This window comes from Aotus nancymaae, unplaced genomic scaffold, assembly GCF_030222135.1.
Source record: "Aotus nancymaae isolate 86718 unplaced genomic scaffold, 86718_ANA_hifiasm-v0.15.2.pri h1tg000003l, whole genome shotgun sequence".
NCBI classification, from domain to species: domain Eukaryota; kingdom Metazoa; phylum Chordata; class Mammalia; order Primates; family Aotidae; genus Aotus; species Aotus nancymaae.
Window position 1 is genome coordinate 46659522 of NW_026988414.1, and position 72089 is coordinate 46731610.

Genomic DNA, 72089 nt, shown 5'->3' on the forward strand with positions numbered 1-72089 from the left:
TCTCCAGATTTTTTAATGACCATTCCAGCTTGCGTGAGATGGTATCTCAGTGTGGTTTTGATTTGCATTTCTCTAATGACCAGTGATGATGAGTATTTAAACTTTTTAATAGTACCTTTTATAATTTCCAGTTTCCTGCTGACATTTTTAATATCAGCTATTATTTCTATAAGAATATTAAGTATACCTATTTCACTATCTGTAATAGCAATTCCACTATTTGTAATATCTGTTGTCTGCTTCTATGGTATGTTGTTTGTGTTGGTTCCCAATTACATTGTTTTATTTCTTTATAGCCTTGGCTATATTTGAGAGGGTAGGACAATGTGTTTGCAATAAAAATATAAGGAATTTGAGGGCTAGGGTGATGTTATCTTCCCTCATATAGATGCATATCAAATTCATTTTATTCCACATACATCTGGGAGCACTGGCAATCTGGAATCATTACATTTCAAGGCTTGAGATTATTCTAGGCCATCCAAATCATTCAAAGACCAGTTAAGTTCATGTGAATATTGATTAACTTTCAATTCACATTAACTTCTTTAGCCTTTCAAGTTCCCAATATTAAGTTGGAGCTATTTAACTTGGATCCTCATTGTTTGCAAGCTCTAGATGCTTTCCACAGCAAGGCTTCTAGAGACTTGCTAAGTCTTTAAGCCACTTTTTCTGGATCGGAAAACCTTGCTTTGTAAATAATAGTTTTTGCCTGCTTGCCTATCTGATTTTTTATCTCATAGACAGTGGCACAATATTTACACGTGTTCCTAGTATCTTAATCAGTTGAGGCTGCTTTGACAAAATACCATAGACTGACAGGCTTAAGCCACCTTATTTTCCACAGTTCTGGAGGCTAGCAAGTCTAAAATTAAAGTGCAGACAGATATGGTGTCTAGGGAGGGCCCTGATTCTGGCTTGCAGACAACTGCCTTCTTATTGCATCCTCATATATTTGGAAATGATGGGGAGAGAGACAGCAGGCTCTCTTGTATCTTCACATAAGGGCACTAATCCTGTCATGAAGGCTCCAACCTCATAACCTCATCTTAATCTAATACCTCCCGAAATCTCCACCTCCAGATACCATCCCATGGGGGCTAGGGATTCAACATAAACATTTTGGGGAGGCACAATTCAGTTCATAGCACCCAGTAACTATTTTATGCTTCTAGGGAGATGTGTTTATATTTTGTGTAACTAACCCGGTGTCTATGCATCATGGGGTATGAAGGTTAGTCAAAATAATTGTTTATTTTTTCTATGAAATGAAGCCTCCCTCATTCTTCTTATGTTTTTTGAGTGTAAATATTTGTTATATCTTACTTATATTTCTCTCAAGATGCCTATAAGAATATATTTTATTATATTAATTTATTCAAAACTGCATTTGACCATAATTAGCATATTGTAATTTATTGTGATGGCATTTTCTGGAGGAATGCATATACATTTCTTCCTTTCAGGAATAGGTTTTTACTCATGAATCCCTTTTCACTCAAAACATCATGAGTTTTTAATGTCATTAATATTATCTTATAATCTGCATTAGAATAACTATATAATAACTATATGTCATTCTATGAATGCACCATTAATTAACCCCAGCTGTTGTTCATTTAGACATTTAGAGACTTTTAATGACTATTCCTTTCATTGTGTATGTGTGTTATTTCTGTTTAAAAGGGGCGTTTGCTTCTGAATTTCATTGGGAACTAAACTGAATAGTATATTACTACTAGGCTCCCAGTTTTATAATTGACTCATATATTACAATTTCAAATTTCAAGAAACAATAGGAATTAGGTTTTGGTTGTCTAAGCATAATAAAAGAAGATGCACCACAAACTCCTCACACTCTTACTAACTTACATTTCTTTGCATTTATTTTGCATATGTTTTTAAATAGAAAAGAAAATGAGTTTCTTTCTTCTTCTTGTCAAATGAATTTATTACACAGTATCTTCAAAATAAAATAGTTTTGATCAGCTACATAATATGTCCACTATGATCATTTTCAAACAACAAAGCATTTTGTTCAGCTCAGCAAATATGACTACAAGAAATGTGCGGCTTTATGGAATAAGCTTATTTAAAGTTCCTTTGACTATAAAAAGATATCCTGATCACCACCACCACCATGTTTCAAATCAATAAGTCCTGAGATGCAAATAGAAGAGTTATTAAAAATTAATCTCTACATTAAAATGCCTGTGTGACTAATAGTAAAAAAATATATGGTGTCATAAATCTCTGTACTGGCACTAAACCCCTATCCTCGTAAAAACATTTGATTTGCATGCACTGGTTATGCATTGGAATTTATGAACAACAAATAGCAACATGGCAGGAAAAATTATTATGCTATGAAAGAATGGAGAAAGCAGAAGGAATTTAAATAGCAGAATTGGCTCAAGGTGGAGATGGACTTAAAGCAGACCTTTAACTCTCACAGTCTTGTTATTTTTCTTGGGTGGTACACTGAAAAGATTATATAGATGTTAAATAATTTCAGCAATATAAGCATCTAATAGAAAGACATTATCATGTACTTATTTTTCAATTTCAGTGTATTTACAGAGGATGTTAGAGAAAATAATATGGTTAATTTAGGACCAAATGATGGAAATTATTACAAAAAAATGAATAAATATGGGTGAGGGGTTGAATGCCATTGTTTTCACACATAAACCTTGTAGATATAATTTACTGTAAATTTATTAAAGTCCTTAACACCTTCTTTGTGTGTGTAACTGTTTAAGGGCGAAGAGAGTGGAATGATTAAGTAGAGGAAACTTGATTTGGATTTATATTAGAATATTTCTAAATTATTCAGTAAATCAGTCAGGATATTATTATGTTCACTGCAAGTGACTAAAATCTGATTCGCATTGGTAGAAATTGAGTGTATTTGGTATATAACCAAGACACCTATGGATGGATCCAATTTATGATAGGCTTATCCAGGATTTCATGTATCTCTTAGTTCTACCATTGCAGTTTGCCTTTCATGCATGGTGTCTCCCAACAATTCCTGGAGTATCTCCCAACAATCACATGGGAAAGGTTCTTAATCCTTTACGGATTCTGAATGTACATAATTGATGTGTGTCTCCTGGACCTAATCATAGAAGAAAATCTATGATCTATGTTTGGAATTAGTCAGATCTGAATCCCATGTCCACTCTCCAATTCAGGGATCATACCAACTCTTCAGAAATGCAGAAGTGAGAAAGGAGAAAGATGATCTCTCTCTCACACACACACACACACACACACACACACACACAGAGAGAGAGAGAGAGAGAGAAAGGGAGAGAGAGAAATAATGAGAATGGTAATTATGTATTATATGTAGTAAAAATGAAGTCCATTGCATCCACTCTGAAGATTGCTCAACATTTTCACACACCTTGAAAAATATGCAAACACCTTTAAAAGTCCCGCATCTAGGCCAGGCGCAGTGGTTCACGCCTATAATCCCAGCACTTTGGGAGGCCGAGGAGGGTGGATCACGAGGTCAAGAGATCGAGACCATCCTGGTCAACATGGTGAAACCCCGTCTGTACTAAAAAATATATAAATTAGCTGGGCATGGTGGTGCACGCCTGTAGTCCCAGCTACTCGGGAGGCTGAGGCAGGATAATTGCTTGAACCCAGGAGGCGGAGGTTGCGGTGAGCCGAGATCGCGCCATTGCACTCCAGCCTGGGTAACGAGAGCGAAACTCCGTCTCAGAAAAAAAAAAAAAAAAAAGTCCTGCATCTATATGAGAATACTCTTTGCAGTGGAAAATAGTCATCATTTTTCTGGACAAAGAAAAATTCCAGATATCAATTTGTTACTGGATCCAGTCCTAAACCTTGGGTCTTTATGAAATCTGTATTCCTCCTCAAGGAGTTGGATACAGTATCTCATTATCTAAGTAAAACAATTCATCATTTCCACTACACCTAGTATATATTGGCAGAAAAAAAAGTGAAACAAATGCTGAGCAATTAAAAAAATCAAACACTAATAATAGCAACCACCCTGGGATGTGGCAAAATATTTTATTTCTTTCCAATCTAAATGTGTACCTAATAAGGAGAAGTATGCATGCTTCTTGTTGTCTGTCTGTCTATCTATCTATCTATCTATCTATCTATCTATCTATCTATCTATCTATCTATCTAATCTTTCCCCTTGTTAATGCAGACATAAAATAGTAGGTTTAGTTTCAATTTTTCTACTTCCTTTGCTCAAAATAATATGTAGTTTCATAGAACCTACAGTCAGAGTCAGGAACAGAACTTTAAAACTGGTCAGATAAAAACTTGAATTAAAGTTCTCAGTTTAATTTATGAACTAAAAAGTATGTGCCTTACTACATTTATATAATCTGAAAAAGTTATATATCACTTAGTGAGTAGCATCACACTACTTCTCTGCTGAAAATGTGTGCCTGAAGTATCTTCCTTCAGATATTTGCACAAGTACCCCTCTTGTTTTTCAGATCTTTGTTCAGGTGACACCTGCTCAGTAAAACATTCCTTGAAAATTATATCTCATTTCTAGAAATTTTTTTTCTCCTCTTTAATTTTCTCCATCATTCTTATCACCGTGAAGATACTATACGTTTCCTTACTTATTTGAGTCTTTTTGCTTCCATTACACTGAAGCTTCTCCAGGGCACACATTTTTGTCTATTTTGAATATTGCTGTATCTACAGTGTCTAGAACAGTCCTTGACAGAGTATTGATACTCAATAAATATATATTTTTAAAATTTATATTATTGTTTTATTGAAAGACTTGGAATTATGTAAGAATCCCTACATACATTCTCATAAAACAGCAGATTACTCAACTTTCGTAACACATAATTTTAATATTTTTATAATGAGAATCATAGTTACTTTGCTAAATTTGTATAACTTAATGAGATATATTTAAAGCTTATTTGATAAAGGATATGACAATATTAAAAGTATTAGTACATTTTTAAATATTAATAATTATAAACATTTTATTAATATAAAATTAATAAATATTAGTTTACTTTATTCCTTTTTCCTGTTCTACCTCTACTAAAAATAATTTGTATTGATCACTTAGTATATGACTGTTTTAGTTTGCTGGCACTATTGTAGACTAGTACCACAAACTGGGTGGCTTCAAATGACAAATATTTATTTATTCAAAGTTCTGGATATTAGAAATCTTAAACCAAGATGTCATTAGTGTTAATTCCTTCTAGATTCAACTGTTCTGTACCTCTCTTCTAACTTTTGGGGGTTACCAGCAATCTTGGCTTTCCTTGGCTTATAGCTGCACCCACATAATCTCTAACTTTATTGTCACATGGCATCTTTCCTGTGTCTCTGTGTCTGAATCTTTCTCTGCTTTTTTTTTGTTAAAGATAGCAGTCATTGGATACAGTGCTCATTTTAATTCAGTATAACTTAACCTTAAATGAATTATACCTACAGAGACCTATTTCCAAATAAGGTCACATTTACAAGTGCTGAGGGACAGAACTTGCATATACCTTTCTGAGAGACACAATTCAACATAATCCACTGTCTTTCCCTGCGTATCTCTATCTCTTTATTGGTGAACCAATAAGGTCACCCTCTATTATCCCTTTGAGAATGACTGTCCATTCTCAAGAATGGTGAAAACAGGAAGTTAAAAAAGTAGGTAAGATATAAATTTCTATCTGATACCATCAATCACACTTTATATTCAAAGGAGCTTTTAAAATTTTTGCCTGCCTTTGATAATTTTTGTGATGTCAATATGATACACAAATAAATTAAACATTTCCTTGTAAATTTAAATGTATATATCACCCAAATAAAATATAGATAAATATTCAGCTTTGCAAGTGTTGAAAGAAATACAAATAAAAATCATCTTAGCATAACTTCTTTTTCCACCAAGAAAATGACCAAAGACCAAAAAGAAGAGACAGAATCTGCCAAGTTATATAATCTTTCTCTCTTATACATTAGGGTTAATGTAGAACAAATGTTTTGGAAAGCATTTTGACAATACACATTGGGAGTTTTAAAATTGGAATCTATACTAGCAATATGACCCAAAATTTACAAAAAGGAATAAGATATTACAGTTTGATTACAGTATCAAAAATCCAGAAGCAACTTAAATATTAAGACACAAGAGACTAGTATAAATTAGGTTAGGAGTTTATGGTATGCTTTTATGCGGGCAGAAATTTTATTTGTGGATGTTTTATTTCAAAACAGAAATAACTTTATAATTCCTGAATTTAAATATATCTTCATATAAAAATTACATACACAGTAATTCTGTCTAATATTGAAATATAAAAGTACTCATAACCCCCTATTCAGAAGTATTCACAGTTAATACAGGAGATACCTGAGATGTTTAATGACAACAGTGGCCCTTGTTTTGGTATACAGGTGGATCACTTTGGTCTAAAACCACATCTAAAGAGGAGACACCAACTGAATCAGCATTTAAGTATTTTCTTCTAAACTTCTAGGAGTATTGTTTTTTAAAACTGACCTGTGTTTTAGCTTCATAGCTATTTCATTTAGAAATCAGATGAGGTATTCTGCAACTCTGTCAACCTGAGCAAGGCCATCAAGACAGGTTTTATTTTGTTTATATGTTTGCTTACTTTGTTTCGATGATAAATGTTACATGAGCTCATATAAAAACATTTGGAAAGTATGTAAATTTCTAAACAAGCAGAGAATATTTTGATCCTCATAATTAATAGATAAGCAACGTGATAATTTTGCATCTCTGTTTCATTGTTTGTGCTTATATTTCTTATATTACCAGGTTTACCTTTTCTAGACTATTAGCATCTTATTCTTTCTACTTAATATCATGAACTTGGAATTTTTCTGAATTTACAAACATTGTGCCATATCATCATCTAAGATATCCAGAGATTAAAATTTTAAATTCCAAAAAGCTAGAAAAAGTGTGGTCATATACATTTGGACATGCACGTTTCATAAATATGCTTAATTGGATAAAACTAATACATATGCTAAATAGTTAAATAGAGCAAATATATTATGATTTTTTTCTCTATGATATTTATTATTAGAGAATAATTTTTAAGAACACTAAATATTCATAAATGAACAGTGCTTGATTAACTGTGACAGTTTACATATAATAAAATAAAAAATGTTATAGATAATTTTATATTGGCAATGACAATCCTCATTATATACATTGTTGCCTGAAAAAATCTGGTTGAAAAAACAGCAGATACAGTTTTTTCTTACTTTAACATATACGTTTAAAGTGTATATGTACTCTTCTTCAATCACTATTTTTTTCCAATTTTAAGTGATTATGACCTCGTTATGCTTGGCTTCACAGTTCTGATCTTTTCTCCACTTCTGGATTTTGCCAAATTTCCCTCATTGGTATTGTCCTCTTCGCTTCCTCCAGCTCTCCCTGTTCTGAATGATACTGCTAACTACATTTGCATTAACCCACATTCACACTTATGAGCCCCGCCAGGCCATTAGCTTACCTGTGTGGCATTTCTTCTGGGGTTGCTTCAACCTATGTAGAAAGTTAGTTCGAGAATTAAATTACTTACAACAGATTTTATTTAAAAGATTGGATCCATATTAGTTATCATGACCAATAGTAACTTTGTAACATAGTTATTCAGAGTATACTTCAATTAAGAAAAATATTGCAGCAATCATCGACAATTCTACATGAATGCCCAAACAAGCTAAATGTTCCAATTCAATCATTTGTGACATTTACGCTGCATTTTACAAACTTTCTTTCTGTAATTAGAAAGTTACTGGTCTGAGACAGCTGATGAAATTCACTACCTACAAGGACATTTTATTTTAAGAATGCTTATAATTTTACCTTTAATCATGAGGCCGAACAGTTTAGTGAACATCTTTTGATAACTTTATATGAATTTAATTTGTTTATTTAACAATCAAACTTTTCAGAGTACAAAAAAAACCAAAAGCATCATTCCTGCAATCTCTGTGTTTTCCTTCCATGACTGTCAACACAGTCCATAGTTTTTCTAATGTTTTGTTATCAAGGACCACTCTCATTCTTTAAGTTTTTAAAAGGCAACTCCATCTTCTATCAAAGCTTCAGTCTCTTATTCAGTTTAAAGATTCTCCTCATTCAGAGACTGCCACAGATTGTAGAATAGAATGGGTGTTGGATGTGTCACTGTCTTTTTTCCCCACTATTTAATCATAATGATAATAGTGAGTAGTTAAAAATGTTTGCCTTTCTTGTGTTTTTTAACTTGGTTCAAGCCTCCTTCCCTATTCAGCATTTGGCCTGTTTTTGCTTGTGATTTGAGAGGAGTGCTTACTTGAGAAGGGTGAGAGGTAGGAGCAGAAAATACTTTACTTCATTGCGATAGTCATAATCTGGCATTGGCATACTTTAGGTGTGAATGAAGCTTAAGTTTTTCTCACTTTCTCTCTTCTAATATTGTTTTATGATTTTTCTGGTGGAGAAATAATACATCTATGCATCAACCATCAATACTTATTAAAACTGCTAAATGATAGTTAATGGAGAATTTATCATGACAACATCCAAACCACTGATCCAACCTAACAAAACCAAAATCAGTAAAAACAAAAGCATTTTGTTCCTTTTAGTATGCTAGAATAGAAAGTACACAGTATCATCTATGCAGTAGCCTGCATAGATGATATCTGATATAAAAAATATCAGGTATATTTTTTATATCTGATATAAAAAATATCTGACTTAAGTTTAGTTTGGCTCTTGATTAATTTATTTTTTTAAACAGTAGAATATAACTGAGATTTACTATTTTGGCACACATTCTCATTCATTATTTTATTCTGAAAATTAGTATATCCTTTTACACTAAATCTTTTCTTAAAATATACATTATGATTCAATGTGTCATATGTTTAGCCCAGGAACCTGCATTTTAAGAAATTTAAAAGGATTTCTGATGCATTTGCATAATAGACCTGATTTTGGGAAATGTAGCCTTAAGCATTCTCTGTTAAATTAACTGTATTTGGCTAAATTACTTTGCAGTTTATTACATTTTTTGCTTCTTGAATTTTGTCCACCTTGTTTTAATACTCAGCTCAGCATGTTCTCATCTTTCTGTTACCCAAATACCAGAACACCTAATGCATATTTCAGCTGAGATTTCTCTGTGGCCATTTACAGTTAGACCATCAGCAATCTGCTCAATAATATATGCTTTTTAATACATAGTGTAATATTATTCTGTCCCAAAAGTCAAGTCAAACTATAGATTCAGGTAGTATTTGATGTTCTATATTTTGGATTTCATCCAAAATGACTGTTCTTTATGTTTCACTTTTAAAGGATATTTGCATTTCACATTATTGGTCTCCTGATGCATGAGTATGCAGTTGTCCAAGGTTGGTATTTTTTAAAGGGTTCAGGATCTATAGAGAAATAGTTTACTCATCCCATTAGCAACACTGATCACATGAAACTGTATATAACTGCTGTTCTTGTAGTTTTAAAATGCTTGCTTTCCTTGTGTTTTTTTTGTTTGCAGTTGACAATTGATCCTTAACCACTAGATTAATCAAAATAGTGTAACAACCAATGATAATCTTAAATGCTTCACTGATTATATTCTAAAATTCTTTTAAGCGTTTTTCAATTTAATATTTGAAGCTTAGTGAATAAAACAGATACAAATACATTTAGAAGACTTCATTTAAAGAATATATATTGGTCCTGTGCGGTGGCTCACCCTGTAATCTCAGCACTTTAGGAGGCCAAGATGGGCAGATGAACTGAGGTCAGGAGTTTGAGACTAGCCTGGCCAACATGGCAAAATCCTGTCTTTACTAAAAATAGAAAAAATTAACCAGGCATGGTGGCGGGTGCCTGTAATCTCAGCTACATGGGAGGCTGAAACAGGAAAATCACTTGAACCCTGGAGGTGGAGGTTGCAGTGAGCGAAGATCATGCCACTGCATTCTAGCCTGGGCAACAGAGCAAGACTCAACCTCAGAAAAAAGAAAAAAACTATATATATAATTAAAATATTTAAACAGAATTTACTATATATTCATTATTAATATTTTGGATTATGATCAGATGTTTTACTTTGAGTGGAATTAAATACTTCTCAGATAATATCCCCACTATAAATATTTTTTACTCAAGATGATAGCTTGTATTTGGTATATTCAAAATCAGAGGCTCACAGACTAGTTGAGCCACAGCTTTGATCTGAGAAATTGCTAACATTAATATGCCAATTATAGGGAACATTTAGAATTATTTGATTTATTGAACAATGAATGAACATTTGAACACATGAAAATTCAAATAATTTATTTCTTATGGTACTTTATATCAATGAGGCCATCCCTTGGGCATGGTGGCACACGCCTGTAGTCTCACATACTCAGGGGGTTGAGATGTGGGAGGAGTGCTGGAGATTCAGGAGGGGAGTCTGCAGTGAGCTGGGGTTGTGCCACTGTACTCCAGCCTGCATAACTCTATCTTAAGAAGAAAGAAAAAATAATAGTAAAAGGAAATGAAAAGAAGCCTCATTGTCTTTATTCACTGTTTCTCTCCAAGACTCCATTTTTAAAATAATAATGTTATATATTTTTTCTTCTCTCTATATCACTTACCCTTTAAATATTCATGTTGACTTCTGAAAAAGTCTTTCAATAAAATCTTCCAGCTCACTAATTCATTCGTTGACTGCATTCATTGTGCTACTTATCCTTTATTCCAATTCTTGCTGTATTTAGAATATTTCTACTTTAAAAAGTCTTATTTCTGTTTTGAGGATAGTTATTAAGCCAGTTTTAAAATTGTGGTCTGCCTTTATCAGTAATTCTGCTGTATATGATATATATTGTTCAGATTTTGTTTACTTTTTAGTTTGTTAAACAGGGTTTTCTGTCCTCTGGTGTATAGACTAAAGTTTCCCTGGGAGAATTCAACTTCCATTTCATGACAAACATTAAGTAAGGGTTGAAAGTTAAGCTCCAGTTTGCACTCCTACATGTGACATTAAGAAGAGAGGTGGGGAGGATCCCCAGATAAAGAGCCTTGGGCAGAACTGAAGCACTGTTTATTACCCTTGCATATTGGCCAGTGTCCGGTATTTACTTTAAATACTTCACCTGTGAGAAGCTCTCTTTCAAATATTTATGCAGTGGTGGTATTGGGTAGAGCCAGTCTTTTCAAGATGTGATTAAAAAGTCATGGAAGATGAAAGGCAAGAAGATAGATGAGTAAACAAACATCCAAGGGAGATTGTCTTCACCTATTTTAATCAGCTTCTCTCGTCAGCAAGACTTTTATATGTTATAATAGGGGCACATTTCAGTCTAAACTCCTTCCTGTTTCTGCTGCAAAGGGTCAGCCTTCAGTCATTCCAAAGCAATGCATGGGAAAGACAAGAACAGAAAAGAAGAGTTTTTCCCTGATACAGACTGAATGTTTGTCCCATCACAAGTTGTGTGTTGAAATCCTAACTGCCAATGTGACTACAATTGGAGATAGGTCCTTTACAGAAGTAACTAAGGGTAAATGAAGTCAAAAGGGTAGGGTCCTGATCACATAAGATTAGTGTCCTTATAGAAAGAGACATATATGTATTTGTCTCTATCTGTCCATACCTACCAAAATAAGAAGTTACGTGAGCACACAGCAAGAAGAAGACCATCTGCAAGCCAGGAAGAAAGCTGTCACCAGGAACTGAATCAGCCACCACCTTGGTCTTGGACTTCTCAGCCTCCAAAACTGTGAGAAATAAATTGCTGTTGTTTAAATCACCCAGCCTGTGGTATTTTGTTATGGCAACCCAAGATGGCTGTTACATTCTCCTACCTGTCTTCCAACCCAGACTGCCACTGATATCATCCCCTAAATGCCTTTGCGCTTCTCAGTGGCTTTTTATTTTTTATGTTCCTTTCGTGTTTGCATTTATAGCAAGCTGCTATAGGAAAGAGATCCAGCTGCATAGACTAGTTCTCCATCTTGTGAGTGTCCTTTGCTTTCAAAGCAGCAGTGCCCTATGCTTTCTCCACATGCATAATGGTAAAGATCGTATGGTCCTAATAAATTATTGAGCGTAGTGATTAAATATGCTTTTGTTCCTGTCAGAAGCAAACATTTCAGCAACCCATGGACTTCAGCGTGTTCTTAAAAGCTCTGGCCAGCATGATTTTTGTACTTATTCTTGTTATTATCCTAATTAGGAGGGTAGTTGGTTTTTATTTTCCTGAGAAAGACCATCTCGTTTAAGAACCATCTATGAAAAGCACTCTGAAAAAATATAAATTATTCCTCAAGTGTTCTGTGTACAAAAGGACAATATGACTTTTATAACACAATTGCTACACATACAATTGTGAAATGAAAAGTTGTAATTTTAAATATAAAGTCTTTATGTTTCATTTGGGGATCGAATTCAACCACAATAATTTGTCATTTATGTGGGAAATATATCACTCCTCTAGAGTTCTAATTCATAATGCCTTTGCATAATGCTCACTTGGGAAGAGCATTTTTTTATGATCTTTCAGTCCATATTCTCATTTTTGTATATTCTTAAGCACACATCAGTGTACTCTTACTTTCTTTAGATTGCAAATATAAGTCATTCTCTAGAGTTATGTGATATGAATATTTAAGCCAGTATTATAAAGACTGCATGCATTGATATATATAATAGAATTCAAATTTCGCCTTACACATAGTAAGTGCTTAAAATATAATTCCTATAATATATCTTTTACATTTAGAATCCTGAAGTCTGATACTACTCTTCTCCCTTTTTCTTGCATATTCGGAACTTTTGCTCAGAAGCAAAAGTTTGCTCTCCAAATCAGAGATACTTGTATGTTTTCAGGAAGCCCATGTCTCTTACTGCTCTATTAAGCTTCCTGCCTCTCCTCCATCTGAACTGATGACTGCAAGACTCAAATGTGTGGTAGATGTCACTTTCATATCTGAAAATCATCTTCCTGACAGAGGCAATCTTTGCCTTTTCTGGCAAAACCTATTTTTTTCCCTGAGTAAGTGGCTGGCTATATCTGAAAGTCTTCTCTAGTCTTTGAGGGGAGGCAGGTTTGCTTCTCAAACTTCACAATCTTGGAACAGCTACATTCATCTCCCATCCTGGGTGGCTGAAGAGAGACAGGGTTGCTCTTCCTGCTTACTCAGGACTCAAAATCTGCAAGCACTAGGTCAGTTGCTATCTGGTTATATTTTCCTGCTGGTAGGATGGATTAGGTGCAGGCTCACAGTGATTATGCTAGGTATCTTTAAGAATTCTTGCCCCACCGCCTCATCTGAGTAACAACTTTACTCAAACAGTGCAAAAGATCCAGGTATTCCTGTCACCTGCTTCCTAATGTTTGTCATCCTCATCACTCAAAAGTTCAAAAACTGCAGTAAGTTATTTATTTACTTTCTCTCTCCTCAAAGTATGCCCTCTAACGACCTTCTGTGTGTGTGTGTGTGTGTGTGTGTGTGTGTGTGTGTGTGTGTGTAGGGGGGAGGGTGATGGGAGAGGGGATTATGAGGGTGTCTAGGTTAAAATTCCTTAACTACATCTCTGTAGATCTAAGGCTCTACCTTCACTCTGTGTATCTATTACAACCTGTTCATCAGTGAATGCTATAGAAACCATTCTTAATACTCTCCTCTACCAATAACCATTCCAATCCTACATTCATTCACTAACTTTTATTTCTAGATAAGAACATAGCTAGGTAACTAGCTTGCTAGCTAAACACAAAGATATCTATTTATTTATCTATCTATCTGCCTTTAACATGACTTTATGATGAACATAATTTACATACTTTGCTCTTAATAATGTAATACTTGAATTTTTCCATGACAACAAATAGAAATCTACATTGTCATTTTCTTTATTGAGTCATATTAATTGACATAATTATACACTTGCAATTTTGTAGGCAATCTGATTTTGTTGTGAATTGGTTTTCTATATTAAACTATTCAAAGAGTCCAACCAGAAATGTTTTTCTACATGTCTTCTTATACATTTCAAATCATTTATTTATGATATATTAAAAGATTAATAACACTTAGTATTGAGGTTTGTACTGTCAAATTGTCTCTGAAATGTGTGTATCAAGCTATATTCCCAACAGTAATGGGTTTATCAATCTTTAAATTTTAGAAAAGATTGGAATATTTTAAAACTTCAGAAAGGAGCTTTACTGAGCAATTAAAAGAAAAATGGGTAAATAGATAAATATAGCTGTAGATATAGAGAATATATATATCTGTAACCTCTTAAGTGCTTAGGTTGGCTCAAGAACTTAAAACTTACTGAATCAAATACTTTGTATATCCATAAAAGAGAAAATTATTTGACAATAAAAGGTAGGAATTGTGATAAATGTTGTAAGATGGACACTTTGAAAACATTCTGCCAAGTGATAAAGTATACTCATGATAGCATATTGTATGATTCCATTTATATGACATGTGCAGCATAGGAGCATCTACAGAGATAAATCAGTTGTTGCTTTGGGTAAATGGGGGTCATGGAAGAAAAAAGAAGTTATAAAATTAGATTTTGGTCATGTCACAACTTTGTGAATATGATAAAAACTGGTGACTTGCACACTTTAGACAGGTGAACTCTATCTTATATAAATTATATCTCAACAAAGCTGTAATATTTTGCTTTGGATGAATTATTTATCTCCTCAAGTTGTACTTAAAAAAAACCTTCTTCTCCATTTAGAATGTAATGTATTTGACAGCAGAAACCAAAATTGATTCTGATCATTTTAGTATCTCCAACATCCTGTATAGTTTTGGCATGTAGTATGAGCTTCATGAAATAAGTTGAATGAATCTGTTGAGTGAATGTCATTTAAAAAAAGAATACCACTACCTAGTAGAAAAGTGAAGAGATAGACTAGGTTTCAGTGGAGAGTAAGTAAGTTAAGATTTAAACATATTGTGTTTACACTGTCTATTGTAACTCACCTGTGTCCACATCTAGATGAGTTATTCAATGGAAATTGTAATTATGAATCTACATATCACAACAGGTCTAACAACAGTGGCTTCTTCGTATAATGACTATTGGAGGTTAAAAAAACTTAGGCATAGATAACAGAGAAAAGAGGCATATGATTCTATACAACATTATTTTATGAGAAAACATAATTATTTTGAAATCTGTACTCGTAACTAGATCATCCAATGGCATATCATAAAAGATTAAACCATTATGATTGAGGCATTAAACTACTGATATTGTATTGTCATGGTCATTAATGATACCCTATTTAAAATATTTCAGCTCTGCTGAGCTTACAAGGTGAAGAGATTCAATCCTAGAACACTGACTGATTTAAGGCAGACCAACTCGTATAAGTTGCCTAGACCTGCCTGGAAGTGATAGCTACACTGGTGAAAGGCAATAATATTCACATGGAGTACCTGCCTCAAAGTTTGGCCTGAAATCATTTTAGCACCTTTGTATAATCTATTTGTTGTTTGAATAAACAGTAGTAAAGGCAAAAGGATACAAAATACAAAAATAATTTTCAGCAACTTTTTTCTTAGTATGTCTTAGTCTTACCCATGTTTCATATGTTTCTATTCCTTAATCCCATCTACCTTCTTTAGTGAATGCCTTTTAATTCAAAATGGCTTGTGTCTGCATAATTTGGAGCAAAGTCTTAAAAGTGCTGCATTCCTAAGATTCTTTACTTCATCTATGGAAAAAGAACATAGAGTTAGAATAAAGTGAGTGTATTTCCATGGGAAATGAAGTACTTGGATATATATATCAAATTAGGTTCAAATATTTAAAGTGAATAAAACACATACAAAAGCAGATTCTTAGAAAATGTCATTATGGGCTTACCACATGCTTTGAATTATGCCAAGTACTTTACATACATTATTGTATTTAATCCCGTAAGACCTCAATAAATTATACATTTTTAGATAAGAGAACACAAAACAGAAATGGTAGGGAAACTATAGTATCATATATTTATTAAGTGTTACATCTAAGAACCAAACACCGGTTTTCTGGTTTCAAAGTCTACACCTTGCCAATAATTCATCTGAAACGTTGGATAGAAGGGTTTCTTGAATTTGATGGGGATTTGGAGGTTTCAAACCTACAGACTTAAAAAGTTATAGCCCTGTGGTTGAAACCAGATGGGGGACATTATTGAGGCAAAATTCCATTAAAGAATATAGAATCGTGACACAACAAGCAAAATTTGTTTTCATATATATATATATATGTTTTCCTTTATATATATGTGTGTGTATATATTATACATTTTTTAATAAACTTCATCATTTATAAAAGAATTTTCATGAATATAGTTTCCTATGATACTCTACATTTGTTATAAAACAGATAGTTGATATTTTCATAATTGCATAAATCCTCAACCCCTAGAAGGCTCATGTCATTCCAAGTGATCAGACTCCTTTATCTTCCCTAAATAAGGCTAGCAAACTGAGGATGGCAGGGAGCAGAGCCTAGAGCACCTTGGTAGTTTTGCACAGATTTTTTAAAAGCCAGTAACTTCCTTTTGGCCTTTTTAAAAGACAAACACTTTGGAGAAAAGCTGTGCAGTAAGGGAAACTATCAAAAATCATTCTCGTAGAACAGTGAGGCAGTGAGGCAAACACGATCTCCCTCGTGATTTTACAGTCTGTAATAGAAATTAACAGTGCCATCTGCAGCCCGATTATGCACTTTAAGATCCTTGCATGGTTTATAGCATGCATTATGATATACAGCAGCAATTTTTGCAAAGCTAGTCACAATTATATTCGTTTTCAGAAAATTAAAATATCCTAAGGACATAAAGAATACTAAGACAGAGGTGCAGGGAGAGGCCATGTGAGCATAAGAAAACCTTCTTCATCTGGGTTTATCTGACATTCTCTAAGCCACTGGCATCAATTCTCTCTAGTTCTTTCCTGCTATCTTCACTCTCTTTTAGAAATAAATTTTGTGCTGCTAAACTAAATTGTATTATCTGCTCCAATGGTCTAAGTTAGCAACTTATTCCATATGTTCATCATCTTTGTGTGAAATAAGTCTCTAAATTTTCTTTTGCAGTTAAACTCACTAATTATTGAAGATAGCTCAAAACTCAGCATAGCAAGAATAGGAGAAAAACACTCAGTGGTCTGTAAAAGGTTCCCACTATGCTCCATAAATAGAAAAAAAAAAAGAAATTTTCTTTCAAACCTAGTTAAAAATTAATTAGTTAATTTAGTCGACCAATTTTGCCAGAAGGTTTTTGACCACAGATGTTCACTTATGAAATGAAGTGATATAGTTATTTAGGAATTAAGACATAAACAGGTTTGTCAGAGTACAGCATTACCTGTATTCCATGGTCATATCATACAACTTACACTGTAGAGTAGATTTTGCTCAACATTTTGAGCTCAAATGGCAAAATAAAATATATATTATAGACCGTATATGTATGAAACAATCTGCTTTACTGAAAATGGGGGAAATTTACACTAAATGGACTCCCATTCAATAAGCACTTGACGGATATTTTCATGTTTATTTACTTTCAAACACACAATAATTCTCTTAGGTAAAATTATCAACCTCCACTTTCCAAATGAAGAAATAGAGGCCCCTATCTTACTGTTACATTCTTTATCACATTGTTCACTAGTGTGGTTTCAATTTCCATGTCCCCACTTACCTTTCTGTATTTTAAGTTTCAAACCTAGTGAAAGGGGACCATCTTCTTTGATGAGCTTTGATGAAAGCTGTAACACACAGCTTATACCTTCATTTATATTATTCTTTAAAGATTTATTTATGTACTCTTTAAAGAAGAGTAATTAGATTTATATGCTCTATAAAAATTATTTATATTCTCTTTAAAGAAGAGTAGAGTGTAGCCTTTTGTGTCCAGCTTCTCCTGCTTAAGTGAATATTCTGAGTAATTTTGTGTGTCAATAAGTCGTTACTTTTTATTGTTGAGTAATTTTCCATTGTATGAATGGGATGTTCCATAATTTACCTATTCTTTTGCTGTTAATAGATTTTAGCTATTATGAATGAGTCTTGTATAGATAACTGTATACAAGTCATTTTGTGGATATAGCTGTGAATTTCTCAAGTAAATACTTAGGAATGGACTTGTTATAGAATACGTGTCTATTTAGCTTTAATAGAAACCGCCAAATAATTCATCACAATAGTTTTACTATTTTACTATCCCATCATTAATGATATTTCTAATTGCACCATATATTTGATATATTTGCCAACATTTGTTATTTTCAATCTTCATTTTTTATTTTGAAAAATTAATTTCTCATGGGAACATGGAGAGTAAATGGTAAACCTTGGATTTGAATCCAGGTAGGTTTGCTTAATACCTGGCTAATTTTTGTATTTTTAGTAGAGATGGGGTTTCACCATTTTAGTGAGGCTGGTAACTCCTGACCTCAGGTGATCTACCTACCTCAGTCTATCAAAGCGTTGGGATTACAGGCATGAGCCACCACACCCAGCCACAAAAATGTAATATATATTTTCAAAAAGCAAGACTTGATAATCATTTAAACAATGCTATAACAGCTGCTGACATCATTAGCTCTTTGTTGTTAGTATTTTTGTTATTTTGATGACAAATATCTGCCTAATTATTAGGATATATTGTACAGCTGACATGACTTGATTGATAAAATGCCGAAATATTACTTTGTTTTAAATGAATGGCTGTTACTTTATTGCCGTAGCCTGAACTAGTTACCAGTAAAGTATTCACTTCAAAATTTCATGTGAACACCAGATACAAAAATCAATAAATGGAACACAGGAATGGAAAAATAAGTTTTATCTCTTGCATATTTTCTAACTTTGTTTTGATAATCTACTCTGGGTGAATGCTAATACTATCAACTTGCTTTAAGTTTGCTTGATGTGCCAGACTTTGTGTTAAGTGGTTTCCAGGCACTAATGAATTTAAACTAACAAATTCATGAGCTTGATGCTACTATTATCACATTCTTCATGATGAAACTTAAAATCAGAGTGCTTGTATACCTCCACCAAGGTCATACAATAAGCAGTAGAATAGGAATTCAAACCCAGGTCTTTCTAAAAGAAAGTCTGTGCTTGAAATAAATGTTTTCCTAACTTAAATGTCCCCCCTAAATTACTAAGAGATTATATTGATCTTATGATTTGGAAGGTCTAAAATGCAACATGGATTTCTGTGTTTCTATCAAGCTCTCATGTGATGTTGATGCTGCTAGTTTTCAGGCATTTAAAAGAAATGGTTAACCTTATCTCTCTGTCTCTCATCTTCTACCTTTAATGTTTTGTTTGCCGAGTTGAGGTATAATTGATTTTGTACCACCCCATACTACACTTGGGGTGGAAAGCCTCTAAGCTTTCATACTACGTCCACATTTCTGTTACATGTCTCAACAGGAAAACAATTGGCTTTTCTATAAAATTAATAAGAATTAACTTTTTTAATATTCTTGCTTTTACTCTAATACTCCAATAAGTCCCACCCCATCACCACCAGCCTCATATGTCCATCTTTAATCACTGAGGAACCTAATATATCCCTAGGTTGCCATGCTTTTGTTTTTTAATTTTAGGTTTTTATTTTGTTTTACTGACAGCATCCATGGCCTCTCCTCTTCAAAGACTTAATCTCTCTGGTCTTTTTTTGTATATTAAAAAACAATTGATTAATTAATGCCTCAACTTCATTAAACATCCCCTTGTTTACCATTGGAAAACTGATTTTCTTTAGTAAGAAGGAAAAACTGTCTGAATATAAATCTATTCATTTTAATTACAATGAACAGAAATAGAATTAATAAGTTAATTCTCCAAGTTATGTTAGCATTTTTTAAAAGGAGGCTTAAAACTGAGTCTCATGAGATTTGTCCTTGTTGGAGTTGTAGGAAATGAGGTTAATCCACTAATTCTTAACTTACATCATGTGAAGTACCATGTGAGTCAACCCTGATCAGGCTTTATCCACAAAAACAGATTTCCCCAAAACCAAATCAGAAAAGAAGTAATAGAGGGAGAGTTTAATCCATGCTTTTAAGTTTTTAACTGGTGGATATTAGCTAATCTGTTTAACTTCACTAAGATGCTGCTTACCTGACTTGTTTTTTCTAGATTCAACAACTCTATTTGTTATTTGACCCCTAAAGCATCACTGGACCTTTTTTTTTCAATACAGACAGACTTTAATAAAATGCCTTCAGTAATATTCTTTATCCTTTTCCTCTTAGTTGTTCGATATGTTCTTCCTTTGTCATTTTTTCTTTTGATGGATTCTGCACACACCATGTTTCTGATAAGTATTCTCTAAATCACTTTGTCCTCTCTCACAGTTGGCATTTTTTTGAAGTCTGAAAATTTTCCGTTGCTTCCTTTAGAACTTGGTCTCATGAGCATTTTAAATCTAATGATGTTATGATCACTCGATCTTAGATGTTCCCAGTGTGAAGCTTATTTAACATACTTGGCACTCTATCAGGGACGAAGTCCAGAATTCATCAGAGTCATGTTGGCTGCTCAACAGACTATAGAGAAAAACAATCCTGATATACAGGCCCTGAGGAAACATGGAGTCTCTTCTTTCTCTATTGCTGCCAAAGCTAGCTTCTCTAATATTATACCAGCAATGGAAATTCTCATGCAGGTCCTATTTTTAGCATGAGTCTTGGAATATAACCCAGTTATCTTGCTCTAAAATCTTGGGTGGGATTCCAATGAGGAAGCCAGTCCTCTGCATCTGTTTCTTTATAACCATCTGTTGTTCTGGCTGGCTCTGTATCTTTGATCTTCTTTTCCATTCTCTTCACTTTTCAGAATCAACAGTCCTGCACTTGAAACAGCTTTTCATACCCTTTGAACTCTTAAATGGCCAATGGTATGGATTTTCAAAAGTGGGTTTGAGAAAAATATGCATTCAATAGTTATATTGGCTCCATTATTTTCCCACAAATTCCAGTGAACACATGGTCTCAACAGAAATCCAGACTCCAGACCATGTACTTGAACATGTAATTGTTTGAAAGTAACACATCTTATTATAACGAAAAATAATCTATGTTCAAAATTTAGCAAGTATCCCCTGGCAAAAAACATATAAAAGTTGTTTGCAAATTTTCCCATTCAAGAATGATGATAATATTTAAATATATTTTCTCCTTGACTTTTTCCATATCTATTAATGCCATATTATTACATATTCCATCATGTTATAATAACATATATTATAATCCCTATGCCTTTAAAAATGCCTTAGTTATTGTTCTGTCACTCAAACAGTTATTTTGGATTCTCAATTGCTGTTTTCACTTCTAGTGTTGCGAAATCATCTTGAGCCAATAACATTTACAATTAAAGGGGCAGAGTTCTGAAAATTGAAAATTAAACCTATTTGGCTATGAAAAATCAGAGAATTACAACTTTTTCCTTACAAAGATGTGAACTGACTTTCATTAAAGGGAAAATAAAAGAAAGAACAAACATTTTAAGTAAATGTTCTAAACAAAGGTTAAAGTATCTTACTAACTATCTAAGGCATGGTTGCTCAATTAGATCTTATTGAGATTTACTGATAGGTCATAAAAGTCATGACATATTTGAAGAACTTCCTGACATATAGATAATATGTATAATTTAATACTGAATGATACAATAAAGATATTTCAAAATGTTACTAGCTTGACACAATAAAGTAAGTTTATTGTATTAAGAAACAACATGGATTTCCACAATTAGACAAGTTGGAACAAAAAGGAATAGATTTATTTTACCATCTTAAATAAACAGAAAAACACATAAAACAGTGATTGCTCAGACATGAGCTATCAGGTAGTACAGACCAATGACCTCTGAGTGGGGGAAACCAACAAACCTGACAATCCTGAAACTTGCCTTTCTATATGAAGATTCCAGGTGGCAGTGAAGTGAGATAAAGCTCAGACTCAGTGGGTTTTCTATGTTAAGAAGACGGAGCTGAGAATTTAGGAAGACCAAAGGGCTAGAATTCACAGAGCAGAGTATTGGAAAATAGCTTAGAGTGATAGCCCCAGAAATCTTTAGAGTATTCTCCTTGAGTCATCAGCTAAACACAGTTATGTGTGCATGTGAAACAACTATGTGAAGCTAGAAAAGAAATGACAGAAATGGAGCAGGATGAACAATATATGCAGCTTACACAGGACTGAAAATAGTTCACTTTTGTAACTACTAGAGTAAAGAAATCTCATAATAATAAGCTATTCAAGAGTAATCAGGATCTTACTTTCTCAATTTTGGGACCAAAAAGGCCCACAATTAAAGGTTGCCTTGATATCATGCAAAAATAATTTAAAACAAATTTTCAAAAAATAAAATTCCTTATAATTAAGTTAACTTAGACACAGGAGAAAGCTCAACAACACTTATAGTAAAAAGAATAGTACAAAGGTATCTAGAGAGAAACAAAGCAAATTCACAGTGTTAAGCATCCAATCAAAGAGTATCAGAAATATATAGAAGAAAAAAATTACAATGAATGAGGAGGAAAAATAATCAATCAAAACCAATGAATAACTGACATAGGTGATAAAATTTGTAGATGAAGGATATTTTATTATGTTAGAGAAATCATAACCCTGTTAAGAAAAGACATGGCAAATATTTTTTATAGAAGGAAATTCTAGAGATAAAAGTTGTAATGTCAGAGATAAAAAAATACAATGGATATGGTAAACAGCAAAAGAAATGCTCTAGAAAAAATAACGAAATTGAGAACATTGCACTATATATGATCAAAAATAAAAGAGAGAAGACCGAAAAAGTCATAGCCTCAGAAAGCTATAGAAATCTTAAATAACAATATGTTTACATGTAATTTAAATTTCCATAGAAGAATATGGACCAAAAAATTGAAATAAAATGTAACTACAATTATCCAAGTTTGTTGAAAATGATAAACATGTAGATTTGAGACACTCGACCAACCCCTAAGTCAAAGAAATGAAGAAAACTATACCAAAGAACATTATAAATAGATTAAAAACAGACATAAGAAGAAAAATGTTGAAGCATTCAGAGTAAAAAGAAACATTTTATACAGAAAAATACAGATAAAAATGACAGCTGACTTTTTGTGTGAAACAATGAAAGCCAAAAGGCAAAACAGAAACATCATTAAAGTACATATATTTTATATATAGATATAAAGTCTGTCAACTTAGAATTCTATTTTCAGTGAAAATGACTTTCAAAGACAAAGGCATGCTCAAAATATGGGCAAGTCCATATCAAAATCACAATAACACACTACTACACACCTACTAGAAATAAAAAAATTTAAAAGACCAACAAAGGATGGTTGACAAGAATGTGGAACAGCCGGAACTCTCATTCACTGCCTGTTACAATCTAAAATGATAAAACCACTTTTGAACAGTTTGAACGTTTCTTAAAATGTTGACCACATATCTCCCATTGGGTCCATTCATTCCACTTCTAGATATTTACCCAAAAGAAATGAAAGCAAATAAAGCCTAAGAGTTGTAGGTACATGTTTATAGGAGCTTTATTTATAAAAGTCAAAACGGGCAATGGCTCACATCAACTTGGAAATGGATAAACAAATTATGACATATACATACAATGAAATTGACTCATCAACGTAAACAAATAAATAACAGTTTAAGAAAACTGTCATTTTCATTATATCAAGGATGTATACTATAAATATGTATTAGTGTTTATGTCAACCTTAGTCACTTGGTAGACAGAGTTCTTCATTATAATATTACCCTTTCCCTTCCTTTCCTCTTTTTGTATACTAATTGGAAGAAAGTCATGATGAAATAGCTCATATTTAAGGAATAGGGAGTTATGCTTCACTTCCTTAAAGGCAAAGTGTCTATTTAAGTTATGAAATTCTTTTGTGTGGAAGATTAATACACTCTCCTGCATGTATGTTTTATTCAATAATTCATATCCGTGTGGACTCATGCATATATATATTTTATATCTAATACATTTTATTTATATTTTAGCTAAAATTTTTCCAGTTTTGGCCATTGGGAGCTTTCATTGCCTTTTGTATCTCTTTGGTATACCACCATCATTGTGGGTATACTGATTTACTCATTTATTGGCTGAAATTTTTTGAGTACTTCTTTATTGTTAGTTATTATTTTCAAAATATAAATCATTATATGTGGTTTATTTGAGGAAAATAAATCACATATAATGATTGATATTTTAAAAAAATAATTTTCTAGACTCTAAATTATACAGGTAATGCCATTATAAAAAGATTTCCATCCATAATTGGTATTGCATTGTATTACCATAATTTTATAGTTTAAAAATAATTTTGACTTTTATTTCCAATTCAGGGGGTACATTTGCAGGTTTGTTATATAGTATATTGTGTGATGCTGAGGTTTGGAATATAAGTATTCCCATCACCCAGCTAGTGAGCATGGCATCCAATTGAGTTTTCCAACCCCTTTCCTCTCTCTCCTCCCTTTCTAGTAGTCCCAACACATCATATGCATAAACATTTCTATAGAACATAATATAGCCTGTATATGATTAGGTGTTAATTGCAGAGTATAGTTATCTCATTATCTATTGTTATATTTATGGAAAAGGTAGCATCTTACAGAAATGTGGTAGATGTTAGGAAATTGTAACAATAGTGAATTATATGTATACACAACACAAAAGTAAAAAATACTTGTATTGTGAAATTTTCAGAGACTGCAGAAAATCTACTTTTCAAAGCAATCATGCATACACAAAGTAAAGACTTCTGTATCTTTTCTCGTAACTAGAGAGTCAATAATCCTGTGACCAATATAGTCAGAATCCATTTACTGAACACAGATAGAATATTATGGTGACTCTATTTTTCCACCAGGAATCAATAGAAAAGCAGAAGTTTAGGAAGTGCTTTGTCAATGAAATAATATCAAGGTTGAAGTTGAACTGCTTGAAGGAAGAAGCTGTCACTTTGAGACATGTATGTTGAAGAAAGGTGCTTCAAAAATGATATATCTGAAGTAAAAATTACATGTTCAGGGAAAAAAAAGAAGCTGAAATAGAATGTGAAGAATTTATCAGATCTGAAATATTGATCCTGATAACACACATTTGGCAACATATTTTCCAAATTATCTTTTGGCATATCTAGATAGATGATAGATAGACAGACAGACAGACAGATAAATATGTAGATAGATAGATAGATAGATCTATTTGGAATATCTATAGATATCTGTAGATAGATAGATATCCATAATTGGTGTTGCATTGTATTACCATAATTTTATACTTTTAAAAATAATAAAGATATCTATCTACCTACCTGTCTGTCTATCTATCTATTTATCCATCTATCATCTATCTACCTACATAAAGAGAAAGAGAGAGAGTGGATTCAAAGAGAAATTTCAAATAAATATTCATGTTACTGCTTTTATTTATTTATTTATTGCTCAAGCTAGATCAAAAGTTTGAAATTTATTATTTTGCGCGAAACTGTTGCGCATCTAAAATTACAACTCTTCTGAATTAGAATTTTACTTTCCATTCCTTATTACGATTATTTTTCCCACAATACAAATTAATTTAATTATCTCTTGTTTAAAAATTATCTATGCTTACTTCATGCTGACAAGGAGTACATCCTTAGTACAGCAAAAAAAAAAAAAAATGCTCTTTAGATCTTGGCTGAAGTCTATCTCTGAGAAATAAATTCCAGTCATTTTCAGTCACAATCAAATATGCGCTAGACCATGAATTCTTTACTTCTTTGAATATGTGGCACACTCTCAAAATCAAGGGCTCCTGGTAGGATATTTAAAGAAATAAAACATATTTAAAACAACACTAATATCAGCAATAATTATAGTTCAATCTTTAATGGAGTATAAAGATGTCTCAAACACTCTATGAAAGCTCTTGCTGTGATGACACAAGTTATTTTTTCACTTTTAGCAACAAGTTGACCCACTCTGCTAGTTAAACTTCTAGAGGTAGAGCTTGTCCTACTTAGATATGCTACATTTTTAAAATCAGTGCTCAATAGCATACAGATTCACAACTCTTATTTCCAGAAAGCTTTATCTTACCCTATAGTAAAATAAAATCTGGAGGTATGACATCCTGCCAGAACACACTTAGTGAGAACTACTATTCCAGACAAATAGAACTGCTTACTTTGGTTTAAAAATATATTATGTTCTTTCTCTGCCTTGAGCTATTGCTTGAACCAATGTCCAGTCCTTTATATCCTCATCCAATTAACAGAGACCTGTGGTTTGAATGAATAAATAAATGACTAATGTTAGTATTTTGAGTCAAACTCATTGAAGCAATGAAGTAAGAAAAAAAATTGGAAGACAAAAAGCTGACCAAGCAATATTGTCCTGAAAGCTAAGAAGTAATTTAACATAGTAATTGAGTGATTGTGTTACTGCTTTATCAGGTTGAATAATTAAGTGACTCAGAAAATACTTATGGTTTTTCTAAAAAAAAAAGATCACTGATCATGCTTAAAGAATAGTGTTAATCAAATAGTGAGAGAGAAATTAGATTTCAACAGATCCAGAAGGAGTATCCTGACCATAAAGAGTAAGAATAATTCTCCATAGCTAAGGTTCACATAAGAGAATTCTATTGTGAATGCATAGAATTCTTTTAATTCATTCTGCTACAGAGTCAGTTACTCTTTCTGGTATCTTTCCTCAACTTGTGAATTCATAGACTTTTGATTTTGTATAAAATTTTCTTCTCAAATACTACACATTCTTTCCACAAATGATTCCCCCATGAAGCACTAAAGATTTTACATACCATCATTATTGAATGAGAGTATTCTATAAAATTTTGGGGAATGACATGTTTTCTCTAGATTGCCTTTTCTCAACCTGTGCTTTGATCATTTTTTTTTTATTACACTTTAAGATTCATTTTAGGCATTTCCTCAAGACTCTACTTTCTGTGGAAGCTTTGTTCCTCTTCAAATTACTTCCAAGACAAGAAGCAAAGAAGACCAAGCCAATGACCTACATACTACCATGCATTTTTAGGATAAAAAATAAGTCGATAAAAAAATCTTACTTGGGGTAGTAGTCTAAGTCAACCAAAAAATGGGGGAAATAAGCCTATTATCAAAATTACCTTTGAAAAATCCCTTATGTAGCACAAGAAATATGGAGACTTAGTTTTGTATAGACAATCTTATAAAATAATATGTTAGTATGTTTTAAACATATCAAACACTCATTAAAAGTGTGTGACATTAAGGATATAGCTAAACACCACATTCCTCAATTTTTCCATTTGTAAAATAGGATTAATAATAATATATATCTCTTAAGACAATTGTGGAGATAAATGAGTTAATGGGTATGAAAACACATGCAGCAATGCTTAGCACATAGTACATCCTCAACCTATTATTTAAAAATATATATAATAAGGAGTATGTAATAATGTAAAATACAAAAATTACACAATATTTTTATCACATGTAAATGAGATAGTTAAGCCCATATGTTGGAATTTTTGTAGGCTAATACAAACCTAATGTGTTTCTAGTTTGTAGGCTAATAGAAACCTAATGTGTTGCAATATAGTGTTTTCTTAAAAAATTATTTTTTCTGAGATGGATTTTCAAGGGAAAAAAATTGAAATTTATCAGCTTAAAACTATCTGTCTCTAGGCCTGTGACTTTCTCATTGTTAGGTTTATGCATATGGAACACGAAAGTCCAAATTACTTCTCAGATTAGTGAAGGAACTAGGAAGTCTATGATTTCATGCTCTTTCAAACTATATTGTAGTTGCATTTTTTTCTATCTGGTAGGTCCTCTTCTTTTGACTTTCATAGCTTTTGCATATGTCCAAGTCCCTATGTTTAATAACATATAATTTCTTGGTGTTTTCAGTGCACAAAGGGCAGAAGAAACTTCTTGATGAAGTGCAAGAGGTTAATTGTCTCTGCTATGAATGATTTTCTTGACTGGAAGAAAAATAACTCAATGATCTATTTAGCATTTAGGGATAATGAAAAACAAAGAGTTCTCCATGCCTCTTTCAGAAATCCCTCTAGAAGCAGATCAGTGGCAAAGGGGAAAAAGAAGATTTTTATCCTAGTACATGTATGTCAACTCTTGAGAAAATTTCTACCTTAGTGTACAAACTTCGAAAATTCTAAGAAAAACTTCGGTGTAATGCTCTTCTGTTTTACTCTTTGCTTATCTTTTGCAGAATTATATTCTATTATGCATACCGGAAATTAGCTTTTCTTACCATTTGTAGCATTAGGGTACTAGCTATAAATAGATATCATGCACAAATTAGGATAAGCTGAAGAAAGTATTACATTTAATAAAATAAATTTTGCAAAGTTTTAAAAGAGCAGAAATAGCAAAATAGAAGAAATGTGTGAGCAGAAATAGTAAAAGCATAGTAATGGTTCAGTTCCCAAAGACTACTAACAATGGGACTCTGTTGTCATCATTAGCCTGAAGGAGAAGAAGAATCATTACCACAGCCTACCGACAGGAAAGTACACCTGGAAGAAGACAGTGAACAGCAGTATCCTCTCTGGTAAGGGACCCAGTCAGCATATAAGGCAGTCCTGTAAGGAGGGAGCCAGGAGCTGTACTAACTACACAATTTGTAGGTGCAAAATGAAAATGAGGGTCTCCTTGTTAAAACTATAAAGAATTTTAACATGGTAACAGCAAAGCATTAAACCAAGCAAGGAGCCCTTCTGACTTCTGAGTGTGAGGAGGCCCTGAGTGACTGCACAATTCTTTTTTTTTTTTTTTTCCACTGCACAATTCTAACAAACCCATGAAGCCAGGCTTGGGCACGAGAAGAAAACAAACAAACAAACCAAAAATAACCCAAAGCTTCACTTTCTTCTCTCACTCAGAATCCTTTCTGTTCTTCCCACTTGCTGAATGGAGTGAAGAGCTAGAAGGCAAGGGAACCCATTTATGTAGGCAGGCCAACATGCTGAGATAGACAGAATGAGAAGCAGGGACCCAGAGGGACAGAGTTGACATCCAATATACCCAGTCTTTTCAATCAGCTAAAGCTTTTTATCAAATACTAGTTTAAAAAATTCACATTCCCATTGCAAGTAGTGAAGAATTGACTTCTGTAAATCTGCTTGAAATAAATAGAAAATAAATAACATGGCTGAAGCAAAATGCAAATTGAATGTTGACAAGAGAGATAGAAGCTCATCCTGCTAAGAATAAGCAGTACATGTCTATAAATTTGTAGTGGCATCATAACTTCATGTTGTACAACCTCTTGTTTGCATACAATGGAATCTTTACTAAATTTGTTGCTTTTATTTTATTGTATGGGACACTAAATAGTCTTTTAATATAGACACATTTATTTTGTGATCCCTTCTAACAGAGTAAAGATAAGAGAATTAAATGGTAAGCTATATTTTCAAAACCATAAAATGAGGGGAAAATCAAATTTGCATAGGATAAAAAATAATCCACATGAATATTAATGACTATTGTACTGATTTGTCTTTGTACATTTCAACCTTAGCTTTATCCATTGACATAAACTCTGTAGGAAATAATCCTTTTAATTTTATAGATTACATATTTTTTTCTGGAATCATGTGTTCCTGCACACGTACCTAAAAATCTATATACATGTGCCAATTCAGAAATACCTGTTGAAAATTTAGCTTAGTGTGTAATGTTTATAGCCCTTCTATCATCCTGTTGTATATATAAACTCATTATAAAATAAACATTTTATATAGGGTTGAGAGATTATCAAATATACACTTGGGGATAAGGCAGGAATGGTATATATAAGATGTTGGGAAATGTCTGTGATCCAGAAGCTGCCTTTCATTCATTGATGCAGTTATTCAACAATTATCTATTGGATGCTTACTATGGGCAAGGCACTGTGAAAATAAATGAAGGAAAGAAGGAATCAAATTGTCCCTACCCTGTATGAACAGTATTATTCTTCAGTGATTTTAATAGAAATGTGAAAGCAAAACAAGACAAAACACTGCAAGGATTGTAAAAAGTTAATAGAAATATATGTTGATTTGTTATTTGTTGAATACCTCCGCTATTAGAATATAAGCATCAGAAGAGTAAAACTTTTTCATTTTATTCAGTGCTGAATCTCCTGTGGATCAAATGGTATCTGGTGCATACAAGTCCCTCAATAAATTGTTGAGTTTTAAAAAAAGTGAATGAATAAATGAAAGAAAGAGACTGTGAGATCACAGAAAGTAAGGGTTAACTCCCAATGAGACAGAGTATAAATAATAAAATCCTAAGAATGATAAAAACAATGGCAAGTAAAATTTATTGTTTACTATATGCCAGAGTATGTAAAGTATTTTACATGCAGTTATTGATTAATCTATATCATTTTTTCATAATAGAGTACTGTTTGTTTTTTTACTTTATCAGTTAAAAAAAAAATGGAACAAGAGAGAGAATAAGAAACCTGACAAAGGTCACAAATAAGGGACAAAGTCTTGTCCCAAGTAGACTATAGATTTCTTGGTCTAACCCACAAAATCACCTTGTTACTGACAGAATTCTCAGAGCATCTGATAATTAATTATTAAAGGATAAGTGGTAGTAGACCTGGCAGACAGGGGCAAATTGTTGACTCTTTTAGAGAAACACAAATTTATTAGATTACTGGAGACAGCATGCTTATAAGAAGATGTAAGGATAAGTGTGATAGTATAGGTTAGATAGATTACAAAACATGAGGATTATCCTAAAGAACCTGTATGTTATCCCAAATGAATAGTCATCAAAATGTGTATTAAGGAAATAACAGAAGGAATGTTGCATGTTTACTGATTATTCTTTCTTTCTAAGTTCCTCTAAATATTATACTTTGAATAATACGTCAAAAATCTGGAAAAACAGACCTTAACTTACTTAGATACAAATTTATTTAAGTTCATATTTATTTGTTACTCTAAATACAAATTTATTGACCTCTCTTAATTTACTTAAACACTAATTTATTTAGTACAATATGTTATATCATCAGATATATTGCCACAAAATTTGCACATATTTCTAAGGGGCAAAGATAACAGAAGTTAAATAATTTCTCATATTAGAATGAGAAGAACAAAGCATAGAGAAACATGGCTGAATGCATGTTTACATTATATATTTCAGCTGGGAAATTCTTTGGTGACATTTGATAGCACATTAAATTGAAACCTATCAAATTTCTAAAATTTACATTCATAGAAACACACTACTTATCCTCAGAGAAGCAGCAGATATTTTGTAATAATATTTCTTAAATCTATCAAGAAAGCTTCTGTGTTATTTACTACATAGAAACTATCATCTGGTAAATAGAAAAAAATTGTACCAATATTAAATAATCCATGATTCTGTCTAACAACCAGGCCTATTACATTCTGTAACATCCTGCTTGCTCTCTAACAGAATTTATATATATAATAATGGGATACAGCAGGAATTATTTATCTATCTATCTATCAATCAATCAGTCACCTATCCATCTATCATAAAAACTTCAATAAGAGAAATACACCTTTCAATGAACTTTTTTATTTTGTAATGCTATTGTTTTTGTTGAAAAGTGAGAAATGTTTAGAACTAATTTTAACTAAAAGTTACTATGACATGATATTTTATTATCAGTTTTGCTAAGCTATAAAGATGTTTTCTAAAACCCCCTTCCCTGAATTTTTGCAGCTTAGAGTTGGAGACACAAGGAACATTTGTGAGATTTGGGAGGCAGAAATAAAGCAACAGTCCTTGATCTCTGGAGGAAATTGTCACTAATTGTGATGACACACAGAACCAGAGGTGCAGATAGATTTTGGTTCATGCTTATTTTCCTCTTCTTTGTTTCTAATTTTTCTTAAGGAATACTGACCTTGCTGACCAATAACTGGCCCAGGCCTATTACAGGATGCTTTCCTGCATATCAACAGACTTCTGCCTTAAACTTCTCCACCACTTCCCCCTTCACATTCTCAAGTGGCCTCTCTGACTTACTGGCTGGTGGCTACTTTTATATTCCTACCACACCGTGTATACTTTGACTCCCCTAGCTTTTTTGTACATTTGTGAAAAACTTCATTTCTATAACAAGAAATTATATATACTTCTCTGAATGGAAATAGACTGACACTACAAATTTTTTTCTAACTAAGAAGTTAGAAAAAAATGGGGTGGTAAACATAAGAATAACTGAAAGTAAATATATAAAGATGAAACACGGCTATTAATTAAATATATAATTAATATATTAATTAAATATATAAACATAATTTAATGAATAAATATAAAAATATATGAATTTATATTAAATATATAAAGATGAAATATAGCTTAAACATCAATTCAGTCCTGTTTAAGCCTCTCACACCTCAGCATGCACTTTGGAATTTTTATCAAATTGAATAGAATTGATTGGCAATTTTATTGTTTTCCTTCAGTGTTGAATTTACAGTATGTCTATGTCATCATTAGGAAATTGTTATGAAAATTCAACTAAGATTTTATTTGCACAGTTTTTATCTCATTAGCCTTTTTGACATCCTATTTGATCCACCTTTGTCTATTCACCTTTATTCTCAAATATTTATATTCTTTTAATGCATTTCCTTTACAAATATCCAGTTGATAGGAAAAGTGGAAAGAATCAAATAATGAATTTTCCATATATAGCAATATAAATGCTGATTTCTATAAACAACAAATCTAATTCTGAAAAAAAAACTTTCATCTTTTTGTAAGTGGGTTAATTATTCAAAGTCCATACCTTAACTATAAATTTAAAACAGTTTTTGACATTGGCAATGACATTCTTTTAAACATCTCTTACAGGCTTATGTTTAAGTAGATACTCTTTGAACAACTCTACATATGTTACCACAGATAGAACATGCATGCTGGAATGCTGCTGTTTCTGAAGTGGTTGGGAAGATCTGCAAAGACAATTATCTTCCCTTTCCCCCTAACAAACTTTTCTGGTGGTGGAGGTTTGGTTATCAGTAAGGGTAGGATTTCCTCATAGGAAAATGCTAATAGATGAAGTGCATTCATATATTAATTATTGGATTAGCTACAAAATAGAAAATCTAACTCTGGAACCCAACACTGATTCCCACATTTTGAAGAAGGCTGAGTGCTTTCAGGTGAGTAAAGGCCCCTATCTATTCATAGAAGTAAAATCAGCGGTGAGCCGAGATCGTGCCATTGCACTCCAGCCTGGGTAACAAGAGTGAAACTCTGTCTCAAAAAAAAAAAAAAAAAAGAAGTAAAATCAAATGCGCTCTGAAATGCGGTTTTCTTCCTTTAATCCCACAGTATTGACAGAGACTGAGGTCAAGCAACGAGTTCATAATCAAAGCCAACAAGCACACCAGAAACAAGAACTTTGTGTGAGAGACAGTATAAAAACCCATAAAAACCCTGTAAGAAAATGTAGACAATATCATTCAGGACATAGGCATGGGAAAAATTTATGATGGAATCACCAAAAGCAATTGCAACAAAAACTAAAATTGACAAATGGATTCTAATTAAACTAAAGAGCTTCTGCACAGCGAAAGAAGCTATCATCAAAGCCAATAGGTGAAATGGGTGAGAATTTTTGCAGTCTACCCATCTGACAAAGGTCTAATATCCAGAATTTACAAGGAAGACATTTACACAGCTAAAAAAAACTTGAAAAATAGCTCAACATCACTGATCATTAGAGAAATGCAAATCAAAACCACAGTGAGATACCATCTCACACCAGTCAGAATAGTGATTACTAAAAAGTCGAGAAACAATAGATGCTGACAAGGCTGTGGAGGAATAAGAGAAATAGGGACGCTTTTTCACTGTTGGTGGGAATGTAAATTAGTTCAACCATTGTGGAAAACAGTGTGGCGATTCTTCAAGGATCTGGAACCAAAAATACCATTTGACCCAGCAATCCCATTAATGGGTATATAACCAAAAAAGTATAAATCATTCTGGTATAAAGATATACACACATACGTTTATTGCAACGTTATTCACAATAGCAAAGACGTGGAACTAACCCAAATGCCCATCAGTGATAGACTGGATAAAGAAAATGTACATTTTCAGAGAAATAGCAACAGAAGCTCAACAGAATTATGTAAGAATATTTGAAAAATAAATTGTATGCTAACAAATATTTTCTAGATGAAAAGTAAAATCATTAGAAAAATCTCAATAGCTGTTTTAACTTGAAGATAAAAAACAACTGAAGAAACAATTAGAAAATTAGACAGTTGCCTCTGAGGAAATAACCCAGATTTGAGCTTCTCTCTGATAAGGAAATGAAAATTAGGGAAGAATTTTGAGAGATAGGGATGACAGAATGAAAAGAAATACTATTAATTTAGTTGATGCTTTAGGATGAACAAATAAGAAAATGAATTGAGGAAACATAGCTGCAAATTTTCCAGTAGGGACAGCAATGGCAATACTAATAGAAATGTTTAAATTTGCCTTATAAGTAGGAAAAATGAAAAGTAATTCAGACCCAAATGCATTATATTAAAGCTTCAAAACACATAGTAAATGAAGCTTATAAATGTACATAGAAAAAATCCAGATCAATTATAAGAGAACAAAGTAGAAAATAAATTTTTTTAGCATCAGCAGTTGATAATGAAAGAAACTAGAGAAACATTCCCACAATATTGGAAAAATAAATGCCAAGTTGGAACTGTTTACCTGCTAAAAGTGTTTTACAAAAACCTATGTGAAATGAACAAGATATCATTTTACATCTATTAAGCCGGCCATAATTAGGGAGCCTAACAATGCCAATATTGGGTAGAATGTACATGAATAAGAATTTACTGATTTGGGTGAATCATACAATTTCCTTGGAAGACCTTACTTAGTATTTACGCACCATATTACATATTCACATATCCATTTGCCTAGAAAGTGTACATGGACAAAGATATGTACAAAATATTTATAGTAGCACTGTTAATTTTTGTAAAATTAGAAAAGACTCTAAGAACCATCCATGATCACAATACACTAATATACAAGAGTAGAAACAACTGAACTACAGCTACAGGCAACAAGACAAATCTGCGAAATGTAATAGTGAGGGAAAAATGCAAGTACCAACAACTGTATAAAATTTGATGCCATGTTTATAAAGCACTCAAACAGGAACATTTCCACCATAGATTGTTTATACTTACATGTATGAGTGCTAAAACTAAAGCAAAAGCAAGAACAGAAAGGCAGAAAGCAAAATATAAGATATGTTTGTTCCCTCTAAAGGGCAAACATGGGGGCAGCATAGGAAAAGAGAACATGAGTAGGCTCAAGTTAGAGGTAGTTTTCTCATTCTTGAACTGAGTTAATATGTATTCATTCAATCATTAATTGTTTTATCTATATTCTGACTCAAGGGAGCTAAAATAAGACACGTGATTCTGAGGGATCTACTTCAAACCTCCTCCCTTAATGTACAGCTGGTGCTTTTTAGAATGATTGTTATATCTACTAAATAGATTAGTATACACAAATACTATTATTTCATAATAAGCTAGGATGTGGCAAGAGAGCAACTAAAAGTTTGTCTGAATCATCATAGTTGACAATATAAGTTGAAATCATTTTCCATTCTTGTCTTAAAACTGAGACTGGATCTAGGTCTGAGATGCTATCTACTTGTTTCTTTCTTAAACTCCAGTTGGGTCTGAGAAACCTTCTAGAAAACAACACATTTACTATGTTGAGTATACAGACATTTCCTCTTAATATTCTGAGGATAAAGGGAACAGGAATGAATTAACAACAAGATTTATAATTTATTCATTGATATAATTAAAGTCAAATACTCATGGTTCTGTAAAAAGACTCAAAGTTTTATTTTTTTGTGGTAACTCTTTCTGTGTGTCCTTTTCATTTTTTTCTGTGTTACAAGGTGAATAAAGGTACATGCAGAACACAATGTATCTTTGTAAATGAGCATAGGTCAATTCAATAATAGCTTAAGTGACACTTGAAGCTTGGTAGAGAAGGGTTAAAACTTCCATAAGTCCTTATATGTATATATGTGGGCATAAAGCTAGTCTAGTAACAACAAACCTGGGGTGTGAGTAATGTCAAGAGTGGGTCAGAAATGGGATGTAAAGAACACAGGGAGAGTGCATGAAGTATTTGGAACCTATTCATTCACTGACAAAACAGCATATCAATTCACTTTGCAGTTTTAAATTGTTTTTTATGGTTATTGTATTGTAGATACAGGTATCATCTGAGTCTACACAGAATCACAGGAAAACTGTAGCTAACCCATCTTCTCAGTGGGAAACAGCATTCCTGCCTTGGTCCTTTTACCAAATATGCATTTTTTAAAATCCATTGATAACAGTTCTCAGCCCTAACTTTACCTTAATTAGACATCATTGAAGCATCAGGATGTTATTTTTTTTCTCATCTACAAAATGGTAATAAAAATCTTCTATGTCAATGTAATTGGAACGTGATGAGGTTTAAGTGAACTACTCAAGAAAATATAAAGCATGGTATGGCATAATTTATGATTAGTAGAAAGTCTTTATCAGTTTGGGCTGGAAGATTTCCCTTCTTTGACAACCAGGTAGTACATATATTTAGAGATAATGGCCTTCTTCATATCTGAACACAGAACATGCTCAACATGCTAGGTTAAGTTCCTTTATATCAAAAATTCAGGAAAAATGTGAGAGATCATTATTTGAGAACTGGGATAGGAATCTAACAAGGTCAAAATTTTAAGAATACTTCAGGAAACTTGGTTCAAACTTATAAATAAACTGTCTTCCAGATATCTTTGATTTCTTTAAGCAAAAAAGAAACTTTGTGGCTGCAGTCTCATCCAGGTATCTATCAGTGATTCTTTTAGATCAAAAGTCACTTTACTGGTGAGAAAGAAAGCTTTAGCCAATGACTATTGGACTGACTTATGCTAAACTATAGAATAATCTATCTAGATAGATTAGATAGGTAGATGATAGATAGATAGATAGATAGATAGATAGATAGATAGATAGATAGATAGATAGATTAATAAACTATAGAAAAAGGCCAGGGCAGGGTTTCTCCTCAAATGTTAGATATTCCCATGAAACTCAGGAGAGCAACAGTTGTATAGTAGAAAGGCTTCAGAAGAAGGAATGATCTGGGTTCAAATTTGAGGTTCATCTCTTACAATTTGAGAATTTGGGCCAGGTGTTAAAACTCTCTGTTTTTTATGGTCTTCTTCTGTCAAACCATGCCACCTTTTAGGGTTGCTGTGAGAATAAATAAGAAAGTATAAGTAATATTATTAATTCAGTGCTTAGAATGTTGGTGTTTAATGAGAACAAACACAGAGTTTGAAGCCAGATGGTCTTTGTTGGAATCCTGGCATTGACACTTACCAGATGTGTGGCCCTTGGCAGTTTGCTTAACATCTCCTTGGTCCAATTACTTAAACAGTAAAAATGGCAAGGGTAATAACTGTACCTACTTTCTAAGGACTAAACTAGTTAATATTTTAAACTGCCTAAAACAGTAACTAGTACTATAGCACATAGTAAGTACTAGACTAAGTTATTTTTAAATAAAATAAAAATTTATCACTATTAACAAAACTAGGGAAATAAATTTTGTAAATTTTCTCTGATTCTTGGGACCAATAGTTGAGAATGATTTGCTGATGGAATAGCTGCTACCCAGAAAATCACATTGTTCAGTTAATATTCTCCGAGAAATTAAGGGGAGAAATTTTCACAAAGCTGAAACCAAAGGCTGTGGTCTAGCTGTGAATAATCACAGCTGGCTCGCCTTAAAAGGTTAGAGGATTAGAATGTTAATAATTTTGTGTTTCTTAAGCAAATATGTTCAAACATGCAATGAGCAGCTGTTCCCATGGAAAAATGAGCCAGTGACAAGTTTTATCTTCTAAAAGCAAAGCTATTTTTGGTCAAATGAGAGTGCAAAAAAGTATTTTTAAAATGCTTTTTAATGACAGGAAACATAATATCTTTTGCAGCTCTTTAATTCAGAAAACAGCTTGCATAATTTTTTTGAACTTGAGAAGAGTAGATAGAAAGCTGTTCTTAAATCCTGATGATCAATTTTTAGGGACTTATTTGGTAAAGAAAAAAGCATAGTTTGTAGCATGATCAGGCTGAGGTGAATACATGTTGGAGTAATCTTGGTTTGTTTATAGCAGAGTTTATCAATCATTTTTCCTCTTCTTTATTACCATCCCCTCAAAGAAACCTACTTCAGGCTTTCTAGCCATAAGTATAAAAAGTCCATGTTTAACTGAGCATGGAGAAAAGTTTTTAATGTGTTTAAGAGAGTATTTTATTATACTTTAGATAATAGTTTGTTCAGTTGTCATACATAAAAGAGGCATAAGGTATGAGTAAGTTATATGACCTCTTTTTTTTTTTTTTTTTTTTTTTTTTGAGACAGAGTTTCACTCTTGTTACCCAGGCTGCAGTGCAATGGCTCGATCTCCACTCACCACAACCTCCGCCTCCTGGGCTCAAGCAATTTTCCTGCCTCAGCCTCCTGAGTAGCTGGGACTACAGGCGTGCGCCACCATGCTCAGCTAATTTTTGTATTTTTAGTACAGACGGGGTTTCACCATGTTGACCAGGATGGTTTCAATCTCTTGACCTCGTGATCCACCCTCCTCGACCTCCCAAAGTGCTGGGATTATAGGCGTGAGTCACCGTGCCCAGCCTTATATGACCTCTTTATGCCTATCTTCTCATCTATAAAATGGGGATAATAATAAATAATACTTACTTCATAGCAGTTGCAAAGTTTATATGAGTTAATACATATGAAGCTCTTAGAAAAATACATGCTAACTAGTAAGCAGTACATCTTTTATTTATTTTTATTTTTATTGAAACTAGCTATGAGGCTTACAATATCTTATTAAGCCACATGTTTATCTCATGATAACAATTAGGAGTAGCATCAAGACACACAGGACTGGAGACAAAAAAATTATTAGATACTAAGACAGGTCCTCTTTTGGGTGCTCACATAGTCTCTCTCACATCTGATTCATATTTTTTTAAATTGTATTTTAGGTTTTGGGGTACATGTGAAGAACATGCAAAATTTTTGCATAGGTACACACGTGGCAGTGTGATTTGCTGCCTTCCTCCCCTTCACCTATATCTGGCATTTCTCCCCATGCTCTCTCCCCAACTCCCCACCCCCCGCTGTCCCTCCTCCTTTTCCTCCCAACAGACCCAAGTGTGTAGTGCTCCCCTCCCTGTGTCCATGTGTTCTCATTGTTCAACACCTGCCTATGAGTGAGAACATGCGGTGTTTGATTTTCTGTTCTTGTGTCAGTTTGCTGAGAATGATGGTTTCCAGGTTCATCCATGTCCCTACAAAGGACACGAACTCATTGTTTTTGATGGCTGCATAATATTCCATGGTGTATATGTGCCACATTTTCCCTGTCCAGTCTATCATCGATGGGCATTTGGGTTGGTTCCAGGTCTTTGCTATTCTAAACTATGCTGCAATGAACATTCATGTGCGTGTGTCCTTATAGTAGAACAATTTATAATCCTTTGGATATATACCCAGTACTGGGATTGCTGGGTCAAATGGAATTTCTATTTCTAGGTCCTTGAGGAATCGCCACACTGTCTTCCACAATGGTTGAACTAATTTACACTCCCACCAACAGTGTAAAAGTGTTCCTATTTCTCCACATCCTCTCCAGCATCTGTTGTCTCCAGATTTTTTAATGATCACCATTCAGACTGGCGTGAGATGGTATCTCAATGTAGTTTTGATGTGCATTTCTCTAATGACCAGTGATGATGAGCATTTTTTCATATGTTTGTTGGCCTCATGTATGTCTTCTTTTGTAAAGTGTCTGTTCATATCCTTCACCTACTTTTGAATGGGCTTGTTTTTTTCTTGTAAATCTGTTTTAGTTCTTTGTAAATTCTGGATATCAGCCCTTTATCAGATGGGTAGACTGCAAAAATTTTTTCCCATTCTGTTGGTTGCCAATTCACTCTAATGACTGTTTCTTTTGCTGTGCAGAAGCTGTGGAGTTTGATTAGGTCCAATTTGAATATTTTGACTTTTGTCATCAATGCTTTTGGTGTTTTGGTCATGAAGTCCTTGCCCACGCCTATGTCTTGAATGGTTTTGCCTAGATTTTCTTATGGGGTTTTTATGGTGTTAGGTCTTATGTTTAAGTCTTTAATCCATGTGGAGTTAATTTTAGTGTAAGGTGTCAGGAAGGGGTCCAGTTCCTGCTTTCTGCACATGGCTAGCCAGTTTTCCCAACACCATTTATTAAACAGGGAATCCTTTCCCCATTGCTTGTTTTTGTCAGGTTTGTCAAAGATCGGATGGTTGTAGATAAGTTGTGTTGCTTCCACGGCTTCTGTTCTGTTCCATTGGTCTATATTTCTGTTTTGGTACCAGTACCATGCTGTTTTTATTACTGTAGTCTTGTAGTATAATTTGAAGTGTGGTACTGTGATGCCTCCTGCTTTGTTCTTTTTGCTTAGAATTGACTTGGCTATGTGGGCTCTCTTTTGGTTCCATATGAAGTTTAAGGTGGTTTTTTCCAGTTCTGTGTAGAAGGTCATTGGTAACTTGGTGGGGATAGCGTTGAATCCGTAAATTCCTTTGGGCAGTATGGCCATTTTCACGATATTGGTTCTTCTTAACCATGAACATGGAGTGTTTCTCCATCTGTTTGTGTCTTCTCTTATTTCGTTGAGCAGTGGTTTGTAGTTCTCCTTGAAGAGGTCCTTTACGTTCCTTGTTAGTTGTATTCCTAGGTATTTTATTCTCTTTGTAGCAACTGTGAATGGCAGTTTGTTCTTGATTTTGCTCTCTTTAAGTCTCCTATTGGTGTATAGGATTGCTGGTGATTTTTGCACATTGATTTTGTATCCTGAGACTTTGCTGAAGTTGCTTATCAGTTTCAGGAGATTTTTGGCTGAGATGATGGGAGTCTTCTAGATATACAGTCATGTCGTCTGCAAATAGAGACATTTTGACTTCCCCCTTTCCTATTTAAATACCCTTTATTTCTTTTTCTTGCCTGATTGTTCTGGCTAGAAATTCCAGTACTATATTGAACAGGAGTGGTGAGAGAGGGCATCCTTGTCTAGTGTCAGATTTCAAATGGAATGCTTCCAGTTTTTGCCCATTCAGTATGATATAGCTGTTGGTTTGTCATAAATAGCTTTTATTATTTTGAGATATATTCCATCAATACCTAGTTTATTGAGGGTTTTTAGCATAAAGCACTGTTGAATTTTGTTAAAGGCCTTCTCTGCATCAATTGAGATAATCATGTGGTTTTTGTCTTTGGTTCTGTTCATGTAGTGAATACGTTTATAGACTTGCATATGTTGAACCAGACTTGTGTAAAGTTTGTTAGGTTCTTGCCGAGTTTAAAAGGAAGAAACCGAGGCCAGCACAAGAAGATCCAATGTGAATTTATATGCCTCCTGGGCGAGGTTCTGTGGTCCAACAGGAGGGGTCGGAGAAGTTGCACGGACTCCTCTTAGATGTGGAGTTTTATAGGGAGTGGAGGCGTTTGATTGGTTGTGGGAGAGCAGGGTGTGGGCAAGACAGGACTGCTATTGGGTAGGGTTACAAGACTTTGTTTGCATACAGGACTCGACTGCTATTGGCTAGAGTTACAAGACTTCGTTTTCATACAAGACATGACTGCTATTGGTTAGAGTTACAAGACTTCGTTTGCATACAAGACTTGACTGCTATTGGCTAGAGTTACAAGACTTTGTTTGCATACAAGACTTGACTGCTATTGGTTAGAGTTACAAGACTTCGTTTGCATACTGGCAGGGTTTTTAAGGGAAGGCTAGGCTGTGCAAGGGGGTGGATGTGCCTGAGCTCTTGGGAAAAAAGGGGGGGTGGTGTGCGTCCGAGCTCCCGGCAAGGGAAACGGCCTTACACCTTGCATCCCTGGGATGAATCCTACTTGATCATGGTGGATAAGCTCTTTGATGTGCTGTTGCAATTGGCTTGCCAGTATTTTATTGAAGATTTTTCCATCTATGTTCATCATGGATATTGGCCTGTAGTTTTCTTTTCTTGTTGAGTCTCTGCCAGGTTTTAGTATCAGGATGATGTTAGTCTCATAAAATGATTTGGGAAGGATTCCCTCTTTTTAGATTATTTGGAATACTTTCAGAAGGAATGGTACCAACTCCTCTTTGTATGTCTGGTAGAATTCGGCTGTGAACCCATCTGGACCTCTGCTATTTTTTGGGTGGTAGGCTCTTAATTGCTGCCTAGACTTCAGACCTTGTTATTGGTCTATTCAGGGTTTCAACTTCTTCCTGGTTTAGGCTTGGGAGGAGGCAAGTGTCCAGGAATTTATCCATTTTTTCCAGGTTTTCTAGTTTATGTGCATAGAGTTGTTTGTAATAATCTCTGATGATGGTTTGAGTTTCTGTGGAATCTGTGGTGATATCCCCTTTCTCATTTTTTATTGCATCTATTTGGTTATTCTATCTTTTCTTTTAATTAATCTGGCTAGTGGTCTATTTTGTTGATCTTTTCGAAAAACCAGCTCCTGGATTTAATTGATTTTTTGAAGGGTGTTTTTTGTCTCTATCTCCTTCAGTTCTGCTCTGATATTAGTTATTTCTTGTCTTCTACTAGGTTTTGAGTTTTTTTTGATCTTGCTTCTCTAGCTCTTTCAATTTTGATGATAGGGTGTCAATTTTAGATCTCTCCTTTCTTCTCATGTGGGCACTTATTGCTATATATTTTCCTCTAGAGACTGCTTTAAATGTGTCCCAGAGATTCTGGTATGTTGTGTCTTCATTCTCGTTGGTTTCAAAGAACATCTTTATTTCTGCCTTCATTTCATTGTTTATCCAGTCAACATTCAAGAGCTAATTGTTCAGTTTCCATGAAGCTATGCAATTCTGAGTTAGTTTCTGAATTCTGAGTTCTAACTTGATTGCACTGTGGTCTGAGAGACTGTTTGTTATGATTTCCGTTCTTTTGCATTTGCTGAGGAGTGATTTACTTCCAATTATATGGTCAATTTTAGAGTAGGTGTGATGTGGTGCTGAGAAGAATGTGTATTCTGTGGATTTGGGGTGGAGAGTTCTGTAAATGTCTATTAGGTTTGCTTGTTCCAGGTCTGAGTTCAAGTCCTGGATATCATTGTTAATTTTCTGTCTGGTTGATCTGTCTAATCTTGACAATGGGGTGTTATAGTCTCCCACTAATATTGTATGGGAGTCTAAGTCTCTTTGTAAGTCATTAAGAACTTACCTTATGTATCTGGGTGCTCCTGTATTGGGTGCATATGTATTTAGGATCGTTAGCTCTTCTTGTTGCTTTGATCCTTTTACCATTATGTAATGTCCTTCTTTGTCTCTTTTGATCTTTGTTGCTTTAAAGTCTATTTTGTCAGAGACGAGAATTGCAACTCCTGCTTTCTTTTGCTCTCCATTTGCTTGGTAAACCTTCCTCCATCTCTTTATTTTGAGCCTTTGTGTATCCTTGCATGTGAGATGGGTTTCCTGGATACAGCACATTGATGGATTTTGGCTTTTTATCCAATTTGCCAGTCTGTGTCTTTTGATTGGGACATTTAGTCCATTTACATTTAGGGTTAATATTGTTATGTGCGAATTTGATACTGCCATTTTGATGCTAGCTGGCTGTTTCGCCCATTAGTTGATGCAAATTCTTCATTGTGTTGATGCTCTTTAACCTTTGGTATGTTTTTGGAGTGGCTGGTACTGGTTTTTCCTTTCTATGTTTAGTGCCTCTTTCAGGAGCTCTTGTAAAGTGGGCCTGGTGGTGATGGAATCTCTGAGTACTTGTTTGTTATCAAAGGATTTTATTTTTCCTTCACTTATGGAGCTTAGTTTGGCTGAATATGAAGTTCTGGGTTGAAAGTTCTTTTCTTTAAGGATGTTGAATATCGGCCCCCACTCTCTTCTGGCTTGTAGGGTTTCTGCCGAGAGATCTTCTGTGAGTCTGATGGGCTTCCCTTTGTGGGTAACCTGACCTTTCTCTCTGGCTGCCCTTAGCATTTTCTCCTTCATTTCAACCCTGGTGAATCTGACGATTATGTGCCTTGGGGTTGCTCTTCTAGAGGAATATCTTTGTGGTGTTCTCTGTATTTCCTGGACTTGAATATTGGCCTGCCTTGCTAGGTTGGGGAAGTTTTCCTGGATAATATCCTCAAGAGTATTTTCCAGCTTGGATTCGTTCTCTTCATCACATTCAGGTACACCTATCAAATGTAGATTAGGTCTTTTCACATAGTCCCATATTTCTTGGAGACTTTGTTCCTTCCTTTTTACCGTTTTTTCTCTAATCTTGCCTTCTTGTTTTATTTCATTGAGTTGATCTTTGACCTCTGATATCCTTTCTTCTGCTTGGTCAATTTGGCTGTTGAAACTTGTGCATGCTTCGTGAAGTTCTCATGTTGTGTTTTTCAGCTCCATCAATTCACTTATATTCCTCTCTAAGTTGTCCATTCTCGTTAGCATTTCATCAAATCTTTTTTCAAGGTTCTTAGTTTCTTTGCATTGGGTTAGAACATGTTCTTTTAGCTCATGGAAGTTTTTTATTACCCACCTTCTGAAGCCTGATTCTGTCATTTCATCACATTCATTCTCCATCCAGCCTTGTTCCCTTGCTGGTGAGGAGTTGTGATCCCTTGTAGGAGGAGAGGCGTTCTGATTTTGGGTGTTTTCATGCTTTTTGCGCTGGTTTCTTCCATCTTTGTGGATTTATCCACCTGTCTTCTTTGTAGTTGCTGACTTTCATATTGGGTCTCTGAGTGGACGTCCTATTTGTTGATGATGAAGTTATTTCTGTTTCTTAGTTTTCCTTCTAACTGTCTGGCCCCTCTGCTGTAGGACTGCTGAGGTCCACTCCAGGCCCTGCTTCCCTGGGGATCACCTGTAGCAGCTGCAGAACAGTAAGAGTGGCTACCAGTTTCTTCTTCTGCTGTCTTTGTCCCAGAAGGATACCTGCCAAATGTCAGTCTGATCTCTCCTTTATAAGGTGACTCTTTGGATATACGGGGGTCAAGGAGCTGCTTGAGAAGACAGTCTGTCCTTTTAAGGAGCTTGAGTGCCGAGCTGTGAGCTCTGTTGTTCATTCAAAGCTGCTGGGCAGGTACGTTTAAGTCTGCTACAGCAGAACTCATAAACCCCTTTTTTTCCCAGGTGTTCTGTCCTGGGGAGTTAGGGCTTTATTTATGAGTGTCCGTTGTGCTGCTGCCTTTTTTTCATGGCTGCCCTGCCCAGCAAGGAGGCAGCCTAGTCACTGTCTGCCTGCGGAGGCTTTACTGAGCTGCTGTGGGCTCCACCCAGCTGCCATGTGAACTTTCCTGCAGTCCTTTTTATATGGGTGTAGTTAGAACTGCCTCGGCAATGGTGCCTCACCTCTGTAATGGCAGACTCTCTGTAATGGCGGGTTGCCTCAGCAATGACAGGTTGCCTTGGCAATGGCAGGATGCCTCAGCAATGATGGACTACCTCTGTAGTGGTGGAGTGCCTCGGTAATGGTGGACATCCCTCCCCCACAGAGCTGGACCATCCTGGGTTCAGCTGTGCTTGCTGTGAAACTCTCAACCCAGAGCGTTTCCAATTTTTTTTTTTTTTTTTGTGGAGGTAGGACCAGCTAAGCCTGATCACCTGGCTCCCTGCCTCAGAGCCTTTTTTTTTTTTTTAGTTGAATGGTTGACTCTCTCCCAGGTGTTCCAGTCGCCTGTTGAAAAGCCGCTGGGATCTGTGTGATTTCCCATGTGGTGACCCACTGCGCTGGCTGAAACAGCTACGCTCAGATTCGTGGCACTTTTTTGCCCGGGAATCTCCTGGCCTGGCTCCCTGTTTCAGTCCCCTTTTTTAATCAGCTGAATGGGTGACTGTGCCTTCCTGGAGATCCTCTCGCCAGCTAAAACGGCATGCAGACCAGAGTATTTTGTATGGAGAACTGCCACACTGAGACGCCGGCAAAACAGCCTCGCCGGCCAAAACAGCCGCGCCAGCCAAAACAGCTGTGCTGGTGACCCATGGGGCTCCTCCTCCTGGGAATCTCCTGGTCTGTGGGCAATAAAAATCCATCTGGAAATGCGGCGTCCACTCACCCTCTGCGCTTTCACTGGGAGCTGCAATCCTGAGCTGCTTGTAATCAGCCATCTTGGATCTCTCCTGATTCATATTTTTATAGACAGGTTGTTTTCGTTTCTCTATTCACACAACTGGCTTCTTAACATTAAAATGTACAGAGTTTTATATCTACTATTTCCAATTTAATTTCAGATTTCTTTCAGAGTGTCTGACTGACCCAGCTGGTTAGACTATCCTTTCTTCCTCAAAACTTTTGTAGTCAATGGAGTTGAAAAGAGTAGAGAAAACTTGGCAGAGAGATCCAGATTTTGAGGACAAGTGACAATTAAATAGAGTTTCCTGGAGTGAAGAAATACCCAAATGTTGTTTGCTACAATTGAGTAAGAGATAACAGTCATCAAATTATCATTGATGAGGTGTTAATTTCAAAATATTTTCTCAGTGAGTATATAGGATAAATTAATAATAACAAAGGAAATTGAGCTGTACTAACAAGCAGCTGGAATATTTATTAGGAAGCATTTCACACAGGTCAACACTGATAGTTTAACTACACAATGATCCTAATATCACAAAAGAATAATGCCTCTTTTATACAAGGCAGCTGAACAATAACAATATCAAATCCATAATAAACTGATAACTTTAAACACATTAGAAAATGCTTTCCATGCTTAATTAAACATAAAAGTGAGCCCCCAGAAATATCATGGCTCTCTTTAAATACCAGGATCTTATTTTATTTTAGTGGCTGGCAAGTTGTGAGTTAGCTGTATGTATATCTCTGTCTTCTTTAATTTTTAAAATATCCTGCATAGAATATCTACTATGGAAATAATTTTAGCAAAAATGTGACTGAATGCTACTTGATATTTGCATCAATTAAACATGTTTACTCTTGTTGTGGTGAAAAGATTTTACACTTGTGTTAGAATAACAACATACTGTGAAAGTTCAAAATGGTAATATCTCAGAAACATATTGCCAAATAATGTTTTAAAATAAGTCTTAAGAAATGGAAGATCTTGAAAATAAAATCTCGGTTGGGAATACAGCACTTCTCTTATTCACATAACTGGGCATTAAGCATCATGATATAGAGAATGTAGTTAACATTTCAACAAAATCAAGGGTTGTGTTGCTATTTTGTGACCTTGAGTGCTCAAACCCTGTTGGGATCTGAGTAGATTGTATAACTTCATGGGAAAAGTACTTGGCTTTTAATCACAATACTTAAATGAAAAACAAATAGTTTTTTATCATTCTGTACATGCAATCAAGTTTATTTGTTTCCACTTGGGATTATGTCTAGTGTAGAATTCCATGAAAGACAGAAGGGCTTTCTGTTTATAAACAAGTTTGACATTCTAGTGTATAGCAAGGTTATTCAATTGCCAATAAAATAATTATGCAGTATTTCACTGGTATTCTTAGATAAATGGATTTAAATAAATACAAACAATCTAAATTCCATCAAATGTCAAAACATATGCCTAAAATATTTATGAAAATATTCATCATGAAAATCAGATCAATACAGTCTACATGATTACAGAGATAGTTCATATAACAGAACTAATTACCTTGACAATAATTTTATTCATGTAGGAAATAGTGTTTTGTCAAAGTGGTGATATTGGTATGTGCTTTTTCGCAATTAACATGTTAAAATTTGTTTAGTCTGGCATTTCATGTTCTTAAATGTTTTGTTTTAAAAAAAATAAAAGGTAGTTTGCTGACAACTTATATCCTGATGTTCATTGATCCAAAACTAGCCATTAAATGTGTAATGCATTGTTGATACAAATTCTAACAAAATAATTGAATAATTAAAAAACCGTGATCATTTAAAAAAGATTTAACACGGATGATAGAACTACAATATTCATATTCTACATACTTTCAAGAAACATAGTGTTTTAGAAGTAGATGATATTTCTAGTCATTATCTTATAAAATTCATTTTTGTGGAATAAGAAGCAATTTAGAGATGTTAAGCGTTCTTTCTCAAGAAGACAGTTGTTAGAGGAGCTCCAAGAGTACCACTGACTTCTAATTACTTAGAACAATGTTGTCCACCACACATTTCATCTTTCTTTCATTCCATACCAAATTTCAAACTACATGAAAATGATCTTCTTTAACTTTCTCAATTCAAATAAAAATATTTCCACATTATCTCCTGATCTCTCATTTAATATCAGGTCTTCCTTCAACTTTTATTTTTCAAAATGTGAAAAATTGCCAAGAAAGTAGGGCCAATTTTGCTTCTACTACTGCTGTGAAAACTTTTTTTGTATTTTCTAGGCTTTGAAGTAAGATATTTCTCAATTTTATCTGAGAAAGTTAATGAGCATGTCTGTGCCTAAGTAAAAGAAATCCCTTAGGCATAAGTGTTCAGCAGCTAAAAAATTGATTCATGACTGAAATCCAAATTGTATCTTACTTTTTTGAAGTTGTTCCTCATACTGTATCAAACTCTAGATGGACATTTTAGCAGCTTTACTGAGGTATAATTGACATATGGTAAACTACATTTATTTATTTATTTAGAGATGGGGTTTCACTCTTGTCTCTCACTGCAACCTCCACCTCCTGGGTTCATGTGATTCTCCTACCTCAGCCTCCCGAGTAGCTGGGATTACAGGCACCCACCACCACAGTCGGCTATTTTTTTTTTCGTATTTTTAGTAGAGATGGGTTTTCGCCATGTTGATCAAGCTGATCTTGAACTCTTGATCTCATGTGATCTGCCCACCTTGGCCTCCCAAAGTGTTGGGATTACACGCATGAGCTACCACACCCAGCCAACTGCACATATTTAAAGTGTACTAATTAAGTTTTGACATATGTCTATATCTATGAAGCTATCACAACAACTGAGATAATAAATATATCAACTCCAAAGTTTCTCTGTGGCCCTTGTAATCCTTCCTCCTTTCCATATCCCCCACCCTCCCCTCTGATCCTCATGCAACCAGTGATATGTTTTCTGTCAATATAAATTAGTTTGAATTTTCTAGAATTTTATACAAATAGAGACATACAGTATGCTCTCTTTGTTTACTGGCTTTCTTTATTCAGCATAATTATTCTGAAATACATCCATATTATTACCTGTATCAATAATTCATTTCTTTTTATGACTAGTAGTATTACATTGTATGGATACATCATGATTTATTTATACATTCACATACCAACACAAACCTGGGTTGTTTGCAGTTCTAGTCTATGAAGAAGAAAGCTACTATGTACAAGTTTATGTGGTTCATATGTTAACAAATATAAAGCTGTACACTTTTGTATGAACATAGGCTTATGTTCTCTTGGGTAAATACCTAGCAGTGAAATGCTGCATTCATATGGTATGCGCATGTTTAAATTTTTAAGAAAATGCAGAACTATTTTCTGAAGTAGTTGTAGCTTTTTATATTCTAACTGGAAATGCATGAAGTTTTCAATCTCTCCATTTTCTTTAGTGCTATCTGTCTTTTGAGTATAACCATTCTAGGAAATATTTAGTAATCTTATTGGAGTTTTAATTTGTATTTTCCTAATGACTAATCATATTGAGTATCATTGTACATGCTTATTACTCATTTTTATACCTTCTTTAGTGGAATAATGGTTCACATTATTTCCTTATTTTTCAGTTGGGTTATTTCCTTATTATCATATTGTAAAACTTCTTTATATGTTATGTCTACAAATTCTTTGTCAAATGTATGATTATCAGTTATTTTATTCCAAATTATAATTTTTAATTTTTCTTTATGTCTTTTTGAAGCACAAAGTATGTGTGTGTTTGTGTGTGCATTTGTTTATTATATATGTTGATATGCAATTGCCTCAGAAAGATTTGTTAAAAAGATTATTTTTTCCATTAAATTGTTTTGGCAATTTTATGAAAATCAATTGATCAAAAATGTAAATATGCTTCTATACTCTCAATTTTGTTCTATTGATCTGTATGCCTGTTTTTCACCGATACCACACTGTATTGATTACTGTGGCTTCACAGTAAATTTTGAAATCATATAGCATAAATTCCCCAACTTTATTTTTCTTTCTCAAATTTGTTTTTATGATCTGTTGCATTTCCGTATGCATTTGGTCTGTTGCATTTCCATATGCAATTCAAAATCAGCTTGTCAAATTCTACAAAAGTCCTACTGGGGTTTGGCAGAGATTGTAATGATTTTGTAAGTCAACTTGTAATGAATTGCCTTCCTAACAATGTTGTTTCTTCTGATTCATGAACATGAAAAGTTTCTTCATTCTTTTAGATATTCTTTAATTTCTCTTGGGAATGCTTTGCATTTTTTAATGTACAAATCTTACTGATACTTTTTTGTTAAATTTAGTCTTAAGTACTTTATTGTTTTCTGTGTTCTTATGAATAGAATTGTTTTACTAGTTTGTTTTTTAGATTCTTTATTGCTAGTACACAGAAATTCAAAGGATTTTTTGTGTCTTGATGTTGTAGGCTGTGAACTTGCTAAAGCTGTATGTGAGTTCTAGTGGTTTTGTTTTGTGTAGAGTTTTTAGAATTTTCTATATATGAGAGTATGTCATCTTCCAATAAAAGAAATTTTATTTTTGCTTTACTAATCTGGTTGTCTTTAATTTTCTCGAAATTTTTTTATGAAAGTATCTTGAATTTTCAGCACAATTCTGAATAAAACCAGTGGAAGTAGACATCCTTGCCTTGCTCTTGGTATTAGAGAAAAGGAATTCAGTCCCTTACTCTAAAGTATTAGTTCAGATGTGGATTTTTCCTAGAATATTTTTATGAGGTATATGAAATTTCCTTTTTACCTTTTTTGAGAGGTTTTATTATAATGGATGTTGGGTTTTATTAAATGAATTTGCTGCATCCATTGACATTACCATGTGGTTTTTGTCCTTTATTCTATCCATGGTATGTATTACATTTGGTTACAAGGTTAATTTACCTCAATTTCTGGCATAAATCTCACTTGGATATGTCATATGACCTTTTTTATATGTTGCTAGATTTGGGTTGCTAATATTTGGTTGAGAATTTTTGTATTTATTTTCACATATGGGACTGTAATGTTTTCTCTTACGATATCTTTGGCTTTTATATCAGTCTCATACTGCTCTCCATAAACTGAACTTGCTAAGGATTAGTTTTAGTATTATTTCTTTTTCATCATTAGTATCACTTTTTGTAAACATTTGACAGAATTCATCAGTAAATTCTCTGTGCTGAACTCTTATGTATGGGAACACATTTAATTAGTAATTGAATGTTGTTACTTATTTGAGGTCTACTCATTTTTATCATTTGCAACAAGTTTTGGTAATTGATATCGTTCTATGAATTTGCCTGTTTTATCAAATTGTCCAATATGATGTCTAAACTTATTCATAATAATTCCACATTATCTTTTTCATTTGTAGGGTTTGTAATAATGCAGACTCTTTCATTCTTGATTTTGATAATTCACGACTTTCTGTTTCAATGTTGATTAGTTTAGCTAAATATTTGTCAATTTTGTTGATCTTTTCAGATAATCAACTTTTGGGTTAATTGATTTTCCCTAGTATTTTATTTTATATCTCATTGATTTCTGCCATAATTTTTTTTCTGCTTCCTTTGAGTTTAATTTAATCTTATTTTTCCAGTTTTTAATGTGCAAGTATCAGTTATATATTAGAAATCTTTTCTTTTTCTTTTCTGGTATAGACATTCACTGTTACACATATTTTTTCTAATCACTGCTTTAGCTGCATCTCATGGGTTTTGATATGTTGTTCTTTTTTCATTTCAAACTGTTAAATTTTTTTTAATATTTCTTATTTGCCCCATAGATTACTTAGAACTATATTTAATTTCTAAATATTTAAAGATTTTCAAAAAGTTTTCTATTATTTCTTTCTAATTGAATTCCATTATAGGCTGAGGACATAATTTGCCTGATTTATGTCTTTAAAATTTATTTAAACTTATTTTATGGCCTAGTCTGTGTTTCATGAAAGCTTGAAAATATTTTTGTTTTATGGTTGAGTGGAGTGTGCTACATATCATTCACATGGAATTGGTTAATACTGTCTTTTAAGTTTTCTATATATCTTCCAATTTTCTTCCAATTATAATCGTTGAATTGTCTTTTTCTCCTTTCATTTTTCCAGTTTTTTTTTTTTTTGGTTATGTATTTTGGGGCTCTGATTTTAGGTACATATTAATTTATAATTTATTTAACTTTCTGTTAAGTTTTCCCTTTTATCATTACAAATGCTTATTTTTGTCTCTAATAAAATTATCATCTTAATTTTTGGAATATCAATTAAATTAATTTGTTGATTTGATTTTTAGTACATTTTTGAGTTATTTTCTTCGATGGTATATTGATGTGTATCTTATCACAAATTAATGTTGACTAACAATTATTACATTTGGTAAAATGTAGAAAATTTGTTTAAATGTAGCTCAATTTCTTTTCACACACTTCGTGCCATCATGATCATACATATTAAATTTATATATGTTAGAATTCCATAACATAGTATTCAAATTATTGTTTAGTATAATCTTGTGTTTATTAAATAAGTAAAGAGAATGAATTTTTAAAATTTATATAACTATTGAGTCTTCTATATTAAATCAAAAAATCATTTTATACATAACAATTTAATTAAAAACTTATGATGCTCTTTATTTTTTAATTTGGGTAATCACCTGTTGTCATTTCTTTGATTCTGAGAGTTTTCCTTTATAAGTTATTGGAGTCAGACCTGGCAAAAATGAATTATCTCATTCTTTAATGTCTTGGGAGTCTTTTTATTTCACTTTGACTTGAGAAGGATAGTTGAATATAGAATCATTGGTTGACTATTTTTTCCCTTATAGTATTTTGAATATGTCATTTCTCTCTCATTTGTGGCCTCCTTGATTATGATGAGAGTCAGATATTAATCTTATTGTGGCTTCTTTGCACATAATTTGTCTTTTTTTCTTTTGAGAATTTCAAAGTTTTTATTTGTCTTTCAACTCTTTGCTTAAGATATATGTATCAGTAGATATCATTGTATTGATTATATCTTTTTTGTTTACATCTTCTTGGATGTGTACATGAATATTTTGTATCAAATTTAAGAAGTGTTCATCCTTCATTTCTTCAATTTTATTTTTCTGCTCCTTTTCCTCTCTTCTCTCCATCTTGGCTCCAATTACATATATATTGGTATGCATAATGATGTCACACACAATTCTGAGACTCTGCTTATTTTAAATATTTTTTCCAAATCTGTTATATGTATCAGATTACCTTATTGCTAATGATCCATTGACAATGCCACTGCATGTATCACCTGTTACCCCAAATTTAGTGATTATGCTTCAAATTTGACAGAGAATGTGATATTCTTTAAGGCTCATTCCAGCATAGTAAAATTCCTTCCCTACCCCGCTGGGTAAAACAAGGGTTCAGCTTTGGACAATAATACAGATTCTTACTATTCTTACCTGAAGTTCAGAAACCTTACAAACACAAGTACTTCTTGTGTTGTTGTCCACCTCACCAGATGTTCAGAATGCCATATGATTATTTTTGTCAATTTTGTAGAGTTTTAATGTTGCCTTGAATGAGAGAATTTGTTCTCTGAAAGTCCTGTCTCTAGTTAACTTTTTGAACATAAAAATGATCATTTATAATAATTTTAATATTCTTATCTGCTCATTTTAATGTCTACACCATTTTCAATTGTTTAAAATTTCTCATTATTTTACTTTTTTAATTTCTGCTAATTTTTGTTTGTATATCAGAATTGATGAATTTTACCTATTTGAGAGATAGATATCTTTTCATTTTATTATTATACTTGAACTTTGTAGTTATTTGAAGTACAAATAGTACTTATTAGTTATTTGAAAAGAGTTTGATCCTTCTGGGTCTTAGTTTTAATGCTTGTTATAATATGCTTCTGAGTAATATACCTGATCTGTATGAATCAAGTGAGTTTCCAGACTGACAGGTGAGAATATATAGGCATTATTTCTAGCCCAATGCAAGTGCCAGGCACTATTACTTTATCATTTCAGATTCTGGGTTTTGTTTTGTTTTTTCCAGGTCTCAGATAGTTTCCTCATATAGGTTTGCTGATGATCACCGCTCTGCTGAATACTTGAGGCTATCCTCAGCAGGTATCTAGAGGTATTTCTGTGTACTCTCTCTCCTTTCCAGGACTCCTTCCTGTTATCTCTACCCTCTTTGTTTTCAGGCATGCAGGTTTGTCTCCTTAAAAAGTTGACTGAACTCCAACTAAGCTTCTCCTCCTTGTACCTTGGCCTGGAAACTCTATCTAGGCAGTAATGCTGGTGGCCGGGTGGTGGGGGTAGGAGTTGGCAACTGTAGATTTCATATCACTTACTTTTCATTATGGAGCTGTCTTTTGTTGCATAATGCCCAGTTTGTGGAAAAGTTTTGCTCATGTATTTGTATAGTGTTTTGTTTGTTTCAGACAAAAAGATAAATTTGGTTCCTCTTACCCCATCATGAAAGAAAGAATGAAAATCCCTAACAAGTTTTTTTTTTTTTTTTTTTTTTTTTGTCAAGGAAAAACAAAATATCTTATTAGTTTGAACAAGTTTACAATGAAGAAGAAGACAACCCCTACCATTGTGGCCAGGGTGTGAAATTAGAATGTAAAGTGTGATCCCCATTAAATTTGATACCAATGAGCAAAAATGAAATCAGCAGAGTAGCAGATGGTATTGTTTGCAGCTCTGGGAGAGACTTGAGGCTCATAGTCACCATCTGCCTGCACGGCATTTTCTCAAACTTAGTATTTAGCAAAGTTTATTGCTGCTAAGCTTATAAGCATTATGAGACAGATTACCAAAGTCCTTCATTCTACCATGTTTTAATTAAAAGAAATATATATCTTGTGTTAGATGGTTATAGAAGCATGTGAGATATAACTACCACTGCCTATTACTCTTCTTAATAGTCTCTGCCTTTTTTAAGCGCAATACTTTTTTTCTTTCTCAAAAAGAGACATGTTATACAATACTCTTTTAAGAGGTCTCTGGGATCCATTGTCAAGCTTCGTGCAAATTCTTACATAAATCCTATACCTGAACACCTTTATTAAACCTGACACTTCATGGTTAGTGAAGTTCTCATGAATGCAGTTTGTGTTTTCTTTTATAGATCATAAAATGCTGATGGTTATATATTTTATATTCCCAGAAACGCATGTTAATTTCAGAGCATTCATTGGCTAAAAGCATCATAACTACAAATACAGAAGTTGAATCAATTGTTAGAGAAATTGCGTGAAATATACTAAGGAATAATTAATCTCAGTTTTAGATACAGTTGCAAATAGCACATCTAAATCTATGGCTCTACTGCATAATTTGCATAATTCCTGTTCAGTGTGTCAGGTTGAAACATAAGAAGGTGCCATTTTGTAGGTTAAAAATGGTCAAATAGCAGCCTTGTACAGTTCAAATTAAGACTCAAGATGACTCTGATTACCATCTTTGCCAACACTGAGATGATGCTCTGCTAATGATCTCCAGAAAAAGAAAGCTTAGGTCTTTACCATTATTGCTTTTAAAATAAAAATGCACAGTGACTACCTTAGTAACTAATATTTTGTTTCTATAATATTTCTGATTATAAAATCTTAATGTGAACTGAATAAAATATGTCATGAATTCCAAATAAATTTGTAGGCTCAAAAATATATTTCAGGGATTTGTAAATTCATACATAGGAATACAAATTTTAGAATAACTAAGATACTTTGGAAAATATTAAGGGTAGGGCCTTTGCCCTAGTTCAAAGCTACAATTGAAATTGTTCATGTAACACAATGAGGAGGAGATTGCCAATGTTTTTTAATAGCTTTGCTATTTCATAGATGTGTTGTGATAGGCATAAATAATTCTTCACATTACTGTATTTTGGACATTTTTAAAATCAGTAAATTGAAATTAGTGTTTATTTATAAGAGATGTAAGGGTTAAATGAGTCAATGCATGTAAAATATTTCAAAATCTGTTAGACTTACTGAAAGCTAAATAAATATTAGTGGTTGTTGTCACTATTGTTATTTTAGTGGAATATTTAGTGTTTAGGAGTCCAACTGTATGAACTTATATGCTGGCTTTGGTAATCTTTTCTCTATGACTCATTAGAAAATTGTAGATAAATATATTACTTATTTCACAGAGGTCCTGTATCAATCCATTTGCATTGCTATAAGGGAATACCCAAGGCTAGGTAATTTATAAAAAGGTTAGATTGACTCACAGTTCTGCAGGCTGTATAAGGATGGCTGTAGCATCTGCTCCTAGTGAGGGTCTCAAGAAGCTTCTAATCATCCAGAGGTGAAGGGGAAGCAAGCATGTCATACGGCAATGCAGGAGCAAGACAGAGAGAAGGGGGAGGTCCCAGAATCTTAAACAACCAGATCACATGAACTAACTGAGCAAGAGGTCACTTATCACCAATGGCATGGTGCTAAACCACCCATGAGGGATCCGACTCCATAATCCAATCACCTCCCACCAGGCCCAACTTCCAACACTGGGAATCACATTTAAACGTGAGATTTGGTGGGGACAAACATCCAAAGCAAGTTGCTATGGGGATTAAATGAATTATGAGTGTAAATTACTGATAAAAGTGACTTAGTAAAAACTGACTAATTGTTAGGCCTAATTATTACCATTTTCATTATTATTGTTATCCATTAACATGGTGTAGGTAAATATTAATGAAACACAATAGAAAGAGATGAAGCAAACACATTTATTCATGATATTATTATAGGATGACATTATAATTTGAAATCAATGGAAAAGGATCACGACCAGAAGAGTGAACAACAATTACAGGAAAATAATTAACATCGTTACTAATCAAAGAAATGTTTAAAAGCTAGTGCTATATGTTTTACAATAATGCTGGCAAAAAAGAAAAAATATTTTATACACAGTGTATTAGTTTGCTAGAGTTTCCATAACAATATGCCACAGACTGTATGAACTAAACAACAGAAACAGTTTCTCACCATTCTGGAGGCTAAAAGTTTGAGATCAAGGTGTTGGAAGAGCTAGTTCCTTCTGTGGGCCATGAGGGAAGGCTGTGTTCAAGATGTTTCTCCTTGGCATATAGATTGCTATCTTCTTCCTGTATCTTCATATTATTTTCCTTCTATACATGTGTGGATCCAGATTTTCTAATCTTATAAAGACACCTGTCATATTGAATTAGGGTCTGTCCTAATGGCCTCATTTTAACTTAAATACTTCTTTAAGATTCCGTCTCTAAATGCGGTCACATTATGAGTACTGGGGGTTAGTGCTTTAACATGTTAATTTTGTGGGTGGACATGATCCAACTTATAACTTTTGACAAGGTGAGAAATGAATATTTTCATACTCTGAAAGTCTAAATTACTATAACCTTTAAAAATAATAATTTGAAAATTTCCATTAAAAATATTAAAATGCACTAACTTTGGCCATACAATTTTATTGTTAATAATTTATACTAGAAAAATTTAGTCACAAGGTGTTCATTGATGTATAATTCATATTGGCAAAAATGGAAATAAGATCAGTGTTTAAAATGTAGATATTTTTAAAAATTATGACCTGTCCATACAATAGGACAATTTATGAGCATTAAATTGAAAATGAGTGTTCAGTGATATAGACTTATGTCGGTAGTATCTAGGTAAATGGGAAAATACGTTAATACTGCTATTAACTTTTGATAGTATAAATATAATTCAACTAAGGTGTACATAAATGCAAACTCATGAAATGTAATAGAAAGATTTATAGAAAATATAACATGAGAAGATATACTTTTAAGGAATTAATTGTCTTGATTATATAGAATAAGTGGAAGTTTTGAATGCCTTTGAATTTGAAGACTGTGACAAGAATTTCTGACAATTGGGTGGGGAACATCATACCTAGTCTGCAAATAAGACTGGCCACATAGGTATCTCTGAGAATCTGGAAATAAGGACTGTGGCCTTTGAGACGTCTTCACAATGGTGGATATAAAATAATATCCTATTGTGGCTTTATTTGTGACTTTTCTGATAACCAGTGAGAGAAGTACCTGTTCTTATAACTATTGGCATTTTGTTGCCCATCTGTATTAATTGCTTCTTTATATCCATAGCCAAATTCTTTTTGATTCCCTATTATTTCTCACAAACTAAATACTAATCTCTTGTATTATTAATTCTTTCTTAATCTCTCAACAGTCAGTTATTACTACATTTCATCTAGGGTCTTTGAGCAGAATTTCCTAATTCTTAATGAATCAAATATTCATTTGATAGATTTCTAAATATGCACTTATGTGCAATATAGAAAAGCATTTCTTGAGAAGAGCAACATTTTATTATTGTTTATTTCAAAATTGTATTTGAAATATAATTTTTATCATTGCATATAACATCCTGAGCCAGATAGAAGGCATGGTAGCCAGGCCATTCTATTCTACATAAAATGGGCACTTATAAAATGACTTTTGTACATGCTGTGAGAGTGTGGAAAAACCTAGAGTTGGGCAACTCAGCCTGTTACAGCTAAAGTCATAGAAGATTTCTTTGTAATCCTCATATCCTGATTTGTTCTTTCTTAATTTCATCTTTTGAGTTCTTTGCTCTTTGGGGCATGTTATAGAACTCCTCAGGGAAGGATATAACAAGATTATGAAATTTGTGTTAGTTGATAACTACAGAGATAATAATGTATATAACTCATGCTCTTTCATATTACCATAGGTGTTCCTTACTCTACAGAGAGAGACTTGCTATCTTCAGATTACCCCTTCCTTTGTCAGAGCCATTTGTCCTAGAGCCTCACCAAAGCCTATTAATAGAGAAATGCAAAATTATACTTTTTATCGCTATCTCCTAATCAAATCCCTTGAATTCCCAGAAATCTCTAATGAAAAAGTAACATAATAAAATAATTGTATGATGTTATTTAAGACTAACAGAAGGCTAATATTTTAGTACTCTTAAGGCAATTTATCTGTTAGTTGAACTTAGAATTGACAGATTAATATGAGTAAAATACACATCTTTTAAAGAAAAATAAAGCATTTTGTGAAACCATGAAATCTAAATTGTTTTTATTTAAATGCCACTTAAATATGCACAAACATGACCAGGACATAAACTTTTCCTGCTGAGCTTCAAATTTTATTTATATATAAATATAAGCCAAACTACAAACCAATGGAAATTTATATTTAAAATATTATTAAATTACTTAATAAATAATGTAATTATCTAGGAATTAAGTCAATGTCCACAATATGGGCAACTGTGCTTCTGTGTCTTAAGCTCTTGGGTTTTGTTATAACTATAGTGTTCAATAGTATTATGTGTGATTGTGGATTCACATCTCCTATCACTTTTCTGAATGTGAACTTCTACAATATCTGTTTGTACTATTTGCTATATGTTCATTAATTCAATCTCTCTTCTTTTGATTAGCGAATGGAAAGCATAAGTGTATAACTTGGCATCAATGTAATTACAGATAAAGACAGAGTTACTAAAATTTCTTACCAGTACTTCATGATTATTGAGATAATCTAGGTGGCATCTGTATTACTTTTTAAATTGTCAATAAAAAAAACATAAAAAATTCTAAAAACCTCTAGAAATAAGTTTGCTGGTTGCTAGAATCAGTGACTAAGTCAATCATAAGGCCTATTTTCCTTATATACTCTGGAGGTATAGATTAATGGTGGGTCAGATTTTAGACAAAGGTCTCCCCTCCCCAAATTTGCTTGGGATTCATACAAGATGAATAAAAATATTGCGATACTGATATAAAATGTCAATTTCTTATTCAGCTGAGAAACAGACAATCATTCAAACTGGCTTCTATTGCCAAATACAATTTATGAGCAAGAGACATTTCTTGCTCATTAGAAGATTAAAATTTTTAAAAATTGCATAATCCTTCTAGAGAAGACACTTGGCATTTTTTCTCTCTCTTTCTGTGTCTTACTTTCTCTGTTTTAATATTTCCATTTGGATTTATATATTTTTCAATATTTGTATTTTCTTATTTCACCAAAGCACAGTGAAAAATTTGTCACAGATTAGCATCAGTCTTTGAGACCTATTAACAGACATATTCTTCTTCTGCCTGTATTTAACTTACATGTGTTTTAAGGCAATTATTTTAATTCAAAACTATGGAAGATTATATAACTTAATCACCCCATCACGAGTCATAAGAAGGTTTGGACACAAATATTCCACATAATCGGTACATTCTTCATTTCTCAAATCTCTAGGACAAATGTGAACCAAAACTACCATATTTATTCATTGAACATAGCAGTTGTTTTGGAGGTTGTGGGGCTAAATGTGTAGGAAACACACAGTAGCAAAAAAAAGATTGTTTAAAGAAAAAATATTTAAGTATTTTTTATTTCCATATTGTATCTGACTACTTTCAGAGACCACCCAGGTGTATTGACTACTGAGTCTGGACCCACTTTCGGCACAGAAGCAAATCCTTGACCATCTCATTCTTTCTTAATGTTCTCTGAAAAACCTTCCTGATTCGACCAGAAATATTCTGTATGCTGTACCCTGTTTTTATATCATGGTAACATTCCCCAAGGAAAGAATAGGGCTACAATTGTAGTAAAGGAGAGAGATAATAAATGGCAGTGAGGCCAGAAAGGGGCAACATCACCATTTTTTGGATAATCAAAAGTGAAATTCACCTCAATTTTTAGTACAAGCCATGATTTTTATGAAAACAAATGATCATTTTTAATATTTTATTGGTCACATTTTCTACATTGAAGGTAGTAGATAAACTGATGTTTTATTTTCAATGAATAAACATTATATACATTTCCCATTTATTTAATTTTTGAATAAATATTGATATGAACTTTTGTACAATACCTATAAGTATATGAGCTAAGACACCCTGCTTAAGAAAAAAATTTCTTGTTTTAGAGTAGGCAATTTTATTATCTTTTTTACAGAATACATAACAGCAGCATCTGTTTTCTAGATGAAGCAATCAGGGTCTTAGCCACTATACTAAATAAGTAATACAATAGCTTATTTTAAAATAAAATTAAGAAATTTTATTTTCTTCCTGGGCAAAATCAGTACCATTCTTGCCTTAAAGATGTACTTAAAATATTTTAGAGGAAAAACTATAAATCTCAGAACAAATACTTTAAAGGAAACATAAGGCTATTTCAGTTAAATCAAGCTAAAAATATTCATTCTTTGTAAAGTAATATTTATGATTTATTTTGTTTCCTCTTCCATGTAATAACCTTTAGGAAGCCATGATAATCCATTTCTCCAGTAATTTTAATTCCTATAGTAGATCTGCTCCCATTATTTTAGATATAATGTGAGTATTTGCATATTGCTATTACTCTTCTCACATACACAAAGAAATAAATGTGAAATAATAATATACATTCCCGATTTCTATGCCACTAAAGTTCTATATGTTTGAATAAATACTTTTTAGGCCCAGTATAGATATGCAAAGATTTTCTAGCATATTTTTGTGTGAACTCTGATGTATGGATTTCTGAGTTCAGAATGAGAGTGAGAAGTCTTCCCGGTCTTTTTGGTGTCTTAAGTATTGCTCTTTTGACATTTTTTCAATATTCAAAGGTTATATTCAAAGAGAAAATAGAAGAGTGGTGGTGATTCCAGAAACTGCAAGTAAGAAAATAAATAACACTTTAATCTAATATTTCTACTCTAGGAATTTATCCTACCAAGGCAGTCAGAGATATGAACAAAGAAGTCTTTGGCAGATATTCCAGTTTTACTTACACTTGCAAATAATTAGAACAATATATAATATGTGTACATAGCCATGGGGAATTTAAAAAATAAATTATAACATACTTCCATGTTAGAATATTAAAAATAATGGTGTGTAAGTGTATAGTTAGCCATTTATAACTGAAAAAAAAAAGCAGAGACAAAGTGGTTTGGGTAACGGATGCTAAGAGAGATGGAGAGAAACACAGAAACACAGAGAATATTAAACTTGTTCAGAAAGAAATGTTAACAGTAGTTATTCCTCTGTGTGGTGAAATTATGTATGACTTTTCTTTTTCCCTTTTTTACTCCATATTATGTTTAGGAATGTATATAATCTTTTAAAAATTCTCTTATAGAAAAAGATAGGTAACTACCTGAATTAGCCACATAGATTAACTACAATAAACTTGATGTATTGCTATCATCAAACATTTGCTGAGAGATCTTAATATGTAAGACATTAACTAGATGGTCATAATTGCTCAATCTTTGTATTTCCGTACTTGAATAGCTAATGAAAGAGAAATCAGGACATAACACGGAATGGCATATTGCTTTTACTTCTGTCTCTTCCTCTTTCTTTCTCTCTCTCTCTCTCACACACACACACACACACACACACACACACGGGGCTAAATGATAATTCCCTTAAATAAAAATATCTTATAGTAAACTACCATTTTAATCCTAAACTCCTGACAATAGTGTTAAAACTCTACCAAGAAACTGCTGTCAGTGTCCAGTCAATTGATCTCTGACAAACATATGGCTAAGGTAACTTATGGAGATAATATGGAAATTCATCACGGTTTGAGCACACTGACTAAAATCATTAGCTTACCACTCTACAGTTTTAACTGCCTCAATGTTGAAATCCTTTAAATTGAATCAAGCAAGTTTATTCTGAATAATCCACACAGAAATCATCTATTTTTTACAAATGCTAATAGTACGGTTGATCTCAGAAGTTTTGTTAAGAGACACTGAATTAATCTTGAGTGTCCTGCATTTATATTCTAAATCATACCCTCATTTCAAATTGTCTTCTTCTCTTGAGTAAAGCCATTCTTTATTGTAGTATGGCTTTGTTTTCCCAAATTATGTAAATCTCTGAATTGCAATGGCTGATCAAGCATTTTCTGTAAAAGGATAGGTAGTAAATGTTTTAGGCTTTGTAGGCCATATGGTCTCTATTGCAATTATTCAACTTGCCACAGCAGCACAGAAGCAGCCACAGATAATATATGAGTATCTATCTATACAGTCATGCTCAGTACTACATACAGTCTATATGTCTGCAGTCATACTCAGTCCATATGAGTGTGGACTGTATTCCAATAAAATTTTGTGTACAAAATGGAAAGCAAGCTAGACTTGGCCTGTTGACTAAAGATTGCAAACCCAATCTAGATACTTGATTTAATTGTCTACCTTGTGACACTTGCTTGTATTTAGTTCTGTACTAATAGAACAGGTGCCTAAATAAACAACTGATGGGAGGTTATGAACATTAAAGAGCAAAATCAAGAATTACACAGTTTTATATGAACATAGATGTTCATTCACAATTCTCCTTAATTTGACAGAGGTTAGAATAATGAATTAGCCATGATTTGCTGAAGACTTTCATCCATTCTCAAGCCAATCTCAACACTTTTACTGTGTAGAATGAAAGAAGATTGTTTAATTTTTATCTTGTGTCAGAGGTATTATCTCATTTGTAATCTTTATACCAATGCTGGCATACATATTTTTATTGTCTTTATCTAAATGGAGATTTGTCAAAGTTAAGTAATATATATAGGATAGTATTCCCTTAATTTATTCACATTTCCAGCAAAATCCCATGTTATATGAAATAGCAGTAATGGGAATATATATATATATATCTCATTAGTTCTGTCCCTCTAAGAGAACCCTGACTAATACAATGGTCTAAAGAGCAAAAGATTTTTGACACTCCATTAATTAATATAATGTGTCATGTATTCAAACTTGCTATTATTTGTCCAACTGTATAAAATCATAAATTACATGTACTGAAGTCAGAGATCTAATCTGAGAATTGACTCTCCTGTACAACCCCAATAAAAAGCATTTATTTATAGTGTAGATCTACCGTTTTCTTTTCTGTTTTATGAATTGCTTAACTATATGTGGGAATTTATTGAGTATTAACTTCCATGATCACAAGGTCCCACAATAGACTGTCTGAAAGCCAAGGAGCAAGACGAGCCAGTGCAAGTCCCAAAACTGAAGACATTGGCGTCTGATGTTTGAAGGCAGCAAACATCCAGCAAGGGAGAAAGATGTAGACTGAGAGGCTGGGCCTGTCTCTCCTTATCACATTTTTCTGCCTGCTTTATATTCACTGGAAGCTGATTAGATGGTACCCACCAAATTACGGTTGGATCTGCCATTGCCAGCTCACTGGCTCAAATGATAATCTCTTTTGGCAACACCCACACAAACACACCCAGGGTAATACTTTGTATCCCTCAATCCAATCAAGTTGACACTCAGCATTAACCATCCAAACCCTGTCAATTATTAAATAACAAAAACTGGAACTTGTGTGGCCAACTCATTCATTAGCTGAATGTCTGCAGGTAACTTTGTGAACAATTTGCTTTGCAATTTTATTCTTCTTTCTAAAACATTCATGTATTTCATATATATGTAAGAATGTTGTTTGAGCTAAGAATAACAGGTTTTTTCTCACCTCTTCTTAGATAAACTATTAAATTGAATTTCATAAAATAAATTAGTAATATCTATGTAGTATTTCTAAACTGTTTGTATTGGGGATGCTTGCCATTCTAAAGCCTTTACTCAGCTCTCTTCCCAAGCAAACTAGCTAGAAAATGCAAATGGCATGAAACCTAAATGTTAGAATGAGTGTGTGCTCATTCTGCTTCATTAACAGCATAGCAGAACTGTTTTTCAGTGAAATTTTGTTTTAATTAAGTTTTAGTAAACAACTCCTGGAAAAGCTAAATGCCATTTAAAACATTTCTGTTTTTAGGAAATGCAATATACTTAGCTCTTACATCAGCCTTGACTCTTATTTATTTATTCAACATCATTACCAAGTCCCTTATCTCAGCTAGGCACTATGTATTAATCTATTTTCACATAATAATATGGTAATTTCAATAACAGAAATTTTGAAAGGATGAAACAGAAGGCAGAAAGAAGACTTTAATTTAGACTGGGGTTTCAGGGACAGATTTCTAGATGAAGTGCTGCCAGAGTTCTCTGAATCAATGCGTATATTGGCTGGGTGAAATAAGAAGTGATAAATTAGGAAAGGCAATGGCAAAGGGAGCAGAATGAGCCAGAGTTTGGCAAGAATTTCCACTCATTCCCTGAGAGAAAAAATGTGGGCCCTGATAAAGGGTCTCTAGGAAATAAAGGGTCTCTCTACGTTTATAGGGCTAGAGGTGTTGGGGTGATAATTCTGTAAGAGCCACAAAGATAGACTGAGGTTCTGGTGGCAAAATGGACAGGGTGTTAAAAAAAAAAACTTCTTTTCTTTTTTCAGGAGTATAGGAAATTCTAGAAAAATATGAACTGCATGGTTGAGGCTATTTCTTTGTATGTAGATTACCAAAGCCAGATTTCAACTTGCTTCCATTGAAGAGTCAAGTAATTATGTCCTGAAAGCAGGAAAAGCTTCACAATGTAGCCTTCTCAATTTTTCTTTATTATAAATACTTACAATTTACCAATTTTATTTAAAGGTACATTTTATCACTAAGGCTATCTTCATAAAGAATTTCTGTTCAGTATTCAGATGTAATACAAACTTACTGACACTAAATCTTCCTATAATGACTAAATTGACAGGGGAGGTAAAGGAGCAAAAGATATTTAAGTTACTAATATAATTCCATCTCACAATATTTGGGTATGAATTTTGTATGTGATATACTACTAGAACATAATACATTCATGTAATCCATACAGGAACCATATGAGGCACAGAAAATTATACCTACTTTACCTATAAGGAAACTGAGACTTAGATTAAGTGAATTCTCTAGCCTTATACAGCTAATAGATTATTAAGCAATGTTTAAACTCTTTTATCTCTGTTGTACTATAATTTGTTAGTAGAGATAAATTTGAGAGCAATAATGAGTCACACAAGATAAAAGGTACCTCTCTTAAAGCCACAATATAATTTATCTACATTAATATTTGAAGGTAGAATCCTTACAAACCTGTTTCAAGAGTCCCTGCACTGTTCCATATATATTAATTAGAAAAATCCCACCATGCAACAGATTGGATAATTCGAAATTAAAAAAATAATAATCAGTGTTCCCATTGACTATTTTAGAGTAAGTTTAAAATCCCAAACAAAGTAGCAGGAAAAAAGACACACTGATGCAAACAAAGCAAAACTGAAAAGGGGGATATGGTTTTATTTCAGTAAAGTAGTGATTATGCAAATTGTTTATAAGATGACTTGGTTGTTGTGAATTTAGTTTGTTTTTGCTAAACTGGAATCCACCGGTACTCAGGATAGGACTTCAGTGGATGAGCAGCTAGAGAAGAAAAAGAAAATAGAAAAGAGAAGGAAGGGAATGTAGAGGACCAACAAGGATTAGGGACCTCCTCCTGACACTATCTGGTTTGTGTTCAATGGGGCAGTGTTAATTTTCAGTGGCTGCTGTAGCAAGTAACCACCAATGTGGTGGCTGAAACAACAGAAATTTATTCTCTCACAGTTCTGGAGACCAGAACTTCAAAATCAGTATCACTGGGCTAAAAGCGTCAGCAGGGCCTCATTCCTTCCAGAGACTCTAGGGGGTTATTTGTTCTTGTATCTTCCTGTTTCCTCTCCTGCTGATATTCCTCAGTTTGTGGCTACATCACTTCAACATCTGTGTCTGTGACCTTCTCCTCTTCTATGTGGTCAAATCACTTCACACCTTCCTCTTTTTAAAATTATTATTGTACTTTAAGTTATAGGGTACATGCACACTTCCCTCTTAAAAGGATAAATTTGATTTTGTTCAGGATCCATCCAAATAACAGAGGATATATTTTGTCATATGGGCAACAGATTCCAGGTATTAAGTTGCGGATATCTTTTGGGGGCTGTTATTCAGCATATCACAAGGGCATCGTTTAGGATACTACTTATATCCATATTTTAGTTGTCTAGATCTAAATATCAAACACTAATTTCTCAATTAGGAGAAAGAGTAGATAGTGAAAGAATACTAATGTGGTTTATTGACTGGAAAAAAAGAAGAATTAACCAATGTTTGGAAATAACCCAGGATTCTTGGGTAATTCAGGTCCACTAAGCTTCTCAGCTTTGAATGCTACTGCTACTTTGAGTGATGAGTTTATTCCCCAAAACATTTTCTAGATGTCTTAGACTGGGTTCCCCCTGGAAGCTGACATACTTACATAGTAGTTTATTTGTATTGCAGGTGGATTTTTTGGAATATTTTTCCAGGAGGCTCTTACAGGAGACTGAAGGGGAAATAACAAAATAAAACAAACAAAAACAATCAAAATAACAGGGAAGAAAGTAAATTTTTAAAATGGTATATAAGTAAGTTCCACAAGAGATCTAGGAGGTGATACAGAATCTATAGCTTTATGTTATCTCAAACAAAGAGTGAGGAAGTTAGGACCAGCTCCTGTTAGTTCTTAGTGAGGGCTGCTCTCATAGAGAGTTAACTGTTTATCATTTTTAACCTGCAATGGATGGGCACAGGGAGGGCTCTAGTGGACAAAAAATCTACAGGCAAAGAAGCCCAGCATTATCAAATGGAGGATGGGCCAGTATACAGGGAAATAGTTATTGCTAAGCAGAGATCAGTGCAGCATTGACATTATCCACAATACTATATCCACTGCTATTGCCAGCTTTGGGTGTTACATTATTCATACTTTCATCATCCAAGTCAAAGTGACTCTTACTCCGATTCAAATTTTAAAAATTTAAGAAAAGAGTGTATTAGAGTTGACATTTGTCAATACTTGAATAAATTCCCATGAGTTAGGGAAATGGGTTCTTGAGAAGAAGAGACAACTCCATCAGGCTGCATGTTCTGAACTTGGGATAAGCAGTTTATAACTAAAGATATATGATGTTATCAGAAGAGAACCATTTTGTTTTTGTCTGTTTTATTTACAGGCAATAAAAAGAAGGTCAATATAGTGAATGGGGCACAAAATTCAGGTAAGTTAGTCTTCATGGGTAAACCTCACAACTCACTGTGATTTATTCAGCTTAATACTAGTTTGCAGGTAGCATTTGAGCACATATAAAATGGGCTGTAAGAGAAGAGGAAGATGAGGACTAGCTATAGTGTGAGGATTCTAGGAAAGTAACTGGCATCAACGGAGTTCCAGTGAAACTGAAGTACAAGCATAATTTTAGCCACAGGTCTAGTTATAATGAGTAACCAAACATGGCACTCCTCTAAACCCTTCTACAATTGGGTGAATGTGATATTGAGAAATACACTTACCACTACACACCATATAGTGGAGTAAGAACAGAATTGATACTTTCAACTACCACTCATGATGGGAGAGCTTATGTTGTCCTTCTCAGGTGAAAATTAGTTTAAGTCCTTGCCCACAATTTGGAAGCCTCAGTTTCTCCAGCTATAAAAACTTATAAGAAACAAGAATTAATACTCCCTATAATAATGAGGCTAAAGTATCATCTTTATACTATATTTGTAATAGAGAATTATTTCTAATAAGTTCAAGTTAAAAACTATTGTGATCTTAACATTCATTTTAAATAGGCTAACATGCATTCTAGAATATGAGAAGATAGTTGTAGAGACTGCGATAACTCTAATCTAGTTTTAATTATTTTTGACAGAAGGAAAAAAATGAGGACTGAATGAGTTTTCATTCATCCTTTTGTAACTGCACATATGTAGTCTGTGTAAGGGCAATTTTATAAGGTTTTGCTTTTCTGTAGAAATATTAAGATCTGCTACTTTTATATTTTATTTTCATGCTTCTAGGGTTTGCTATAGAACTTTAATGTTCTATAAATCCTTGGTTTCACAGGATTAAATATTAAACAATATTACTAACTAGATATGGTACATTTACTTTCCAAGTAATTGGATTGTGGATGAACCTGCTGCTCCTGTTCATTAGTCTGTAACTTCATAAGACTTTAACTCTATTCTCCTTTTACAACACCGCAATTTGGAAAGTTTCCATAGAGCTGAGAGCAGCTGAAAATAGTTGGAAATGGCCTTACATTGCCTTTGGGATGCAGGTATCATGTTCATCAACAAAAGTGTCCTACCATCAGTGTGAAACTGTTAACATATATATGCAAAACCATTCAAAATTTCCCACTGAAACAATCATGTTACCATTAGTAATACTAGTTTTATTTTAAAAAATAGTTTCCACCTTATTGTTAAAGTGTTATATGCTTATTGTAGAAGATGTGGAAAATTAAAGAAAATAAAATTATCTTTACTTAGACATAATCATTGCTAATATTTTCTTGCTTATATATATTTTAATGAAGTTCTTGTAATTTTATAAATATATAATATATTCTGTATTCCTTTTAACAATATATTATGAGCATTTTCTGTATCTTTAAAATTCTTCATAAGTGTATTTTATAATAGTGCCTACTCTTTATTTTTATAGATGCACCATGATATAATCATTCATTGCAGGATGTTTGGATTGCTTCCAGTTGTTTGCTGCCATAAATAATGGCATGATAAAATCTCTGTACATTAATCTTTGTCCTCATTTCTGATAATTTCTTTAGGAGAGATTCCCAGAAATGGAATTGCTGGGTCAAAGAGAATGAATATGTTTAAGGTCTTTGATATATTTCCAAATTTGCTTCCAGAAGCCTTTGTGAATTTGTATACCTACCATGAGTTTGTAACCAGGACTGTCTCATTCACTTTATTCTATCAAATTTGTGTGTTAAAAAGTGTTTCAATTAACTGTCCAATACTATTGTAATATTTGATTAAGCTATGATACCATCACTGGATGAAATAATATGCATTACATTACAATTAAAATTATGCATATTATGTTTCAACATTAAACTTATTGATGATACACTATTAAATAAACCACATGAGATGAAATGAAATGTGTTCCATCATTGCAAATATTCAAATAGGTATGCATATGGAAATTATTGGACAATGATGATGACCAATAAAAATAAAATTTAATAATAATAGATCATCTTAATAACTGACAGCTTACTGTGTAGTTAATGTACGACAGTGTAATGCTAAGTGCTTAAAATTCATTATTATATTCTATTTAATATTAGCCACATGGAGTCCTGATGCTCAAAGATTCTATACAGAGGTCTCATAATCATACAGGATTTCAGTATGGTTCTGGAATACATACCCAGGTTGCTGGCTTCCAGACCTCAATTAGGGTAGTAAGCTTTCATTTAAATCTCTTGAACATTTTTCTGTTTTCTAAACCTTGTAAAATGCTGAATTTTCTTTACAGTGGAGTAATGTAAAATGGTACATTTAAGAGAAACCACAGTGAATAAGCTTCTTACAGTATCTTAGAAAAGAAATAATTCACTAAATACCAAATAAAGCTTCTACACCTACATTGAACTAAATTGAAAATAAAGTATTTGGAAAAACATGAAATAATCATATTTGACCTAACCATTACTCAGTGAAATGCAAGCAAAGCAATAAAATAACATTCATTCAAGCTAATTTGAGGATGAAGAATCACTAAACTTTGCCCAGGATTCCCTCTTTATGTTTTATTATTAAGACTGTAGTATAAATAATTATTTTAATGTAACATATTGCTCTAAGTAAAGACGCATTATAGTAAATAACTAGTCCAACTCTTAATGTAATTCAGGAATTTGTTTTCTTAAACATTCAGTAAATTTAACATTTCTATTGAAACAATAAAAATTATTATTGAATTCATTCGAAAGGTCATTATCGGTTGTTTATCAGGTGGTAGGCATTATTGCAGAAGCTATGGATCTATGACCATATTCAATGAACAAAATTACCTGCCCTCAGCTATCTTATATTCTAATATAAAATACAGACAATAAGCACAATAAATTATGCAAATTTTATATATACATATATGTATATATAGCACACAAAGATTCAATTGAAGGAAATAGAGGGCTTAGTTTCTGTTCTCTTCTTTACTCTGAAACTCAAAGAGATGATCTTCCTGCAACTCACCAATCCAAATCACCCAAGCCAATCTTGCCACCCAGGTCTGCAAAAAGCCAATCCAGCACTACCCAGCTCCCCTATATTTTCCAGTCCCTTGTATTTTATTTTGCTAAATGCTAACAAGGCATAGAAGAGCGATATAATAAATTGGAGAGGAAATATTGAACTTTGAGATAAAATGGTTAAAGAAAGCATAATTGAGAAAGTGATCTGAAAGCGTATATCTCAAGGAAGTATGTAAGAGTGTTCTATAAGAAAATATGTGGGTAGAGCGTTTTGGACAGGGGCAAGTAATCCCTGAAAAGACTCTATGGTGGAGGATTATTGGATTGCTCAAAGAACAGCAGAAAGGCTGCTGTAAGTGCAACAGTGTAATTAGGGGAGGGGAATAGGAAATCAGAGAAGTAATGAGGTCCACAAGTGATTTTGTAATATAGGTGACCATATACCCCAGGTTTATGCTTATTGTTTTGGTGTGATTATCAATAACAATGTTTTCACTCTCAAGTGTTCCAGTTTGGATGATACTTCTCCATGACCGTACTAACAAAGTTTGACTTTTACCTTAATAGGGTTTGCTGTTGGATGGTTTGAGCAGATGGATAACATGATCTGTCATATGCTTTACCTGAATAATTCTGATGTCTTTGTTGAGAGCAGACTGAAGAAGGGCAAGAGCTGAAATAGAAAGACTGTTTAGGAGACTACTGAAATAGCCCAAGGAAGATGGCCTGAACCAAAAGGATACAGGTTGGGGTGGTGGCAAGTT